At 39.1% G+C, this 60,948-nt stretch overlaps 3 protein-coding genes across 6 annotated transcripts in view; 1 reads left to right on the top strand and 2 right to left on the bottom strand.

The window, feature by feature from the left end:
* Positions 1-415: 415 nt before the first annotated feature.
* Positions 416-8,912, top strand: LOC124110349. The gene is made up of 5 exons (XM_046469645.2): positions 416-940; positions 1,386-2,669; positions 3,420-3,607; positions 4,053-4,450; positions 6,134-8,912. The coding sequence occupies exons 1-5, from the start codon at positions 877-879 to the stop codon at positions 6,330-6,332; spliced, it is 2,133 nt and encodes a 710-aa protein (XP_046325601.2). The 5' UTR covers positions 416-876; the 3' UTR covers positions 6,333-8,912.
* A 9,962-nt stretch (positions 8,913-18,874) lies between these two features.
* Positions 18,875-50,081, bottom strand: LOC124110329 (heavy metal-binding protein HIP-like). Of its 4 annotated transcripts, XM_048384570.1 has the most exons (4): positions 24,737-24,875; positions 21,706-21,810; positions 20,855-21,007; positions 18,875-19,184 (listed from the first exon to the last, which is right to left on the bottom strand). In XM_048384570.1, exons 1-4 carry the CDS (start codon positions 24,807-24,809, stop codon positions 18,934-18,936), a joined length of 582 nt encoding a protein of 193 aa, XP_048240527.1. In that variant the 5' UTR covers positions 24,810-24,875; the 3' UTR covers positions 18,875-18,933. The 4 variants fall into 4 exon arrangements, with proteins under 4 accessions (XP_048240527.1, XP_048240528.1, XP_046325554.2 ...); XM_048384571.1 differs by lacking the exons at positions 21,706-21,810; positions 24,737-24,875 and adding an exon at positions 49,907-50,081; XM_046469598.2 differs by lacking the exon at positions 21,706-21,810.
* A 9,427-nt stretch (positions 50,082-59,508) lies between these two features.
* The window catches only part of LOC124110341 (toll-like receptor 3), a 6,403-nt gene continuing 4,963 nt past the window's right edge, over positions 59,509-60,948 (bottom strand). Inside the window, exon 2 of the mRNA XM_046469638.2 lies at positions 59,509-60,948. This exon is cut by the window's right edge and continues 2,452 nt beyond it. The gene's annotated coding sequence lies outside the window, so the exon portion shown is untranslated.

Raw genomic sequence — 60,948 nt, 5'->3', positions numbered from 1 at the left:
AACATTCATTCACTCGACGATGGCGATTTGAGGGAGGCTGCCCCACTGCTCTAGCAGCGCCTGGCTAAGTTCAGACAACGTGGTCGGCGGCCTATGATGTTGACGCACACGTTTTCCTATCATGTCCCACACGTGTTCAATGGGGGGAAGGTCTGGGCTCATTGCTGGCCCTGGCAGTCTAATGGCGGTGAACACTGACGATTCGTGCACGGTGAGCACGGGCGTTGTCATCCTGAGAGACAAAACGTCGACCAACACGCCTTGCAAACCGGGTGTCAGTATGTTGTCGCGATAGTACTGCCCAGTGACGTAACTGATCCAACGCCAAATCTGTCATGAAGTCTCATTGCCTTGACGTTCATTTCGACGTCACCAGACACGACCACGCCTGTCAAGGAAGGGCAAAGTGAATCGGGACTCAACTGAATACATGACCAGCGGCGATTATCCCGTTTCCACATTTTGTACCCCATTGGTGTCTGTTGGTTATTTGTATTTGTAAGGGGCGGCACACCATGTGGCCGTCGAGCATTTGCATAGATGATCATGAAAGTTTGGAGCAATTTGATTCGCCACTTCAGCTCGATGTCGTAGAGCCTGGTTTCGGATCAATCGATCCTGTATTCTTGTCGTCGACCTGAGACACCCTAGATCATTTGTTAGTAGCTGTTCCATAATTTACTAATCACAGACTGTGAAACATGGAACAACATGTTGGCCACTGCACGCAATTTCCAGCATGACAATAGCCCGTAGACGCTCCGCGCGTTGCTTATCTCGTGTTCTTGCAAAGTCAATAAACAATGTCAGGTTCACCTTTCCATTATCTTTTATAACCGCATGTTCTCTCCCAACACCTGACAGTCAAAAAGGACAATGGCGTCACCTCTTGCAGCATACGTTCTGTTGTTGGTGTCTCTTGGAAACCTAGTGCAAGGCAGTATGTACAATAATTCTCTCTCGAAATAGCTGTGTATCACGTTTCACAACTTTGCTTCCATTTTCCATAATCATAAGAAGTCTCGGACCCCTACTGAGGCCGTACGTTCGTCATGCAAAGTTCATTTCTCCCAATTAAACAGTGTGCTATATGCAAATATGGATGTTCCTTCATTTTTTATTTCATTGCACGTACATATCTTTACATGCAATAGCGAACTGACAAAAGCCCCCACTTTGGTACAATATATATAGAACATTTTTAGTATCACATTTGTGTGTCTCCAGGCTACCATCAAAAAAGGGAACTCACTCACTCTATTGCATGACATTGTTAGTTCTCTGATAATAGTGTCATTAGGATGCAAAGGAAGATGCCAATTTGTAACTATGATATGCTGAAGATAAAATTCGCTTTTCTATATATGTTTGTCTCTTTCTTCCAGTCGTAGTAAGTACAAATGGAGAAGAGTTTGCATTTGCTTTCTTTGCAAATTTTTACAACACACCAGAGCCGGATCCACTGAACGATATCTACATCTCCTCAACATCAGAATCCAAATGTACAATTGATTATAATTATGACGACATGAGAAGAAGACGAATCGAGGTTACCATTCCAGCCTATTCGGTTACAAAGGAAACACTCCCAGGTAGCACACAGCTCAATGCACAGAGTGGAATAGAAAATAAAGGAATTCACATTAACTGCACCAATCCTGTGGCAGTTTACGGGTATAACAAAAATACCAATGACTATGCACACACCAGTGATTCCTTTACAGCCCTCCCTGTTGCAGCCCTTACGACAGAATACATAATTCCAGGTGTCAACAACAACCCTTTTTTTGGAGTGGTATCAACAAGGGACAACACCTCGGTAACGATCCACTTAATCTCATCATGTTCAGTTAAGTTCAACAACACTTTGTACAAAACAGGAGGTATACTTGAGGTTAGTCTGAAGAGGAACGATGTCTTGCAGATAATACATGATTCAGCAATGCATTCGATATATGATTGTGATTTTGGTGGCACTTATATCAAAACTTCTTTTCCCGTATCTGTGTTTTCGGGTTCTGTTTACTACAGTCCCTACGGCATGGTCGGATCACACCTGGTTCTCCAGGTTCCTCCTCTCAGCGCCTTCAGCACCACAGCAATAGTCCCCAGGGTCCCTGCACCAACTTCACAGACGGTCGTGCGTCTACTTGCCAGCCAGAATGACACCTCAGTCACCATTACGTCTATCCGTCAATCTATTGTCAGTGTATATAACGCATCACTTACACGGAGAGAGTTTAAGGATTTCAACATCACACTAATGGACACAGATTTGTTTATTAAAAGTAATAAACCCGTAATGGTTGTTCAGAACAGTTACTTTCAGCTCAAAGGCGGGATGACTTTGTTCTCACCAGGACCTGATTTGTACCTGACAGAGTATACCTTTCAAACTATGGACATATCAGGACAACACTCACTTTACTCGTTTTGCAACCTTGTTTGTGAAACACGCTTCATTGGTAGTATATATGTTAATGGCAACACATCATCGGATATAACTTGGAATAACATCACATCACTGCAATATTCAGTTGGAATTCTGGCTCTAAAGTCCTCAACACCCTATCACATAAAGAGTAAACATCCTTTTTACCTCAGAGTACATGGAAACCCTGGATATGCTGCATATGGTTTCACCGGTGGATACAAGCTTCTTTCACACGGTCAGTACGAATTATGTGTGACAAGATATTTCATTTTTGTATATGAAAACACAATATGTATTGTTTGGTGGCATTTTACTGTGAATGCTTTGGTTTATTCCGTAAAAGACATACATTATATTTGCACCAATAGACACCAGCCCTTCAATAGACGACGGTCCTCTTATTGAGTCTATTAGATGACTTATGGTTAGTCTTGTCATGCTGTGTTAATGTGTATGGGGACTAACAAAGAATGTTCATTTCAAACCTCCCTCGATTGAGAAGGAAATTAATCAGACATTTAACCACAACTTATGAAAATAACTGAAGAACACCAACATTGCCTGGCAAAATTTTATTTGGAAATTTTGTTGTTTGGTTTAATGTTAATGTTAGAACTTCAGAAAACCAATATGAAACATATCACAGTGAAAACATGCTAATTCCTGAAGGACCTGTTGCAATAATACCATCAGGATAACGAACCGTTGTTATTGGTTAATGCCATTTGTGTAGAGCTAGGTGTTCCTTGGAGGGTTAGTCTTAAAGGTACTCAGTGTCGGAACTGTCGAGGTTTTAGTGTTACTTCATCCAGAGTGACCCTCCTGGCACATACTTACCTACATGGACCATATCCATCAACAGTGTATAGATGCATGTATTACGGGCTGTCATAATGTTGAGGGACAAACAAATACCCTCATAATTACATGCTTGGGGCAGGCTACATGTTTTTATTTCGTCAAGGTAACCTATTGTCATAAACAGAGAGCAAAGTACTGCACCTCCAGTGTCTGACAGAGGGCTGGTTTGCATCAGTTGACCTGAATGAACTGTCAGCCACCCCCAGTGACATCTCACACATCTACATGGCCACAGACAGGTGTACGGGCACGCTCCGAGGAAACATCCTTGTATTCAATGTATCTTATGACAGCTGTCACACCGAAAGAAAGGTATGTCAATTCACTTCATATTTGTGATCATTGCAAAAGGTCAACACCCATTTCTAAGCATGTATTTAAAATGTCGAAGGAATGTTCCCATTGTTCGTATTTCCTGCTTCCTTGATGATCGCTAGGTGACATTTTTAGCTATTGTCAAACAATGGTAAGATTTGGAATACCAAGAATTGGCTTCACTCATGGTATCAATGTGGAGTCAAGCACAGATAGATAAGCGGCATGGCGTGAGAATGCTTTACCAGACTACCCCACCACCCATTCTCAGCATAAGAAGGTTCGTTCGGTTCACGTGAGTACTTTAAAGAAGATTATAATTATGTTTTCATAATATCTAGGTTGAAAGGCGAATTAAACGCTCAGCCCAGGAAATTTAGTGTATAGTGATAACTCAAAACCTAAAACATATGTCATTAAAACATTTCTTCCTGTTTTCTAGGTTAAGAATGATAGTATCAGCTTTAGAAACTACATCGTCTATGCAGCGCCATCAAACGACAACATAACTAAAGCAATCAAATGGCGTGGTGACCTAGAATGTTCGAAAGCTGATCATGCAACCGACTCCGTTCACATCTACCCCGAACACAATGCAACAAGCCACACAGGTGTATCGGGTGAGATTCAGGGTCCTGGAGTACACATCAGTCTCTTCAAGGATCCTGCCTACCAAGTCCCGTTCGTAGAGACTCAACAGAAGGCACAAGTTGGGCAGCCTATATTCGTCCAAGTATCTGATCCACTATCTGAGGACACGATAATGATTTTAAAGCACTGCTATGCCCACCTGACTACGGACTTCCAAAACTCCGTTTCCCACCTTCTTCTAGACAAAGGGTAAAGAAGCATTCAGAGTTTTTATACATACTAAACAACAAACGTTCCTGTGACATTGAATTAGATTTAATGCAAAGTTATGTTTTTTACCAAATCTGAAACAATTTCGGTTTGCAATAGATAAAAGACTCCTGTAAGTGTTCAAATGGTTTAATTTGCCATACTGGCTTAGAAAATGCGTGATTTCATAAAAAAGAAAAACATGAACATGCCAAAATGTCAATTTACAAATCAATAGCGTGTGCGTCCACCTTTGGTTGCGATGCAAGTAACACATCTTCGTCTCATGGAATGGACCAGGCGTCGCACAAAGTGTCCATCTGTCCATATCTGCTGGAGCATGTTTCGAAGTTCCTGGAGTGTCTGTGTAACACGTGGTTGACGTCGAAGGCGCCGATCCATCTCATCCCACATGTGCTCGATTGGTGAGAGCTCAGGGGAGCGAGCCAGCCAGGGGATGACATTCACGTAGTTCTGTTGAAGAGAATCCTGGACAAGTCGAGCAATATGAGGCCGGATGTTGCGATGTTGAAAGGTAATGCCTGGGCCATGACAACGCACAAACGGTAGAACAACAGGACCGATGATCTCGTCGCGGTAGCGCTGTCCATTGAGATTTCCCTCTACCACTATCAAACGGGTCCTCTGTCTTGCTGTAATCCCACCCCATACCATAACGCTGCCGCCCCCGAACCGATCTTCTTCCATGACACAATGATTGACGTAACGTTCACCTCGACGTCGGTACACTCGAATCCGTCCATCGCTGTGGCTGAGGTGAAAACGAGACTCGTCAGTGAATAGAACTTGTCCCCATCGCTGTCTGCACCATTGTAGACGTGCTTGACGGTGGGTTTCCTGTCAAAATGGGACGTCTGGCGGGTCTTCTGGCGACAATCCCTGCACATCTGAGGCGACGACGTACGGTTTGTGAAGATATTCGTCGAAGACCAGGGATGCTTCTTGCAGTCACTGTTGCTTGCTGGAATCGATTTCGTAGGTGTGTTGTTCGAATCCAGTTGTCTTGTCAATTATTGGTTACGCGTGGCCTGCCACTCCGAGGATGGTCTCTGACTGCATTCGTCTGTTGCCAACGTTGCCATAAACACCAAACGGTGTTTCTGTGGACGTTAAATTGTCTTGCAACACCACGTTGACTCAAGCATACCAATGGCTCGCAAACGCACATTTTCGGACAGACTTGGCATTTCGTGATGTTGAATATTTGCGTAATGTTGTTGTTTTTCTGAGTGGTTGTTGTCAGCACGATGCTTAACGATGCATATGGAATCCCGTTAACGCACATGTTTTTATACCCATTCTTGGGTAGTGAAATGCATAGGACTTGCATAAAAGTCAACTTTTGCATGGAATGCATGCTTTTCTGTAGCAGTTGCGTTTTTGTGACTTGATTCCAAACATGTACTATAATATTAAAAAACAAACTTTACTTGTTTGAAAAATACACTAAAATATTGGTGTCACAGGAACTTTGGTTGTTGAGTATATATCTTGTTCGATCTCTTCCTGCATTAAAGATAAGCACTGAAATGTCATCTTACACTTAAAATTGTGTCAGACATATATTGAACAATACATTTGTCTTTTATCGTTGATAACTGTAATTAAAATCAATTGTGTAAGGGCTCTGTCAATGGTGTCATGTATACATCTTTATTTCAGTTGTCCAGTTGACAGTTCAACTCAAGTATTGATGTCCAGGGACCACGTGACAAGATTCAGGTTTGACATGTTTGATCTGCCCACTGAGGACGACGGCCTATACGTCACATGTGACGTCACGTTCTGTGATCAGATGGACTTCTCACCACACTGTCAACAAGGATGTCACACTGACCCCCAAGTTGGAATTATTGGCTGAAAATTTAAATATTCAGATAGCAATATTGAAGCGTAAATGCCCACTTGTTATCATGAAAAGATCCAACAGAAGTAAATGATATAGCATAATGCTTTGATTACAATCTAACACCCTGGATAGTAGCCAAATAATTCCATGATCTGATACTGTTTTGTTGAGTACTTAACTGATATTTAAGAGGATTTGAAATAACTAAATATTTGACTAACTGTAATAAGTTCACAAAGATAAGGAGAGTAATCCCACCATTGACCTCATGCCCATGCAGCCTCTGGCATGCATAAAACGTTATATGTTTGTGTCTTTCATTTTACAAAATGGAAAATCAAGTATAATGTTTCTACTAGTTCTGATATCCCTCTAACACGTTGACATGCGTGACCCTTATATATCCAACAGTTAGATATCAGAAGTTGACGTCCCACACGATGCATACTGTTTCAGGAGCGTGGCGTAGGTTTACGATTGATATTATCAGCATGTCCCACGACCAGTGACGTCTCACAGATGTACATGGCCACTGGCTGAACATTTATATATTCATATAGGAACCTAATAAGTATTCATGGATACTCGTTGTCGGTACATGACCTGGAAGAGGCAAATGATAATGATTACACTTTCGTTGTGATCTAATAGCCTGGAAACAATCTAGAGTTATTATTTTTAAAGATATAATATCATTTTATAAATTATTCAATTGATAGTTAAAGTGTAATGGTAAAGCAACTGTCGATTAGACTCCGCTAAGTCATCCAAACATTTGGAGAGCTCTAATACAGATAATATTTTCATATGATGATCTGAAAACATTAGTTTGTGCACATTTTGGAAAGTTCTTGTGTGAGTAGGGGGTGTCAGTAGAGCAGCAAATAGTGACCCTTTTCTGGAAAACCTGGTGTTATCACTGACTTTCAGGGATCTTTTCACATGCATTTCACCACACTTTTGCTTTTTCGTTGCTGTTTGCGCAGATAATCGGGACCGATTATTCTCTGGCGTTGGCGTTTTACATATTCACTGCAGCATAATTAATCGCTTTGAGTTCAATGTAAGTTATGTGGTGGCTTTTATAAAATAATCAATGGTATGATATTGTTTTGAATACTTATTTGATATTTAACACGTTTTGAAGATTGCCGATATCATCAAAATAATTGGCTTGCTGTAATGATACAATCAATGACGTGAACAGTAAAGTTGTTATTTTTTTGCATAATGATCTGACAATTCATATGTATATTTTGATGGTATGTTTCAATAACGATACGTTATTCACTGCAGCTCTGGCATCCAGCTGATTGTTCTGGTGACGGTAGAGATTATTCTCTGGTTTTGAAGTTGTTCATTCACTACAGCTGCAGCATCCAGCTGATTGTTCTCGTGACGGTAGAGATTATTCCCTGGTTTTGAAGTTGTTCATTCACTACAGCTGCAGCATCCAACTGATTGTTCTCGTGACGGTAGAGATTATTCCCTGGTTTTGAAGTTGTTCATTCACTACAGCTGCAGCATCCAGCTGATTGTTCTGGTGACGGTAGAGATTATTCTCTGGTTTTGAAGTTGTTCATTCACTACAGCTGCAGCATCCAGCTGATTGTTCTCGTGACGGTAGAGATTATTCCCTGGTTTTGAAGTTGTTCATTCACTACAGCTGCAGCATCCAGCTGATTGTTCTGGTGACGGTAGAGATTATTCCCTGGTTTTGAAGTTGTTCATTCACTACAGCTGCAGCATCCAGCTGATTGTTCTGGTGACGGTAGTGATTATTCTCTGGTTTTGAAGTTGTTCATTCACTACAGCTGCAGCATCCAGCTGATTGTTCTGGTGACGGTAGAGATTATTCTCTGGTTTTGAAGTTGTTCATTCACTACAGCTGCAGCATCCAGCTGATTGTTCTGGTGACGGTAGAGATTATTCTCTGGTTTTGAAGTTGTTCATTCACTACAGCTGCAGCATCCAGCTGATTGTTCTGGTGACGGTAGAGATTATTCCCTGGTTTTGACTTTGTATATTTACTACAGCTTCAGCATCTAGCTGACTATTCTGGTGACGATAGAGATTATTCCCTGGTTTTGACTTTGTATATTTACTACAGCTTCAGCATCTAGCTGATTGTTCTGGTGACGGTAGAGATTATTCTCTGGTTTTGACGCTGTATATTCAATACAGCCGCAGCAGCATAGTTGATTGTTTGGTGGTGGTACATTGATTGCGTGGGTTAGATGTAAGTGGTGTGATGGATTTCATAAAAATAGCTAATTCTTTTTCTCGATTCTCATTGTCATGTCTATTCTTTACTTTGAACCAATCGTAATACGACACTAAAGCATGTGGCATTGTGCTTCCCACGACAATGAAATCCGCAGCTTTTCGTCCTCTAAAGAATCAGTTTATTGCAGACAGATGTTTGATTTGTACATGGGATGGAGCATGAATATTACATTACAATTGCATTTTGAAGTGTTTGGCTGGAAATGTTGGTATTCTATTAGATATATATTTGCATGAATATGGAGTGTTTCGGTCTATCAAGACCAGAACATTGAGATAATGAATAAAACATTTTCACGAATAGCATATTTCGTTTTCAGACTACTTTTGTCACATAATGGTTATACAAATGTACTGATAATTTGAAATTGATTATTATGACAAAATTAACTTTATGGCCTCGACACTGATCATTTTTTTAAATGTGTACACAACAAACCACCGTCAAGACAAACAATTCTCGTTTTAGGGCGAAACAAACAACTACTGTTCAGCTCCAATTGGGTACGAGCATAACCAGATATTGTACAATGAATGTGTTCATGTACAAACAAATACAATGATTGGTATGCGAAATTCGAATTTGTTGTAAGCCTTATTCACAATAAAATTAAGCCTATGTGTTTCCATCCATTGGTCAAATCGTCAACCACAAAGAAAGGAATGTCGTAACACGCTAAGTATACTAAACACTGAAACTCCCGGATTTAATTGACAAACTTCACACAAGTGTAAAAATCCAGTATGCTGACTTGCGCCGTGCCCCCTACGGCCAAGTCAACTACCAACTGACACCGTGGATGGCAGGCTTTAAATTGTCTAATGCCTGCTGGACATCAAAAAGCCAACAGGAGAAAGACAGACATTTTCGGAAGTCCCTGCGTGGCCCCAGATGTCAACAAAGCATTACTGTTTCGTCAGATGGTCGCCTCAACATTCCCAAGACACCACAGACAGCCCGAAAACCAGAACAACGAACGAGGATTAAAACAGCAAAGACGTTCACTTCAAGAAAGTAGTATTTTCAACAAGAAAATTCACGTACTGTAGGAAAGTAGGAAGTAAGTCATATAGACATGATGAACATTGATTATTATTTATAAAACATCTTATGTATTGTCGCTAAGTACGCCATTTACACATACATTTTAGGCTAGCCTAAATCATCATTAAATGTTGTCCAACATGCGACACACCTATGACAGATGACCTGAAACTTTTCCAGGAACAAGTTTCATAAAAATAACTCATGAATGTCAATGAGTCCTTGACCTTGTAAGTTTGGGATGTTCGATGAACTGAGTTCTGGTGTAGTTTCTACACATTTGCACATTCCAATCCAATTAATAGTCAGGACAAAACAGCAGTTAGCAACAGTTTTTTACTTAGTACATACTTTCTGCAAGTACGTATAATTGCGGACTTCGGCCCACCTCGCACTTTCGATAAGGCTAGTAGAGTTGGCTCCTTTCTCGACCCACCGATAATGCGATTTCTCCCTAACTTCTCTAAACCCAGATAAGAATCCAGTGTAACTTTAAAACTCTGGATCGCTGTCTCCAATAAACAAACAGTACCCAATGTCAGAGATAAGAATCTGGTTCGTTATACTCTATTGTGCCCTTGGTAGACATCAGAATGGCCGTGAAGCACGTGTGGTACTTACTCATGAATAAGCTCATCCTCGTGGTCATCTACAACATTCATCATTAGGAAACATTAAATTGTGTCAGAACGGTATCTTATCACATCGAAGTAAGTCATGGCAGAAGCATATTACAGGCCAGAACAGCTGTCGTTAAACACAGACGTACCGGGAAATTGGTGAACGTTTGAACATGGAAGCAGCACATAGATAAAAGTGATAGTGGTTCCTTCTATTAAACATTGCCGGACCAAAAACGATAGAGTAGACGGGACCATTTGTGTATACTGAGGGTCAGTCGCAAGAGGCTTCTGGTGTTATGAAACAGATATTAGAAGATTTGTGCATTGCGCACAACGTTTCAACAAAACGTCACAACAAACCTGGGAAGGTGTCAGGTATTTCATTTAGAGTTGGAAGCAAAAGGAGAACTGTGTTAACTTTGCTTTGAAAGAGTAGTAGTAATGTGGTCTCCACCCTCACGATATGATGGACGACGGAGTTCGGGATGGAACTTTATTCAAGCAGCCAACAGCACAATTGTACTTATAGAAGACCCTTGAAACAAAACAAAAATATAATTGCATGTTAAATCAGACTTTGATCACGTGATCATGTATATAATATCATTTCACGATAATATAGAGCAAATTCACGCCACAATCATCCCAATTGAATTATATCAGTAACATAAATGCACTAATTCCACAGCAATTAAATGTTACTACAATCAAGATAAATGTTTTTGAATTCAACATTCAATGATTTATGATACTGACATGAAAATGAAGGTTAGCATTACCCTATCGCTGCGATAAGCGACAATGCCAACGACACACATGAACTATTATATCCTCTGTTCCCATCAATGACAGGACCTAACAAAAGTAAAATATAAACAATACTAACGAATAACGGGTCAGATCCAGGGATCTGGAGTACACATCAGTCTCTTCAATGATCCTACCTACCAAGTCCCGTTCGTGGAGACACAATTTGGGCAGCCTATATTTCGTCCAAGTGTCTGATCCACTATCTGAGCCAACGTTCATGAATTTAAAGATCTGCTATGCGCACTTGACTACGGACCCCCAAAATTGGGTAAATAAGTATTCAGGTTATCAGGTTTGACATGTTGGATCTGCCCACTGAGGACGACGGCCTCTACGTCAATTGTGACGTCACGTTCTGTGTTCAGATGGACTTCTCGACCACTGTCAACAGGGATGTCACACTGACCCCCAAGTTGGAATTATTGGCTGAAAATTTAAATGTTCAGATAGCAATCTATCAGCATCATGTCCACTAGTTATCATTAAATGATCCAACAGAAGTAAATGAAACATCATGACGCTTTGACTATAATCTAATACCCTGTACAGTAACAAAATCAATATATTTATAATTCCTGAGATGATTTGTGCATTTTGTTGAGTACTTAGTTGCTATTTAACAAGATCTAAAGATTGACGATGTTATCCTATATTTTCGGCTAGCTGTAAAGAGCACCCAAATCTTCAACAACAGAGAGAGGAATTTCATCACACAGACAACGCAATGTTTTGACCTAATGCTCATGCAAACTTTGGCATGCATAATGTTTTTCATTTTAAGAAATGAAAAATCAAGTATAATGTTCCTATTTCTGATTGTCCCTCCAACACTTGCGTGACCAACATATATCCAACTGTTAGATATCATCGGTAGACTATCACGCGATACGCAGTGATTCTGAATTCCGGTGGCCAGTAAATAATCGAGTGTCAATATACAACGCCCAACGCCCTCGGGTATGGCGACGCGCAACTAACCCGACCGTGATACATTGCTCTCCCAAGTAGCTGGCGTGTGTTGATTTTACTTATACAGTGAGAACCATAACATGTAATGCTGATGACACTGATGAAAGATAACACTCTGGTGCTTGTTTGCCAATTATGCCATTTTGAAAGTGTGAACGTTGGGAATCCTAGTTCATACAAGATACAAAACCCTTTCCATATTCAGAAGAAACATATGCTGAAAGCAAAGTCGATTGTACGATTCCGGCGGTACCATTAGCTTATGTTTATAAATCACTATGAAATAGTGAGGCGTTCGCGTATCCTGCCAAACCGGTAGCACCCGTCACAAACACATGCAAGGTCATGTCACATATTCATCTGAAAAACACACGGGAACTTATGGTACAGATCAAAATAGGGAACTGCATAGGACATCATGTTTGTCCCATGTTACCTATGCTTGCCACAAGAAAGGGCTTCATTGGATCGGAAGGTCTGGTTCCGTGATTTGGTTGATTGCGTGTCAGCGTTCCGCGACTGCCTGGGTTATGGCTCATATTATCAATCACTAGTTTGCCTTGTCCAAACAGGATTCTTCACAGGTCGCCGTGAGATAGCTCGAATATCACTGACTGTGAGAAAATGTTTATACAATACTGACGTTACTTCTAACTTACTACACATATAAGTTGGTTTCATATAAATAAACGCTTCACGGATATGAGTTAATAATATGATATGCCTAGACATCACAGGCTCACAGACAGAAAAAAAACATGTCACGGTTCAAAGAGTTATACCTCAAGGCATTGTCATTAAATAAATAACATATAATGTAGACGATATAATGTTTCACGAACATACAGCGTACGGTTTACCAGTTATGCTTAAATAATTTAGCTTCCCTTATATTGTCAGCGTGTTGACGATCATCTGGAATAAGTTGTTTGTTTGTTTGTTTGTTGCTTAATGCCGCACTTAGCAATATTCCAGATATATCACGGTGGTCTGTACATAATCGAGTCTTGACCAGACAATCCAGTGATTGATATCATGAACATCTATCCAGGCAATTAGGATACGATGACATACATCAACCAAGTCAGCGAGCCTGATCATGCGATCCCGAATAGTCGGGCCCCGTATACGACAAGCATAGTAAACCTTTACGGCAAGCATTGATTGTTGGAGACCTATTCTACCCCGGATCTTCACGGCTTCATCTGGAATAGATTAACTATTAATTATGTAATAGGGGAGGGGAGGTAATGCGTTTTAAATAGACTTCCTGGACTTTGTTTGAACATTCATAATTGAGAGTTCTTGTCATAAAACATTATAGGTTTTAGTTAGGTTGTATGTTGTGTTGTGTCGTGGTTTATTGATTTACTTTTCCTTATTCATTTCTTCACTTGGGGATACTTATTAGTAATACTGCCTACATTATTAATTGTACTGCCTTCAGTCATGTGTGGCATTGTTCTTCCCAGGTGTTTTATTAGTTCAGTGCCCCGTGGGGACCCGGGGAAGAATGCGTCTCCAGTGCCAAATTGCTGGTCGTAAGAGGCGACCGAATTGGGCTTCCCGTGAAGATTCGGGTTAGAATAGATTTTCAGCAACCCATGTCTGTCGTAAGAGGCTACTGACGAGATCGGTCATTTTTCTAAGAGGTAACTTTGTTCTTTAAATTAGCTGTACTACATACACACTTGCAATGTCTGTCAGATATAGCAGTTTGGTATACTGATGTTAAAACACCATATTGTACATGAGTTCATTGTGCCTCAGAAGGTACCCTCATCGGGAACAATTCACTTGACGTCTACCTCTCAAATATAACGTCGTCCAATTTACGACGTCATCAAGTTATCCTATCGTGAAATAAACCACGCTACATTCTTTATTGTTCTTTGTGATTTATCGAGTAGCTATCTTATATAACCATTTAAATGGTGAATAACACCTACACGCAAAAAAACATTTAGTAATACCAGTTTTGTCAGTTGGCCATTTTGAAGTTGTGTACTTGCTTGAAAACAGGTGTTGCGACGCATTCTCTTCCAAAACCTCGTCAAGCCAGATATAAACAACAAACACACAATGTGGCTTCCCCTGTGGCACACGCCGAGGCATTTACTCTGCATGGAATTTCCTTTTACAAACACCAGTGGCGTCACTAGCCTTGATCCATATGATCTCAGAACCACGCCAGTCACCGACACTCTAACATCTTACTGTAAGATACATGCATGTACCAGGTACCTACCATCCATGCTTTGCGGTTCAGAACCATACTCGTCACTGTGACGACATTTGTCTTGCAGCAAGACTGCCAACACCTGACAACAGAAAATGTTCATAACCATAACGCACAGGACAAACATAAAATAAACAGACCGCACTGTAACGGCGACACCACAGGAGAGATTGAACTACCCGGGCTTTACAATTCCTATATATACCCCTCACGGTTGCGCCCTCTACCGTGCATAACCTCCCTTTATATCTGGCTTTACCTTCAAGAGAAATCAACTTCAGTCTAATTCACTCTGTTCAACCGAATGAAATTTCATTTGTCACTGTGACTTACTGGGTCGAAACACGCACCTCCCCTCTGGCATTCAATATAAGTTTTTGTTACCAACAAAGGGGGTTAATGTGGGGTATTTGGGGTTTACCACCGCTTTAATCGTTTACTCAGTGAGTGCGTGAATTGCTTTGAGTTTGAACAGTATTCCAATAATATTACGGCGTGGGAGGAAAGCCCAAAGTTATGCAGGTCTCAAACCTTTACCACTTTGGTGAAACCCACGAGCATAGGTATGAGGCTGACAGACCTAGAAACACAATCGGGGCGAACCGGGATTCGAACCTACGATCATAGGTTTCTGGCGTTTCGTGACGTTATTCTGTACAGTGAATGGAGGCGCCTTTAAAGACTGCGCCAGCCGTGCCACCAGTGTAAACATGAGGTCACACGTACCGAGTGAGTGAGTGGCGGAAGTCACTTCGCTCTTATAGTTTGCCCTGGCTCCTAGCACTCACACAAAGTGAAAGGTAATTCTTAAGTGGGCATTATGCTCTCACTGACTTATGTGGTAACTGAAATAGAGGTTATCACGCGAGTGTGTTTGGGGATGGTAAATATCCTGCATTAGGAATAAACATTGTATTTAGCGAGCCTTGGCGAGCTAAATACATAGTGTTTATTCCTAATACAGGATATTTACCATCCCCAAACACACAAGTGTGATAACCTCTTTATCATATAATGCCTCCTTTAATTCTCGCTTTCTCTCTCTCACAAACATTAACGAAACATTGCGAGTTTTCCTGGAATGCGCGCATTAATATTTATCACGTCACTGGGTAAGTGATGTGTAAGTCGGACAGTGGCAGTATCCAATATAGTTCCAACTGAAATATGTTTCTTATACATTGGCGAAGCAACATATACGCAAAACAACAATTGTGTTTTGCCTTTCGCGGCAATCCATCGGTCTGTCCGCTAGAGAAACTGCCCTTTGTCAAAGGGAAGCTACTCTAATCCTAGTCTATGAGACGTCACGGCCACGTTAAGACGTTGCTGACAGTCGGCCTGTCCTGTCATAACGTTAAGAAGGGCAATCAGATGTATACACAGCGACAAAACGAAACAAGGTAACAATTCAAACATCTTAAGCTTTCGGCCAAAAAGGTTTCATGCCGCAGAGGTCTACAAGCACAGATACGGCTACTGATCCCGCTTGGCTCGGCCTAGTGCCCTCGCAAAATTGATTGTTTCGAAATTTATATCTCCAAAGTAGCCCAAACCTATCAAATGCCTTAATCGTCACAGTTAGACACTGGTTTTCAGTATATTAGACTGTTCTTTTGCTAATGATAGCAATTATCCCTGTAGTTTATCCAGATTTCCGATGGTTAATTCTGACTCGATCGCCAAATGACAAGGGCGACGCCATGTTTGTTTATAAACACTGAAAGTAGTCCCTACTTGACCTTTGATATTTGCATCTCTATCCGCATATGACCCCAACGGATATCGTTGGCTTTATCCTGCCGAGAAACCAACCCATTATATGATAAAGTAGAAGATCTCGTGTTAAATGCCACCCAAGTTACATGGTTTTGATAGAAGTAGTAGCAGCATCACGTGGGGTATATGTGGTTTTATGTGTCCCGCCTTAGGTCCTACACCACGAGCCGTTTGAAGCACAAAAAAGTACAAGTAATCGTTTAACTGTTTCACTAATTTCATATGGTGTTTATATCTGTTCAGTCAGGGGTTTGTTCACGGTATTTGGATGTCTACATCCTGGAATATCACGTGTCATATATACCATCACAATCACTGCTGCATGCTGCTAGCCAACATCTATACGTATGTTGTGTTTGAGTAGAGGTGTGATACGTAGACGTGTGAAGTTTTCCTATCCACCGACAAATCGATAGTATTGTACCAACATATTTGTTGATGTTTTGCCTCAGATGTTACTAGAGACAAGGGAATGAAATAGGTTGTTGTTGTCAAGTCATGAAGTATTCTCGTTTTCAAGGACATTCTGCAAATATAAGTGTTATCGAAATGTCGGTAGTTCTGTTTGTTTGTCTGTTTGTTTGTTACCACTGCACTGCTGCATAAATTGAGTTTGGGTCTACGAAGTCACCGTGCCCCACCAACAGATCCAGTTGATCCAGAATGACAAGCATAGATTTATGGGGGAAATCCTGGGGACATCCGAGCCGACCAGTCCTTGTTTAATCCTTTAATGTCGAGCGCCAGGCAGGGACACAACAAATCTTTTACCGTCTTTTGGTATGACGCCGCCAGGATATCAGCCATCGACTATCAGAGCTCCAGGCAGATGGTCTGTCTACTACACCACGGAGGCGGTCTTGAAACTCTGAAACTCTGGCTGACAACTTAATGTCTGTGTACCACTGAAATTGTAGAACCTGCGTGGGTTGCTGGCAACTTATACTATAGAACCTGTACAGGTCTTTTTGACCTCGGTCGTCAGCTCATCAGCAACGTTTTGTGTTTTTAATAATCTGTTCAACAATTCGTAGTAAGTGATATCAAAGATTCCTGTAACATGATTATGAATCCAGGAAACATATCAACTGTTTAAAGCATTGACGTTGAATTTCAACTGGATGCCTATGAGCAACTAAACTATTTCAGGTGGTAGAATGCTTTAAGCGTTTTATGTAAAGCCACATCGCTGAAAATCTATGTTAAAAGGTCAACCCTTTTGATTTATCCTATTATGAATTTGATAAATGCTGTAATCTGTTTGATCAATCAAAGATTTTTAATCACAATAAACACCTCTGATTGAAACTGTTGAAACTGTGCGCATCAACTTGGAAGTTAATACTTCCAGAGAGATACTTCTTTCTTAATCATTGACGAAAGACATTTATTAATATTCATTTGTACAATTATAGAATACAAAATGCAGACTTATGGTGACATCCATATTGAAAGAGTCTTTTATATAAATGACAATAGATATAGAGAGAGTGTAATTCAAATTTTATAACATCTTTACATTAGGCGTTTTTCTATCTCTGACTGTGATATCATAATTTTTGCCTCTCAGTAGCAGTGTTGCGTCATAATAGTGATTTGTGATTTAGGAAGCCTGCATGGCTTGCTTCATTTTTCTTAGAGGTAACTTTGTTTCTAAAAGTAGCTGTCTGTCATATATAGGCGTTGGGTATATTGATGTTAAAACACCATGCTGTACACGAGTTCATTGTGCCACAGAAGGTACCCTCATCATAAACGTGGGAATTATAATGAGAATGAGCCTGATATTTTATTGTTTACCACCATGTTAAAATTTTCGAATGTAAGATGCTATTTTTCGTTAGTTTTTTGGGTTAGAGTTAACACTTCGCTTTACACTGATTGTGCAGCCTCTGCAACGAAAATACGTTTAAACAATGAAAAATCCTCTCACTTGGCTTTTTGGCAAGGTGGATTTATACACTTAAATTAAAGTAAAAGATGGTTCCTTAAGTATGTGATCAGAATGTCTAAATCTTTTCTTTATCTTTTATTTGATGGGGTATATTTATGGTCTAATGCCCTAATTTGGTTGAGTTACATGTAAGCCTTGAGTTTCGCGATCTAACATAAAAGAAAACACAATAATCTCACGCCAATTCAATCGAAACAAGTTCGACCCTGTTCGGCACACGGCCTTAGTAAATCCCTGACTCACTCACTCATTCACCACGTGGGAAGTAAGTCACTTTCGAAAATCAATCCGGTGATTTACTATTGGATGTATTCAGATGACTGATTTCGGTCATTTGAAATGTTTTGTTTTGTTTTTGTTTGTTGTTTAACGCCGCAATCAGCAATATTCCAGCTATATGACGGCAGTCTGTACACTGCTAATTTACATACTGACTGAAATAAATATTAGAATGCTTATGGCCATGACGTAACAGTTGTTTTGTTAAATTTGGTTGGTTGGTTTGTTGTTTAACGCCGCACTCAGCAATATTCCAGCTATATGACGCCGGTCTGTAAATAATCGAGTCTGGACCAGACAATCCAGTGATTGACATCATGAGCATTGATCCACGCAATTGGGGTCGATGACGTGCATCAACCAAATCAGCGAGCCTGACCACCCGATCCCGTTAGTCGCCTTTTACGACAAGCATAGTCGTCTTTTACGGCAAGCATGGGTCGCTGTCATTTGAAATGTAAAGTACACACAAATTAGCGGTAAATCAATAACCGTTGGTACTCTTGATAATGAAGTAGCCAGTTGCAACATTGTAGACATTGTGGTTGTGATTGAGACAGTATACAGTTCGAAAGAGAGAACAAAGTGAATCCATTTTATTTTACTTTTACTTGTAGACAGATGTTGAATCAGTCTTTTCTAAGCAGGAATCCAGAAAACTGCGACCACTCCCCTTGTCTTAATGGGGAGTTACCGTTTTGCCAGGTCTTTTTAACGAACACGTGGTCACCTTTGTTGACGTGAATGATAACACTCATTGAAACACTTCTCCAGGGTCCTAGAAGGTGGATTCTTGCTTTCGCAGAGCCCTGGGCCAACAGTGAGAAGTCAGCTCCACCTGAACCAACTGTTTGTAACAGTGCATGGAACTGATAGTAACCTGCAAATGAAAAGAGCATTGAACATATTCCTCATCTCTAAATTTCACTAAAAACTACCATACCTTGAAAACTCATATATGTTTCCTTTCTTTTGTGTTTCAGTTGCCCTTAAGGCAACAAGACAATGAGTTGCAAGAAAAGTAGGGAGGGTTTGATATTCTCAGGGTTCAAAGCTGAAACGGTGTTCTCAGAGACGCCATAACCGCTACAATACAATTAACACCATACGAGGACGATTCATGTCTAGTAAAGTGCTCCTAGAAAGCCAGGTGTTGGATGCATAAAAAGGCCACAAGCCACTTTCCTCTTCAAAATCACGATTGGACCAGCCAAGGTCTGACCAACTGTCGGTTATCACCTTTTTTGCTTGGTTGGCAAGAGTTTATTTCTTTATTCTACCATGAATTTGAAATTTACTCGATTCTGATTGGTCAATCAGAGCCTATTAAATCACAATAAACCCCCTCTGATTAAAACAGCTGGTTTGACGGCCGCATCGCCGCGGAAGTTAATATTCATAGAATAGTACTATTTTCAGTCATTGTCGGTAGTCATATTTAAATAATCATATCTACAATTACAGGTTACAAAATGCACAGATGCGGTTACTAAAATATTCAAAGGATGTGTGGCAATACATTTCGTGCAGAAAAACACGACAGAAATCAACAAAGGGAATGTATTTACGTTTTGGAGACAACAGAGAGCTTGGAATTTTGGCGCTTTTCTATATACGACTGTGACGTCATATCTTTTGCGTCACAATGAGCGATATGACGGCATAGTGGTGACGTGCGATGTAGAGCGAGAGACTTGCAACGCTTGCTTTGTTTTCTTTAGGGATGCCCACCTCATGTTAGCTTACCAAGTTACCGTGCTTATAAGCTTTCAATGCCTGTCATATGTTCAGTGAAGTAAAACGGTGTAAACAAACCATATTTTGTTCGGTGATTCCGTAATTCAGATCGATAACCCACTCAAAACACTGAACTCAACCCATGCCGCTTCACTCAGTATATTTGCTAACACCAAAGAGTACGCGTTTTATTTAGTCATGGTAGAATGGAGATAAACATACTTTTTTTTCAATGTAGAGCTAGGTTGCCTGTAGATTTAACCCCGCTAAATTGAATTTGGAACCGAACGCGCAGCGTGAGATTTCAAATGTTAAATTTAGCGCGGTTAAATCTACAGGTAACCTAGCTCTACATTGAAAACATAGTATGTTTATCTCTTAATTAACATGGAGATTTCATGAAAGAATTTGTGCTTTGGATGTATCCGATCATATTATATTTAAATGTTTATTACGAGATCACTTCAATAAAACAACTATGGCCAGCTTCCACTTTCGTAGACGTCGCATATTGTCTCCTACAAATGAAGGTGCTACATAAGAAAATCATGGAATATTGAGTAGAGACTACTCAAAGTTGCAGTAATTAACTGATTTGCGTGTGGTATTGAAAAACTGAAAAGCTGTTTGTCTTATCATCAGAAGTATTCATGTGTATGCAATTATGGCGGATTTGATGATGTCCTGAAGTTATTGAACAAGGAATATCTTGACTAAATAACTCAAATATCACATCAGAGTAATATGTGTATTAGATACATGATATCTAATGGGGTACCTAACTGTTCAGGATATTAAAGATCCCACTCTTACCTGAGACAGGGGCATGGAATACCCCAGATGTAGAGTTATACCCATCACCAACGTTTCCCTCAACGCTGCTAAATAGGATGGTGCTGCCAACACCAAAGGGGTGAGGTTCCCCAGAGTTCGAACTTAAAGTTGCCTTAAAGTATACCAAAGGAGCTGAAATGATATCAGAATATGTATTTTCGAGTGAGTTGTCAGTGAGTATGTACGGTTTTACAAAGCCTTTGTCAATATTCCGGCGATATCACATCAGGGTCGTCTTAAGGCTTCACAAATCTAATGCTTTTTAGGTGATTTCGAAAACATTAAAGCATACCAGAAACCAATTGGCGATCCATGAAATATGGCTTCCTTTAAAGCTTCATGTGTAAAATATGACAACGTCGTTCTGTTGCAACGTTTTGGTCAAAATATTGCTATGACGTCACGATTCCACCCATTGCAACTCAATAACATCTACAAATGAGCAGTTCCAGCATCAAAGGATTTCTAAATGAAAGTGGATGTTCTTTTGTCGTATGGTACAAGAAGCTACTCAATGTTTTTCCCTAGGTGTTTCCCAGGTTTGGTGTTTCCTTCAGTAATCACCCTGAAGGACATGACATCAAAGATAGAAGCATAAACTGAAGAGATCTAGAAAACTGATCCTGATCTCAAACATCTCATGGTCCAGATGACAGGCGATGGCACACATGTGAGAAAAGTTACAAACTTTGTTCTGACATATTGATGATTTCCTTAAGTTATTGAACAAGGAATAACTTCAGATATCATATCAGACTATTATTGGTATTAGATACATCATATTTAATTGGGTAACTTACAGTTCTGGATATTAAAAATCCCATTCTTACCTGATACAGGGACATGGAATACCGAAGATGTAGTGTTACACCCATGACCAATGTCAGATGGACGTGTACGAACTGTTAGTAAAAGTGCCCGGAACTTAGAGTGACCTGAAATTGAAATTTCTTTGAAAGTATCCGACAATAGTATATCTATATATACATTACAAGATCATTGATAATAAAACAAATCTGGCTTGTCTTCACTTTCATAGAGTTTGTAGAAAGTCTCCTGAATGTGCTATACAAGAGAGAAATGCGTAGTTTTCATCAAAAAACTGAATCATAGGATAATGAGTCGTGCCAACTCGAAGTTCCATTAATTAACGGATTTAAGTATGGTATTGAAAAATTATCAAGCAGTTTCTGTTATCATCAAAAGGATTCATGTATAAATAATTATGTCGGATTTGATGATTTCCTAATTTATTGAACAAGAAATGACCAGACATAATAACTTCAAATGTGATTTAAGGATTGACTGTGTTGTTTCTCAGTAGCCAATCAACGGAGAGTAGGATCAAAACAAAGTTCACAGAACCTGTCAATCAAGGCAAGAGGCAAGAACAGCTGCAACAAACCCAAAAAAATATGTCCGGAAAAAGCGGCTGTTTCAAATGACATGGTCAGTTACCACAAGATTCAAACATAAGTTCCCCGAGAACGGGAAGACAGACATTGAAAATGCCATTAGAAATGAAACCCGAAGACATGAAAGTTGTGGAACCGAGGCGAGCGGGGGATAAAGCAGTCGAGCGAGCCTGCACGTTTGCTGTTTCATTCCTTCTCGGAATTCAGTCTCAACGGGTAGGTTGGACAAGGAGGATGCATGAATTTCGCTAAACCTCCTTAGTATGACGATACACGTTAGCAGAAAGGGAATTCCCTCGAAAGGGATTCCCCAACATTCCGTAGTAATAAAAGTAGTCTCGGTGAGCTAGGCTTAATGTTTTACTTTCACTGGGAAATAAATGCAATAACACGTGGCTATTTCAGCTAATCAGAATGCAGGAATTTCAGTCAACACAACGAAAAATTAATTATATTAAAGGAATACTGGAAAATGATGAGTGATTGTTCTGAGAGAATCACGACACGGTTAATGTTGCGTGTATTTCTGTAGGGGAACATACTATTGCAACTGTTGTTGTGCCTTGTTCATTGCAACAGGACATTAAGTATGTCTGGTGTTCAGGGATGATAGGCATACCACCACCAAGGGAACATTACTCTGAAGGTGAAGCTCTCAAATGATCCAGGAATATGCTGATAAAATGATGTATGGTGTCCACCAGTATCCACTGCTTAACATCCCAGTGAAGAATTATGTAATTGAGAAATGCCATCAATGAAACATTATAGCTGGTCAAGTAACTCTCCTTTCCCACTGTGATGAGCTGATACGCTGTATCTATAGTCGTGGAGTACTGTACTAAGTGTGAGAGGACGAAGACTGGAAATTGTTGAAATGGACAGCCCTGTCACGTCGTGATAAGGCGCTCGGAAAACTGCCTTAAGGGGATCCTTGTTTCGGAGACTCAGTCAAAAGTGTAAAACTTTATGGATCACGTTCAACAAATATCATCATCACATCACCTCTCATGATGTTTGTACATCTGATGGCCATGCACTGTTCAATACGGAAAATCCCTCGTTTCTACTTTATCTAACGGCTAATGAAGCACATTGTACCATACTTACACTGTAGTCCCTTCCAAGTGCCCTTTATGACTGAGATAGGAATCCTAAGGCAATTTAGCTATCACATAGAGAAAAACACGCATGTCAGATGCCAGTCGACTCCCTAACCTAGCAAAAGAAAATGGACGATGACAGTCACCTTGCTGGAGAAAAATGACCATAATCTAAACGTTGTCTGAAATACAGGACAGAGGAGTGATAGAGGCCAGACAGACAAAGAGGAAGTGTGTGTGCTCTGTTTTGCTCTTTGTTATTCATGTAGGTAACCAATGCTCCTACATTTTATTTACAAGTCACATGCTAGGGTGACCTAAATTTTACACAATTTCTTGAATAGACCCTAAGGGTTTACCTCCCTTGGTACAATTGTAATTATTTTATCCACGTTTCACATAATAAAACAAATGTAATGCCCCTGAAATGGTCACGATTCTTGTTTTTTTAACGATGGAAACGACTGTTTTGTGACCATCTGGTTTATTTGACACGCATACCTAGTACATGTTACTTAAACGTAGAAGCCGTCAGGTTTATGGGGAAATTTGAATCTTTACAAATTCGACATTTGTACACAAATTTCACAATGGTTCCGAGATCTTCAAATCTCCAGAAACCGACACATTCGTAAATGGTCGCTCTTCGAATATACAATTTTGGTTCAAAACAGCTACATTCATGTTTGAACAAAAGGGATAGTTTCAAATTGAATGTCTATAGCTGGAATATTATTACTATTATTATTATTTCAAAAGAAAATGGAATTCACTGTCAAGATTATAAGCTTATTTCGAATAATACGCAGACTTTATCTTTTTTGCGAATAAAGTAAAAATAATGGCCTTTTCGTTGTTGTGTATATGAATCTTTCTAATTTTCTACAATACAAAAAGGTAAACAGACGCGTGCATGCAAACGAAACGAGATAGCATTCTGTATCTATATCTAATGTACATACCTATAACAGGAGAACGACGTAAAGACAGCTGTAAAGTTAAGCGCTTCTATCTACCCCAGAAAGATGCTCTCTTCTGGAAATATTTTTGTGTGCGTGTGGACAGCTTAAATTTCTTTAATTATTTGTCATTTCAGGCTTGGGACACCCACACCGGGTTTCGATCATTGAATCATAATCAGGGATTCGAACCCATAATGATCGGATCAATTATGTCACGTAACCCGACACATCGATTTGTGGAACCTTAGGCCACTGGGCAACCAATATCCCAGACACAGGTTAAAACACATACACAAAAGTTATGCCAAGAAGTGTCTTTCTAGACATCATATAGATAACTCAAGTGGTAAATTTGTTACATTCACCCCTTTCCTAGCTTACCTTTTCCGGCAACCGCTTTCCCCCCAGTCAAACAGACTGCCACACAGAGAAATAACATCAGTTGGAGTTGCATTGCTGGTTTCGGACAGGACAGAACTGTTTATCAAATGGGGAGTTTCACCTAATACGTAGGAATCAAGGAGTTTCAAGCTCATATGAGCTTGGATAAAGTATGCAAACACCAATCATGTTAAATCACTGCTCACACGTGACAGATGTTCCTGGTGTGCTTCCTGCTCTGCACATGCGTCATACGGTTTTCAACTAAGTGTACATGTAACATGCATCTGCTACCTGTCCCATGTAAATCATTGATTTCACGACTGCAAACTGAAACTTCGGTTTGGTTACAAACAATGTTCCACGACTGACGACGGGTTATCCAATGAAACATCATATACATGCCCTTCTCCGGGTGTAGACAATTTGCAAGTGTATAACTTCAAACTTCGAATGTTACTTTCTCAAAATTCAAAATTGCGCTTTCTTGTTCTGTCATCTTCACATCTTATCCTCTCTTAGTCAGTTGGCCACCAGAGGAAAAGAGGCTTAGTTTAGATTTTCGTTCCCACATTTTCCTGTATACCTTAAACCTTTTCTATTGCATAAAGGAGGTATGTGTACACAATTTCCATTGGGTAGTAAGCTTGCAAGTGTGTGCAGGAATTTTCAGGGGGTCAAAATTGCATAAATTGAAGGAAAAATGCATAATTTGACAAAATTGGGTGTAACATTTTTATTAAGTCATTAAACTATCCAAATTATGTCTTTGATTACAGGTAATATGTTCGGTTATCTGAATTTGGCAAACAATTTGTTTCATTTAACTGTTATTCTAATTCTCAGTGGAAACATTGGTAAAAATCATGTTTTTTTACTTCATTTTCAAATCTTGTGAGTAGGTAAAACACTAATTCCATTGGATTGTGACAATAAAACCACTATAACTAGGTATTAAAATCTGCCTTAACCATTGTACTATCCTATACAAAAAACAAAATGAAAATATATTACATAGGGGTTGAGATATTGTATACAATGTTACCCAACCCCCCAAAGACCAATTTTGACGAAAATTGCTTATTGAGATATGGTGGTAGATGCTGCTGCTGTAGTGGATGAGTGGGAAAATTGCAACAATGCTTAAAAACACCAAAATAGTAAACTCATAAAGAAAAATGATGTTTCAAGTTTTTCTGTGAGCATTTATGGTGGCCATCTTGAATTTCAAGATGGCCGCCATTTTGAGCTGTTTTCAAAATCAAGATCTTATATAGTTCTTCAACATGGTCATGTAATATATCATATGAAAGCTTTTCACATTGTCTTTTCAATGATGTACATTATTCACTGACTTCTGTGGTACATTGATCCCCAACAATGAAAAAAGGAAATATTAAAAAGCTAATTTCTCTCTCGACTTCAACCCATACCCAAATTTAGATTTAAATTAAAATGGATATATTTTCACTCAAAATTGTAGATATACTGAACTTTAGTTCTTCAACATGGTCATGTAATATATCATATGAAAGTTTTTTTACAATGTCTTTTCAATGATGAACTTTATTCACTGACTTCTGTGGTAATCTTATCCCCCAATAATACAACAAATGATATATCTAAAGCTAATTTCTCTAGTCACACCAACTAACCTCCAAAGTCGTATTTTAATAAAATGGACATCGTTTCACTCAAAATTGTAGATATACTGAGCATTTCACTAGGTTATCGTTTGAGTGAAAAAAACATGAGAATTCTTGTAGTATTTTGAAGTATTAAAAATTATATCACAGAGTCAAGGGCTGTGAAATATTGTCATCTTTAGTCACCATCAGAGTCCATCTCTTCTGGAAAGGTAGGTAAGTTGTTTCTGTTTAGGCATGACATAGCACAACTGCATCCAAGGGAACATCCCATAATGTTCTTGGCGCAGCTACACCTGGATGAGGAGTATCTGCCTGTTGTGCATTTACAGGTGAGCAATTCTAGACACAGTGCTGGAATTCGTTTCTGGGTCATTGGGATGGGTTCTATGACATCCTCAGTAGACGACCACCTATACCCTTCTGGTGGTGGAATGTCAGCCTTTCCTTTGTGTGCAGAACACCACGTGATGCACTGGTGCTGACATCTGAGTAGAGGTTGTGTGGTGGGAGTTCCTCTAGGTCTCCGACTCCGACTATTAATGCTAGTTGCAGTTGATGCTGGATTGTACACTTGGATGACAAGTGAGTCTGTCTTTTTCATGTTGAAGGCACCAGTTTCTTCCGTTGGTTCCAACAAATCTGGTTGTGCGATAAATATGTCCCGGTCGACTTCTTGCCATAACCACTGAACTGGCTTGTTGTGTCACAACCACGACCGCATGGAATGCTGGTAGAGTTGCTACAACATCTGGAGTGAGAGATTGATGTGCATCATCAACTTGTATGAAAAGAGGGTCCTTTGCAGTACCTGCACCCATCTATATCTGAGCAGAAAACCGATGTTTATGATGTATCAACGGTACTAACACATCAGTGTCTCGGTTGTGAATGACAATGTGGTCGTATACATTGCAGGAGGCATCCATGACAAGCATCATCATTCGTGTATCTGCCTCTTCATGCGTTTATAGTAGATTTGGTATTGCTGCAAATTGATCTAAGGAAGATATTACATCATCATGGTATGAATCGAGATGACAAGCTTTTGTCAGAGTTCATTGACAATCGATTGGGGGATAATGCTAAGAGTATTCATGACAAAATATCAGATAAAAACGTCCAACAGTACATGTTCCACACTGTACACCCTGCAGGTATCAAAGAAGTCAACTCTAAACAATACCTTTAAGCAAGGAAGAAAACTTCTCAGAAGATTGCTGAGTGCCTCCCACAGTGGAAGAGAAGTAAACGTACAACATCTTCTAACACATGAGCTGTCCCAGACCCCACCTTCCCTGGCAATAACAGATGGCCTACTTTGTACAACAAAGCTGCATTATCACATTTGCTTGCAGATTCTCATGCTCCCATCCACTGATGACACAACATGTATTGTTATTTCTGGCATGGTTCTTGTACAGGCTATAGGCAAACCAAGCAAAGCTAGGACCTTTGGAGATTTGGCTGATGTTTTCAACTGGAATGTGCTTAAGAACTTCAGTGAAACTTGTACTAAAGTCGATGATGACTTTGACCAAAATGTTTCAAAGTCAAATTTCAAATTAGAATCAAAGAAACTTCGAAGAATAATAGATAAATGAGACATCCTTCTGCTGGCTCCATTGTCCAGTTTTATTGAAATGAACAAGCAAAATTTGATACAATTCTTGACCACAGAATTGCACACACAGGTACAGCATCTCCATCATAAACATCAAATCATCATCATTGCAGGTGGATTAAGCAGCCCAGGGACAGCAGTATCTTCCATAGATCAATCTGAAGCAATGCCAAATCTACAGTCAACACATGAAGAGGCAGATACACGAATGGTGATCAATGTCATGGATGCCACCTGCAATGGATACGACCACAGTGTCATTCACAGCCGAGACACTGATGTGTTAGTACAGTTGAAACATCATAAATATCGGTTTTCTGCTCAGATATGAATGGGTGCATATCAGTTGATGATGTACATCAATCTCGCATTCTCTCAGATGTTGTAGCAGCTCTACCAGCATTCCATGCGGTCACAGGTTGTGGACCGGGAACATATTTATCGCACAACCAGATTTGTTGCAACCAACAAAGAAACTGGTATCTTCAACATGAAAGAGACACTTGTCATCAAAATGTACAATCCAGCATCGACTGCAACTAGCATTAATACACTTACAGCTGACATGTTTCACAGAGTTTGAGACCTAGAGGAACTCCCACCACACAACCTCTACTCAGATGTCAGCACCAGTGCATCACGTGGTGCTCTGCCCACAAAGGAGGGGCTGACATTCCACCACCAAAAGGGTATAGGTGGACGTCTACAGGCGATGTCATAGAACCCATCCCAATGACCCAGAAACGAATTCCAGCACTGTGTCTAGAATTGCTCACATGTAAATGCACAACAGGTAGATGCTCCTCATTCAGGTGTAGCTGCGCTGAGAACATCATGGGATGTTCCCTTTGGATGCAGTTGTGCTATGTCATGCCTAAAAAGAAACAACTTACCTACCTCTCCAGATAACTCGGTGACTAGAGATGACATTATTTCACATTTTATTTTAAATACTTTATAATAATACAAGTATTCTCATGTTTGTTTCTTCACTCAAATTATATACTAGTGAAATGCTCAGACAAAAGTGCAGTATATCTACAATTTTGAGTGAAAATATGTCCATTTTAATTTAAATCTAAATTTGGGTATGGGTTGAAGTCGAGAGAGAAATTATTAGCTTTCAATATTTCCTTTTTTCATTGTTGGGGATCAATTTACCACAGAAGTCAGTGAATAATGTACATCATTGAAAAGACAATGTGAAAAGCTTTCATATGATATATTACATGACCATGTTGAAGAACTATATAAGAACTTGATTTTGAAAACAGCTCAAAATGGCGGCCATCTTGAAATTCAAGATGGCCACCATAAATGCTCACAGAAAAACTTGAAACATCATTTTTCTTTATGAGTTTACTATTTTGGTGTTTTTAAGCATTGTTGCAATTATCCCACTCATCCACTACAGCAGCAGCATCTACCACCATATCTCAATAAGCAATTTTCGTCAAAATTGGTCTTTGGGGGGTTGGGTAACATTGTATACAATATCTCAACCCCTATGTAATATATTTTCATTTTGTTTTTTGTACAGGATAGTACAATGGTTAAGGCAGATTTTAATACCTAGTTATAGTGGTTTTATTGTCACAATCCAATGGAATTAGTGTTTTACCTACTCGCAAGATTTGAAAATGAAGTAAAAAACATGATTTTTACCAATGTTTTCACTGAGAATTAGAATAACAGTTAAATGAAACAAAATGTTTGCCAAATTCAGATAACAGAACATATTAACTGTAATCAAAGACATAATTTGGATAGTTTAATGACTTAATAAAAATGTTACACCCAATTTTGTCAAATTATGCATTTTTCCTTCAATTTATGCAATTTTGACCCCCTGAAAATTCCTGCACACACTTGCAAGCTTACTACCCAATGGAAATTGTGTACACATACCTCCTTTATGCAATAGAAAAGGTTTAAGGTATACAGGAAAATGTGGGAACGAAAATCTTGTTTTTCACCCCTGGCCAACTGACTATCTAGGACGTTAGCGTAAGAAATGTGCATGTAGCAAGCCAGCATATCACCAGGGTCTGTTGAAGGGTGCATGAAAACCCTTCCATAATCATAAGAAATCAGGGGATGCCGGGTAGCCTATTGGCTAAAGCGGTCGCTTGTCACGCCGAAGACCCGGGTTCGAGTCCCGACATGGGTACAACGTATAAAGCCCATTTGTGGTGTCCCCCGCCGTGATAGTGCTGGAATCTTGCATAAAGCGTGGTAAAACCATACTCACTAACTCATAAAACTCAAAAGAAATATCTGCTATTAGCAGAGTCTATTTTACAATTCAGACAGTTTCATAAGCAGGTGTTTATGAACCCGTAATAATACCAGCGTTGGCGACAATGTGAGGGTATCCTTCCCCACTGTTGGCAACCGTCATAAACACATGCGACCTCAAGTTGCTCATCTGAAGAAAAAAACAGGGGGCGCTGCAAACTATATATTTGATTTATATACAAAAATTAATTTTGAATGCATTACTGTGGATTTGTGTAAAAAACATTGACCAGATAATTATGATATATATTGATATCATTCGAGATTTTAGCCATGTTGACGGCCATCATGGATCCTCTGCAGAGGTGGATCCATATCCAGAAACCGCCCACTTGTAGGGCAACTGTAAAGCAGGATGATAGATAACATATGATATTTATACAGTGGTTGATACTGTACACCAGTGGACAAAATTTTATACAATCGCTAGTGATTGCCTAACAGATGCATGATGTTTAATCCGATAGCTGGCAACAGATGACGGGATATAATAACCTTCTCATTTACAATCCTTTGAATGTGTGAGGCGTTTACGAAATGGACTGCACATGTTTTAATTCTTGCTAGGTCAACAGCGAAAATGGTTTCAGCTGTGCGTAAACGTAATTATAAATTAGATATATATAATCTGTCCAAAATCTATCGGACATTTATAAGACCTATTCTGGAATACTCGTCGGAAGTATGGGGGAACTGTTCTGCTTATAACGAAAATAAACTTGAATTAATACACCTTAACGCTGTCAGAATTCTTACAGGTTTTACCAAATTTGCCTAGAGGGAAAGTCTATATTTCGAAACCGGCTGGCTACCACTAAAAGAGAGACGAAAGATTAAAAAACTGACGACAGTGCACAAAATAATAATAAATGAATGTCCCTCATGTCTAAATGATTTATTAGCCAAAAACAGATCAGCTGCTTCAAATTATAACCTACGTAAAACAGAACATGACTGTACCTTTTGCCAGAACAAGTACGTTTCAGAAATCATTATCATAGACTATTTTAAACGATGGAATTCACAATATATATAAATATAAAATATTAAAATATTATCTCTGTAGCTGAATTAAAAACAAAAATGTATCCAAATGTTATTAAATCTCCATATTATTTCAGTTATGGAAAGCGTGAAACTAATATCATACACACAAGACTTAGACATAGATGTAGCAATCTATATGATGATTTATTTAGGGTTAATTTGTCAGACACTATTTCTTGCTCTTGCGGTTCCCAATGCGAAAATGCTTTTCACTATTTTCTTGAATGTAAAACATATACTTTAAGGAGACAATCTTTGTTTATCAACATTAGGAATAAAGGGACTCAGCCCAATTTAGAAACAATTCTAAGTGGTAACAAAAATCTGTCCGAAGAACAAAACTAAACTAAACTGCTAACTACTGTGGAATGACATAAATATATTACATACCTTTCACAAATGTACCATTGTATGCCAATGAATATAAATGTATCTCATGTATATATGTATGCGCGTGTTACTATTATTCTTATATCATATCATCTACATTTACTATGGGTCTTCAGCAGCCCATACTTGCCGTAAAAGGCGACAATGCTTGTCGTAAAAGGCGACTAACGGGATCGGGTGGTCATGCTCGCTGACTTGGTTGATACATGTCATCGATCCCAATTGCGTGGATCGATGCTCATGATGTCAATCACTGGATTGTCTGGTCCAGGCTAGATAATTTTACAGACCGCCGTCATATAGCTGGAATATTGCTGAGTGCGGCGTTAAACAACAAACAAACAAGTACTATGTGTTGTGGACGAGTACAGGTCTTTCATGTTTCCATTTCGTGACAAGCAAAGGTGAGATATTTGACAACACTTCTGTAATAGACCATGTGAAGTGCCTCACCCATACATAGATCACCCGCTTGCTAGAAGCGCTGTCTGATGTACCAGATGTCCCATACGTTTAATTGCCAAATACATGTTTTTATTACAAAGAGAAGTAGCCATCAGATTGATATTGTTTGATAATTTAATTGTTAAATAGGTTATACGACAACAATAGCACCAGTTCGGAAAGGTTGTCAATCTTCTATCATTGCATAAGACGCTCGATGAATCTGGGAGGACAACGAGGGTATATTGTGTTGGAAACAGTCTATTCTAACATGGTATCGGACTGTCACTCAGGACAGTGGGTCTGTGAAAGTGTGTATTTCTTGCATTAATCAGAGATTTTATGACTGCTTGAGTCAGGTTTGTACGGTTGATTTGTCTTCCAAATGATTTCATTATATATATTTATCATCACAAAATGTTCGTTGACATCATTAACTGTCAGTCGGTAATTCTGCTGTTCATACCACCAAGATCGGAATTGTTTCTAAAAGAAGTCTTTTTAATTCTATGTGAAAACCATCAAATTTAAGGCACCGTCTGTTTATGTTTCTACGCTATATGGCAAGACTGCTTTCAAATTTGTCAATCCTATTGACTTTAGTCTTCCAAGAGGTGAACACGTCGCCTGTCGTTACTTCTATAATTCTGACGAATATACACCCAAGCTCACAATCGCATTGGGAATAAGCCCTCACTCAGAAAGAAATCAATAGTTGCTTTCGTTACGCACTGATTCATCCCATGTCACAACAGCAGTGATGGAGGCTGGGGCAGATGACAGAAACATATCGCCATAACGTTCTGAAACTGGTCCTAGTTATTCAACTCAACATTATGTTCATGAACTACCAATGCGCAACTATTTTTGTCAGTCGACCATTTTGACGTTGCATACTTAATTGAAACGTTTGGGAAAACGTGAGTGAGTTAAAAGTGTACATCGCATCGGCAATATTGCAGAAAGACTCACTGTCAGTGTGAACTACTGAGGCATAACAATTACATCTCTCTTTTGATATTCTAAACTAGTTGTTAACAAACTACAAAGGATGTTAATTGTAGGTCCAGGTTATATGTGCCATGTATAAACTGTCAAGTTAGGGACTGTGAAAAGACTGCGAGGAAGTGATGACGATATTTTGGTTATTTACAATAATCTGTGTAGAAATAACACCTATGAACACACCTACATAACGACCGTTGTATGAACATTGCAATCGTCAATGAACATGGTTTATAAACATTTTGGGGAAATGCGTATGAAGCACAAACATGCAGAATTCTACTGTTTTCAGTTGGTGTTTGTTTATGTTTCACAGCATTTGGATGTCTACATCCTTGAATATCACGTGTCATATGCCCCATCACAATCTCTGCAACATGCTGCCAGCCAACACTTTTACGTATGCTGTGTTTGCCACTCAAGATTAAAACGCGTATGACCCAAAAAAAGGAATCACCAGAGAGTGAGTGAGTGAGTGTAGTAACACCAAAGACAGCAACATCTAAGCCATCGGTCGTCGGTGCACATTGCCTGACCCCCCCCACCCCCCTCCAACAGAGAGAGAGAGAAGGTACACTCATTGTACATGTTGCATTTGTTATGAGAATGAACCTTTTTTTGTTCGTTTGAAAGACAAAATGTAACGGAAAACACTTCACTAATAACAACGATAGCAAGTCTATAAGTACACGTACATTGAAGTATATGATAACAATCACTAGATCTGTTCTCGATCTATAATTTAATCTGATTGATTTAGAATACACCTCCTGTCAGTGCGTAACGTGCTAACTTGGACTAGTTCATCGTGTCACCCTAATCCAATCAAGGAAGTTCAGCCCTTTGAGGCATATGGCTGTACTAACTCATCCACTCACTCATTCACGTTGTGGGTAATAAATCATTTTAAAAAATCCATGCACTATTGTCTTCAGGTGGCTGATGCGGTACATTTGAAATGTATAGTGTACGACAAATCAATAAAGGTGTGTACTCTTGATAATTTGAAGCCATTTGTAACATGCTGGTGGATACTGTTTATACTAATGATTGACACAGTATATAGCTTAAAAGAGACACAGGAAATCCATTTAATGGTGCTTTATTTTAGACACATGTTGAATCAGTCTTTTCAGTGTTCCCGTTCGCCGGTAATTACCAGTCTTTTACTGGTAAAATTAAGCTTGGACCGGTAATTCATGTGACTGCCAGTCCCGGTGGACCGGCAAAGAAAGTGCCTTATAAATCCTTGCCTTTGAACAAAACATCGGCGATATTCATATAACTATATGTTTCGAATGAAGTCAGCTTGTCTGTTATCATAAGGGTTTCCGGTTTCCTTTTAGTGCAAGCAAATCACATTTAGCTTTGCTTTGAGGTGAACTATATATTTGTAGCAATTTTGGCTTGGAATATTTTCAAAAAAAGGAGAATAATGTGACTGAACTTTATATAAATGACCTGTCAATTGAACGAAGTTACTTCAGAGATGACGTCATTGCACATAACATGATGGTAAAAGAATTAAAACCAGGTAGTTTTCCTACTTTTTTTATTTGCTAAAAGTTGGGACTGACAAAAATAAGGGGGGACTGGTAAGTATATATCTTTAGAGTTGCAGTCCCGGTGGACTGGTCGTTTCAAATGTTAACGGGAGCACTGAGTCTTTTCTAAGCAGGTATCCAGAAAACTGCGACCACAGCCCCTGTCTTAATAAGGCGTTACCGTTGTCGTAGGTCTTGACGACAACGTGGTCACCTCTGTTGACATGAAAGGTGGCGCTCATGGTGGTGCTGTCATAGGCGCTAGGAACGGTTACAATTGCTTTCCGAGAACCCTGTGCAACCAGCTCGAAATCGGAATTACCTGCACGAGTTGTTTGTAAAATTGTCCTCAACTGATAGTAACCTGAAAATGTAAATTGTATTTTTCCCTGTATCTAAATTTCAAAAGACACTGTTGTTAACGCATAACTGATTTTTCCTTTAGCAGTTTATGTGACACAATGTACTGAGATGTGTCGGAAAGTTGGCGTGATGTGATGTTGTAGGGTCCAAAGCTTAAACGATGTTCCCAGAAACGTCGTTACCACAACACAGTCACCCGATTACCTGACATGCAAAGGATGAACTTAGCTCGTAGAAAGTCACACGTTAGATACATGTCACAGTCACCGAACAAGGCCTGACAAAATACCGGTTATCACCTTTGACACTTGGTTGTCCAGGGTGATTATATGATTTAATGACATCAACATGAATATTTGATGAAAGAAATGATGTTTCGAAAGTAGCTGACCACGTTGCATTAATCTAATCACAATAAAAACATTCCAGTAAGACAATATGGCTACCTTCTGCTTTCATAAACGTGGAAGTGTTACTGTCTCCCCCTCATAATTCCAGACAAATACTGATATATATGAATGATTTGATACACTTACAACTATTGGCTTACCATTATAAAAGACAGGTGAAAAGTCTAAATTAAATTATTGAACAAGGAATGACGTGACTAAATATACTGAAATATCACATAGGCCTTGGTAAAACTGGAATTAGATACAGGGCATCTGATAAGAGAATGATGAGTAACCATTGTGGATATGAATCCCATTCTCACCTGGTACAGGTACAGTGAATACCCCAGATGTAGGGTTATGCCCACGACCAATCTTTGCCTCAACGCTGCTAAATGGGATGATGTAACGTTGCCAACACCAAAGTGTTAAGATTTCACGGATACGGGATTCGAACTCTTTGGCAAAGATGCTTAAAGTATACCAAAGGAGCTGAAACAATATCAGAATATGCGTTTGCGAGTGAGTTGTCAGTAAATGAGAACGGTTTAACAACGCCATTGTCAATATTACATCAATTTCACCGTGGTGACACCCAAAATGGGCTTTTGGCATTGTACCAATGTAAATCAAAACCGAATCGTCAGCATGAGGAGAGAATGTGTTAAGCACTAGGTTGTCCAATCGGTCCTTTTTAAACCTTTTAGCCCTAATTAGGTCCAAATGTAATAAACGTGTTGCTGAACTTTCATTTGTGCCCTAAAGTTTTACAGAAGTCTGCGTAACGAAAACAATGCATTATTACACGATATAAAGTGATTCTATAAAACCCATATCTATGATGTAATGGAAAGGTTTTGTTTGTTTGTGTGTTGTCTAACGTCGCACCTAGCGATATTCCAGCTGTACGTCGGCGGTCTGTAAATAGTCGAGCTAGGACCAGACAATCCAATTATTTATATCATGAGATTTGATCCACGCAATTGGGATAAGATGACATTTACCAACAAAGTCAGCCAAACTGACCATCCGATCCCGTTAGTCGCCTTTTGAGACAAGGGTGTGTTGCTAAAGACCTATTCTAACCCGAATCATCAAGGTAAACTTAACTCAGCATTATTCTGTAATCTTGGCTCAGAGTGACACTAGAAACTATCCACAAAATTTATGACAAGAGATTATTTTCGAAAAGTCATTGTTTCCTTCATGCCAGGTACTATTCAAGCTGCTCCAGCCCTCTGCATTTCACAACGTTTGAGGTACAGTCGAGCATGGTCTCTCTAATGAGATTTCAAAGAACGTCACATGACTCTTGTTCAAAACTTGTTGATCAATGTTACGACATTCAAGGCCCTAAGAAAGCATTCCAGCAGTTTTATGAGAGATATGAAGAGGGCTATTCCAAATTTGACGTATCAGTGACAACAATTATGTCCGATGCAAGTCCCTATTGTACTTGTTTTTTAACATTGTACCATATGTTCCCCTGTTTTCGTTCAGATGAACAATTGGCTGGCTTTGCATGTGTTTGTGACATGGTTCACCGGTAGGGCAGACTACGCTCACCTGTTCCCGAACATCTGACATCATCACTATTTAATAATGTTTCATAAGCACATGATTATGATATAGTCAGCATCCATCTTCCCGAGGCAAGAGAGTTAACTGACTTTAAAAATCCAGTTTCCACCCTTGCCGAACTAGGCTGGTATTATGGAGTTACAGTTTGGCTGGACTAACCAGTCTATGCATCGTCCAATCAAAATCGCGCAACGAAATCAAAATCCGGCTTGTAATCTGTCATGCAGATTTCGGTCGATTGTAGGATTTACAAAGCATGTGCATCGCCAACTGGTTTGATTTGACGCACTTACCGATGTAAGACCCGTTTCATCCCAATATAGATCTTGATTATAGATCCGATTGTCCTGTCTGGGCGCCGCCGTTTTGTTTTAAACAAATGCAAGTGATACGAGAGGTAGAATCTGATTGGTCCATAGGAGAGGCATAGAAGGGACATACTTCGTAATATCCACTACTGGCGCTACGATCGGGCCCAGAAATTCCAGCCTAGTTCGGCAAGGGTGGAAACTGGACTTTTGTGTCAGAATCGGAATCAGATTTCTTAAGATTAAAGAGAGGTATATTTTTTATTTTTTTTATACCCGGTAGTAACAGCAGGTGGCTCAGTCATAACGGTACAATACATTCATCATATTAATATTATATTTACATACGCACACACTTGCGTTCAAATGGTCTGGTATACACAGATATAGTCAAATATGAAACATAAAAGAAAAAACATTAAAGAAACGATAAAATATTTCCTATCTTCTTGAGAAAACAACCCATATTGCCATTGAAGCATTGGAGGTGGAAAAAGACGACTGGAGTTTGGAAAGAGCGTACCATTTCTACGCATGCGTAGATTAATTCACTAATGACACATGTACACCAATGTGATGTTATCAATACGTCGCGTTGTCGCGCATTTTAACACCTTTTCATACAATCTAGATGCGGCGACAACGATATGTTTGACCTTTAAATTGTCGCCGTTGTGTTAGATTCAAAACTATTATTCAAAGCGCGACAATGCGACAAATGGTCACGTTCTTGGATTGTCGCGTAACGGTTCATTTTAACACCCTTTGCTAGTTTTTGTAAGGACGACAACACGAGAATAGTTTAATGACATTCAATAAACTGAAAAGCATGTGCACATTCTTCACATACTTGATCACCTAAAGCTTGTTTGAATGGAATGTTTTCATGTTTCTGTCATTGTGTGTGCGTGCGTTCGTTCGTGCGTGCGTACGGGCGTGCGTGCGTGCATGTGTGTGTGTGTGTGTGGTCGTGCGTGTGTGTGGTCTTGTTCGTCCGTGTGTGATTTGAAAGTCTTTTTGACAAGTACCACAAGGAACACAGGTTACCAATGTTTCTATATGTTAATGACGTCATATGCATCGGTGACCTCAACTTGACTCAATTTCTTCATTGGTCACTTTGGGTATACTTTACCTGAAATGATTGTAATAAGTTTATCCCTAAGATATAAAGAGAAGAGACATCAGTTGATCACAACACAAAAGAATAATGCCAAGAAGAGGATTTATAGACAACACCTCTGTAACAGAAATATGATATAAACTAGTAAACATTGTCTGCATCCCATCCATATTTCTCTCGGTCACGTACTGTAGGTTAAATAGTTTGATATCCCTTTAAAACTTCGAATTATCATTTCGCGAGAATTAATTAATTAGATATCGAGAGTCTAATTCGAAGTTTAAAATATCTTATCTCATACTGCGATATTAGTTGCATTTCAAATAGTTCATTCATTGTTTGTAATTTGTCATTTAGAACTTAACCCTGCAAGGTTGGCCTCATTTCTGTTGGTGGCAACCTCTTCATGTTTGTCTAAAATTAGCTGTACTACACACTTGCAACGTCTGTCATATATAGGAGTTGGGTATACTGATGTTCAAACTGCATGGGTACACATGGTACCATACTTTGTTTTAAGTATACGTTCGACTAAACCTATAACTTAGCGCCGCCAGCTCTAACTCACAATCCAGGCATTATAATGAAAATAAGCTTGATATTTCACTTTTTGACCACTTAAAATACACGAACATAAAGATGGCATGTTTCGTTCGTTCGTACGACAGAACTGAAAATACTTGACACTGATTGTTCAGCATCTGCGACGAAAGTACGTCTATACCATGCAACACACTAATTTGGTTTTGTTACGTGTAAACCTTCATTGTTTGTTTTGTTGCTTATTGCACTCAGCAATATTCCAGCTATATGTCGGCGGTCCGTAAATATTCGAGTCTGGACCAGACAATCCAGTGATTGACATCATGACATCAATTAGGATACGATGACATGCATTAACAAAGTCAGCGAGCCTGACCCCCCGATCCCATTACTCGCCTCTTACAACACGCATGGTTGTTGAAGACCTATTCCACCTCGAATCTGCACCCCGGGTCAAGTATTTCATGTCCTTAGGTGACTGATATTGGTAATTTTTTTCCTAATTAGTACACTGAAAACAGTGGTTAGTCAATGAAGGTAAGTACTCTTGTTGTATCAATAACAACATGTCTGTGGATACTGTGTATATACTTTGTATACAGTATGCAGGTCGAAGGACACAACAAAATGAAACCATTTTATGGTAGTTTTATTTCACAGATGTCGTATCAGTCCCTTCTGAGGAGGAATCCAGAAAACTGCGACCACACCCCCTGTCTTAATGGGGAGTTACCGTTTTCCCAGGTCTTCTTAACGAGTACGTGGTCACCTTTGTTGACGTGAATGACAACGCTCATTGAAGTACTGGTCCAGGGCTTTGGAATACCGATCCTTGCTTTTGCAGAACCCTGGGCCAACAGCACGTAGTCAGAGTGACCTGTACCAACTGTTTGTAAAAGCACCCGGAACTGATAGTGACCTGAAATTAAAATTCTTTGAAAGTATATATATATCTATATATACATTACAAGATCATTGATAATAAAACTAATCTGGCTTGTCTTCACTTTCATAGATGTCGTATATAGTCTCCTACAGATGAATGTGCTATACACGAAAGAAAAGCGTAGTTTTCATGCAGAGGCTGAATATGGGATAATGAGTAGTGCCAACTCGAAGTTTCAATTATTAACGGATTTGAGTATGGTCTTGAAAAAATATCAAGCAGTTTCTGTTATCATCAAAAGGGTTCATGTATAAATAATTATGTCGGATTTGATTATTTCATAATTAATTGAACAAGGAATGACCAGACATTCGCTATTCGCTATTTCCGTACATTGAGGTAAAAACTGTATGAATCCACGTAGCGGATTGTTACAAAAGTTTGCACATCGGTTTTTCGATTCATACCTGAAAAAATATACAGTCAATCCTTATAATTAAATTCGAAAACAAAAACATGTTGGATCTGCAATAGTTTAACCAAAAACATTCGTATATATCAAAGCAGACAAAAATGACGAGATTGATAAACATCCCAGGTGTAGGAATACATACTGTGGCTTGACATGAATCAGTTGGTTGTTTAATGTATGCACATACTTTGACACGCCTACAAAGTCAGTAGCCAATCAACGGAAAGTAGGATCAAAACAAAGTTCACAGGACCTGTCAATCTAGGCAAGAGGCGAGAAGGAGTGCAAAAGTCAGACTGCAACGAACCGAAACAAATATGTCCGGAAGAAGGCGGTTGTTTCAAATGACATGGTCTGTTACCACCAGATTCAAACATTAGTTCCCTGAGAACGGAAAGACACACATTGAAAATGACGATTAGAAATGAAACCCCAACACATGAAAGTTGTGGAACCGAGGAAAACAGGGGAGCGAGCCTGCACGTTTCCTGTTTCATTCATTCTCGGCATTCAGTCTCAAAGGGTAGGTTGGACAATGAAAATGCAATATGAATATACAAATCTCCTGTGCATGACGAAACACGTGAGCAGAAAGAAAATTCCCTCGACTGTAATATTGGGATTCCCTAACATTCCGTAATAAATGTAGTCTCGGTGGGCGTGGCTTAATGTTTTACATTCACTGGGAAATGAATGTAATAACACGTGATCATTACAGCTAATCAGAATGCAGGAATTTCAGTGAACACAGCGAAAATTTAAATATATTGAAGTAATACTGAAATGGGAAAATGATGAGCGGCAGTTCTTGCTATTTAAAAAAACCCATTCTTACCTGATACAGGGACATGGAATACCCCAGATGTAGGGTTATACCCACGGCCATTGTTTGCCTCAACGCTGCTAAATAGGATGATGCTGCCAACACCAAAGGGGTAAGGTTTCCAGGTCATGGGATCCGAATTCTTTGGCAGCGATGCCTTAAAATATACCAAAGGAGCTGAAACGATATCAAAATATGCATTTACGAGTAAGTTGTCAGTGAGTAAGTATGGTTTTACAAAACCTTTCTTAATATCGCAGGAGTGTCACTAGGAATCGTCTCAAGGCTTTATAAATTTAATGGTTAAAGCATACTGGAAACGAATTATGGCTTAAAGTTCATGTGTAAATTATGAAAACTAATGTCTTTGCAAGACGTCCTTTTGTTCAACCTTATATTCAACCTATTGCTTTGACGCCAACATTCCACCTTTTGCACCTCTATAACATCTACAAATGTGCACTTGCAAGTGGCTGTTTTGTTTTGCTGGTGAATATGACATTGTCGAATTAGCTTGGCGAAGATAAAAACATTTCGTGTGTTTAAAGAAGGTACTCAAATCTGCGTTCACTAGATATTGCACAAGACAGGTTTGGAGTGAGTTCTTCAGTGATCCCCTTAATGAAAAAGGACATGACATCCAAGATGGAAGCATGAACTTCAGGGATCTTGAAAACTGATCCCGATCTCAAAAGTGTCAGTCAAGCTGACAGGCGATGGCACACAAGTGAGAAGATCAACTCACTTTGTTCTGATATCATTTCAACTGACGGGCAGTGAAGAGATAGTTATCTCGTTAACTGAGGGCACATTAGAGATCGACAACTGTAAAGAGGACTAGGATTGAAGAGATTCACGATATGGTTAACGTTGGGTGTATTTCTGTAGGGGAACATACTATTGCAACTGTTGTTGTGTCTTGTGTCAATGCAACAGGACATTATATATGTATCCTTTATCTAACGTTTAATGAAGCACATTGCACCATACTTACACTGTAGTCCCTTCCATATGCCCTTTATGATTGAGATAGGAACCCTAAGGCAAATTAGCTATCACATAGGGAAAGACACAAATGTGAGATGCCAGTCGACACCCTAACAAAGCAAATGGAAATGGACGATAACAGTCACCTTGCTGGAGAAAAGTGACCATAATGTAAACGTTGTCTGAAATACAGGACAGAGGAATGACGGAGGCAAGACAGACCATGAGGAACAGAATCATGACTGAGATTCAGCATCAAGGGGATGCATGTTGGAACTCCGAGACCTTTTGAAATCAAAGGTTGTACCGTCAATATCAAATAGCAGATGGATGTTGCTGGATAAAGTGAATAAGAACTTCAATTATTTAATCATACATGAGGTATAATAAATTGCGTTCATGTTTTTCATGATCGGTTACTTCAGTTTTGTCACGAAAGAATGGACTATTTTCTGTCAATATGTGTGTGTGTGTGTGTGTGTGTGTGTGTGTGTGTGTGTGTGTGTGTGTGTGTGTGTGTGTGTGTGTGTGTACTCTGTTTTGCTCTTTGTTATTTATGTAGGTAACCAATGCACCTACATTTTATTTACAACAGTCACATGCCAGGGTGAATAGACCCAAAAGATTTACTTTCCTTGAAATAAATGTGACTATTTTATCCACGTTTCACTAATGAGAACAAAATTATCGCCCCTGAAATGGTCACGATTCCTGTTTATTAAACGATGGAAACGGCTGTTTTGTCACCATCAGATTTATTTGACATGCATACTCATTACATGTTACTAAAACGTAGATGCCGTCAGCTTTATGAGGATAGTTGAATCTTTACAAATTCTTCTCGGGCCGACATTTTCACAAAAATTTCACAATTGTACCAAGATCTTCAAATCTCCAGAAACTGACACATACTTAAATGGCCGCTCTTGCACCACCTCGTTTGTTCGTTTCTTCGAATATGCAATATTGGTTCAAAACAGCTACATTCATGTTTGAAAAAGAAATTCATTGGCATTCGACAACAACAAAAGGGATAGTTTCAAATTGAATGTCTATAGCTGGAATATCATATCAGATTTTAAAAGAAAATGGAATTCACAGACACATATGCTTAAGGTCGTGTCCAAGATTGTTGCACTTTTATTGTGAACACATGTTAAAGGCACTCGCTGAAGCTGGTATGACTACGTGGCCATCTAGTGTTAGAAGTAGTATATTCCAATATGTTTCTGAGTGTTAGTCAGGACAGTGGTTGTGTGAAAATGCGTATTTCTCTCATTAAACAGAGAGTGTGTACGGTTGATTTGTCCCTAAATCATTTTTATAATGCTCAATTTATCATTACTAAATTATCGTTGAGAACATTTACTGTCGGACACAATTCCGTTGTTTACGCCAAAATCGAATTTGTTGCTAAAGAACTCGTTCATATTCTATTTGAAAAATATACAGTTTAAAGCGTTTCTTGTCATATTTCAACAAAAACTGTTAATCCTAATGCCACTCACAAATAAATGTGCACATACTGACACACACACTGTAACTACATGAAAGGACAGACGCAAACGTGCACCAACACACATATAATCTAAAATGTGAGGCACAGACATACACATGCACACGCACACGCACATGACATGCAGACAGGGCCACATATAATATCTCACGCGTTTATGTAATTACTCACTAGGATCGAATGAATACACGTTCTACTTTTCTCGTACATAATGGGTGATGACCCGCGCCAAACAGAACAAGTTCGAAAAGCGAAACCCCTTTTCCCTGCCGTACATATGGGTTCGGAAACAACCGGAAGGGACAAGCGCAATTGCATGTCAGCATTTGTTAATGTTTGTCAAGTTATAAGGAAGAGTACTTAAGCTTACAAACTGGGAACACAAACTGAGGATCCCCATCTGACCTGAGATGGACCCTGTACCTTTACAGATGGGTCCACTGATGAGCTTACATCATTCTCCCTGGAAGAATACTATACCTTTAAACCTTGAATCAGAGCCTCCAAACCAACGCATGGACTAAGGACGTGAAGGTGCTACAAGATCACAAAATGGGTAATGGGTACGATATAAAACGTCAACGCCAGACGACAGTCTCAATTATCTACCCCAACAGATTCCACTGGGCGTAAGAAGCAAACTAGCGCTGAAATTCGTATAAATGGACCACTGAACATCAGTGATGCCACCAGTGTTTGCGAAAAGGGTAGGCATGTTCTGCCCTACTGGTAGCACCCGCCACTCACACAATTTGCATTAAAAAATTGTTCATTGCCTTACTCTGCATATAAGTACACGTTGTACAAAAAACACAAACATTTAAAATAAAAATTACAAATAATCTGCTGTTGTCAAGATGATGTCGTTGCATATTATATACATTATGCTATTTTGTGCAACCATGTGCTCTTACTCATGACATGGCTGATGACACCTCAGCAATTGTACACTACACAAAGCAGCTTGCAATCTCCTATCTTACATTACGGGGAACATCCCAGTCTGCCTCAAATCATTCATAGGATCCAAAGCTGAGATATGTGTCACGGCATTCAACAAAGACGGCAATATACCATCGACTCATCTCTTCCTCTTGTCAGATTTGTCACGCCAAATCATAAACTGTACTTCTGCAAGTGGGCGGAACACTCCACGTTTGCAACTCGAACCTATTTACCTGCTTGCAGTAAAATCCCAAGCACCTGCTTGCTTCATGCCAACTAGCATTTGAGCCAACATCCAAGACTCAAGCTGATTTCGTTGTGTCCGAGACCAGCACACTCTTCCATGGGTCGCGGGCTGCTCCATATGCAACACGAACATGTCTTGCATCAGGCCAACTCGCGTTTGAGTCATCAATACAATGTACATACATGTACATCCCCATGAAGGACCCTCACGTGTTTTTCCATTGTCCGAACCTCGCCTTACTACCTCCAAATCTGCCTTTGCCTTGTTGCACCAGCATTGCCCAAAACAATTATACACTGCCTTGTTTGTGTTTGCTTATGTCCTGCTCTATGACGACGGTCTGTAAATAATCAAATAGGGTCCAGACAAACCAGCTGTGGACTTTAAGAGCAATGTCCTGCACAGTCTGGTACCGATTACACACGCAATCCACCAAGTCACCGATCCTGACCCCCCGATCTAATTCCATCGCCTTTGGACTAGTAATAGAGTATTTGGACCTAGTACTATTTAAACCATGTCTCCAAGGGAACAAAACTCCCGTAGGGCCGGGATGCTCTGGGGACTATTCTAAAGGAAAGTCACCATGATCCACCATGCCGGGTTTGAAAATGTCTTGACAGCCTTACAAGTGAATCGTTACACTACGTTTGTAACAAACACCTGTGTTTCCGACAGACGTAAGATGCCAGTTGCGATCGGTTGTAGGCAAGAGAGGCAAATTCACTGACAAAGGTGACAGCAGGGCGACCAACAGTTACACAACACCTATTCAAACATTTCCAACAACTCGTGTACCATTAAAACTGTTAACCACGTATACATGCATGTACTCACAATATGAATATATAACGTAGTTGTCCGAATCAGCTATTCCCTGACGAAAATAAAAGCGACAAAATTATTTCCTTTATCACAAGAAAGCCCTGCTAAAAGCAGAATCCATTGCATGATTGGTTATGAATCATGCTCAAGTAGTGATGATACCTGGTGTTCGTCAAAAGGTGAGTGTACTATTTTATCCAAAAGGGGACATTGCTTTCTCGCCTCCAATTACAACAGTAATGAATTGATAATAAAGCGACAAAACACTCTCCATATTCAAAAGAAATCTCTGCATATAAAAGAGTCGATTGTACAATCCCAACTGTATCATGAGCATGTGTATATGAATCACTATCAAGTAGTAATGATACCAGGTGTTCGCGAAAGGTGAGTATCCTTGGTCCACTGGTTGAACAAACACATGCAACAGCAAGTCAATTGTTCACATGCAAAGACATGGGAACATATGGTACAAGTCAAAATAGAGAATTGCATCGGACATCATTCTTGTCACTGATGTGTCAGTTTGGAAATGTCCTCCACATGTCTACCATAAAACCTATTGACAGCTTTACTGAGGCCTTATTTGCTGTAACCTTTATCAAACAATTTCGTATGACGCTCTTTGAAATCTTGGTAGAAAGAGCATGTTTTATTGTATCTGAAAAGTTTCGAAATGTACCAAAGGCTGGAGCTGCAGGAATATTGCTCGACATGACTATTGACTATTCGAAAGTTGAAGTCATCCCTCTTGTCATACAGTCTTGTGGAGAGTGTATTGTTACTCTGAATCTTTGCGCATAGATCTAAATATGAAACAGATGAGGCGGTCTCACTGGTCTCCTCTATTTCTAGTTCAGGTGGGTAAATCAGTGGAAGAGAATTGGCTATTTGATTGTAATTGAACGATATCAGATCATCGATATAACCGAAGCATAAGTTAAACCTCTTGGCCAAATTACATTGTTTTGACTTTGCCAATCCGAACAGAAATTCCGATTCATATGTATAAAGAAACAGATCTGCACGAATAGGATGCCTTCTTCTTGCCTAAATGTCTTACCCCAAATTTTTAGGTAGATGTTATCAATGAGGAAGTCTAGAATTTCACATATTGATTGCTCAGTAAACTTCAGATGGCATTTGCTTTGGCACGCTTAGTAACAAAAGTCTCATATGGGATAGTGGTGTACAAAGTACAAATCAAATGTTTTGACAGAATGGAACTTGGTTCTTTTCTGAGACTGCAAAGAGTCCACTTGTCTCAAATACGTTCTGTGAAAATAAAGAAAGTCCTTCCTTGATTGTATTCAGGATTAAGGTTAGTCTTTGAGACAAGGGTGTGGTTGTAAATGTTCCTGGACCCATTAATATATCTCTCTTTGTTCGGATTTATAAGGAGCTTTGGAATCCAGTCAAAATCAACGGATTTCTGCAAAAAACAAATTGATTAATGTATGGCCCCAATTAGGTATTTTATGGGAACATCACGCCGTTAGCGCGTGGGGGGAGGGGTCATGGCAATATTCTCTTAATATATAAAATCTAAATTTCTACTAAATAAGTTGAAGAACATCTGATTCTTTCATATGACTGTGGTTAATCAGTCATGGTTGATTGTATTGCAAAACATAGTCTTATAATTGTGGGTGTTCTTTAACTTGTTTTGAGTAGTATATGAAGTTACAGTTTGAATGCAATACTAAAGCTGTCCATAAATGTTATTTTTGACATTTGATTTATGATCAACTTGTATAGTGTCTCTTGTCTTCTTCAAATATATGTACTTGCATCTTGTAATGCTGTGAAGGAGTCAGTATGGTTTTATGCCGTTTTAGCAAAATTCCAGCAATATCATGGCATGGGATACCAGAAATGGACTTCACACATTGTACCCAAGTGAGGAAACGAAGTTAGTTCTCCAGCGTGACGAACGAACGCTTTAACGACAAGAATACCTAACATGCGTGCGTGCGTGCGTGTGCGTGCGCGTGTGTGTGTGTGTGTATGTATGTATGAATCTATGGTTGTATGCATGCATGATTGATGGATGGATGTGTGTCCGTCTGTCTGACTCACTGTGTTAATATGTTGTTGATATTAACATAACCGACATCTGAACGCATATTTGATAACAACCAGACATTTTAATAGAAAGAGAATTGTTATGTAACTGAAAAGTCTTGCTTAAACAAAACTATATCTAGTCTCACCTGGCGGGAAAGCCAACTTTACCTCAGTTAAACTGTATTTTCAAGTACTTTAGCATTTAATTTAATTTCCGAAGACAGCTGATTATAAGGAATTATAAGAACGCATTCCATTATTTTTGTCCAATGAATAAGTGTACGGGTTTTTGACGCTCACAAAAGTCGTATATATGACATCGATCTGTATTTATTAAGGTGAGGGTGAGTTTTACGCCGTTTTTAGCAATATTCCAGCAACATCATGGCAGGGGACACCAGAAATGGGCTATCCATGAAAACATAACAGTGTACATGTATAACGTTTGTTATAATTTGTGAGCATCATTATCAATATAATTATCTTTTCTAAATCGGACTAGTACGTATTTGGCGTCCAATTCTTTGGACAATGCAAAAAATACAAACAGTGGCTGATAATATTGACAATTATTTGTCAATGTATTATCTACATGTAATTCATTATTTGTTCCAGTTCAATGTGTCCTTCAAAGTTTCAGTTTTCAGTGAGTGATTGAATTAAAATTTAACGTCGCATCGGCATTATTTCAGCCATACAGCGACAAGACCAAGTTTAATATGTTAACAATTGAGTCATTTAAGCAAAGGAAAATTTAAAATCAATTCATGCATACCATATTTTAAAACAGTTTATGAAACATATTTGAGCATAACAATATAATACAGTTTTAAAACGCGGCTATAGGCCACCAGCAACCAAAGCTAGGCCACCTCGCTGGGGATCATGGGGACTTACAGTACCTCTGCTTCCTGCATGATACCCCAGCAGGTATTACATCATCACTTTAGCCACTGCTGGTTGTGAACAATACTAGCCAAAATTAAAAAAATGTCAGCAATGAGTTAGCTTAAAAACACTTGTTGATGATAGTAACATCGATAATGATAGCATTACGAGTCACACAGGGGGACAATATTTTTACGCTACGTTAACCTCCTGGACAGAACCTTCAATAATGTCAGTTGATAATAGCATCACACCAAACTTAAGAACAAGCATTTAATTATTCACATACATATTTAAAATTTATTATACAGACCGATTTCTTTCAAATAGCTGTTAATGAGATGCCCGCTGACACGGGACAAGAGATCTTTCAGATTTACGCTTTGATAATGTGAATCCCTTGCGATTGCAAAGTCTTCAGTTTTCAGATTGAAGGAAGAATGGGGTAGTATAATAACATGATAATATGATTAGCGAAAAACATTCACAAGTATCCCAGACCATGTTTAAAAACATCCTACACAACGCTTGTGTTGACGAGGGTGGTGGGGGTGGTAGGCATAACACAAATAACTCCAATAAAAGAAGCAAATTAAGTTTTGCAATAAATCGAGAATAATACGTGTACTTTATGTGGAGTTTTTCCAGAATAACGTAAAAATCATAGACTTTTCGTTGTTGTGTATTTGAATATTTCTAATTTTATAAAATACAAGAAGGTGAACACACGCGTGCATGCAAATGAAACGAGATAACATTCTGTATACACGTGTATATCTAATGTACATACCTTGAACAGGACAACGTAATGACAGCTGCATCTGTGTAAAGTTAAATGCTTCTATCTACCTAAGAAAGACAGTCATGCTCTCTTCTGGAAATATGTTTTGTGTGCGTGCGCGCGTGTGCGTGTGTGCGTGTGGACAGCTTAAATTTCTTTGATTATTTGTCATTTCAGGCTTGGGACAGCCACACCGGGTTTCGATCATTGGATCATAATCAGGGATTCAAACCCATAATGAGCGGATCAATTACGTCACGTAACTCGACACAGCGATTTGTGGAACCTTAGGCCTCTGGGCATCCTATGTCCCAGACACAGGTAAAAACACATACACAAAAATTAGGCCAAGAAATGTATTTAAAGACATCATCTAGTCAACTCAAGCAGTAAATTTGTTTACATGCATCCTTTTCTTAGCTTACCTTTTCCGGCAACCGTTTTCCCACCAGTCAAACAGACTGCCACACAGAGATATAACACCAGGTGGAGTTGCATTGCTGTTTTCGGACAGGACAGAACTGTTTATCAAATGGGGAGTTTCACCTAATACATAGGAATCAAGGAGTTTCAAGCTCATATGAGCTTGGATAAAGTATGCAAACACCAATCATGTTAAATCACTGCCCACACGTGACAGATGTTCCTGGTGTGCTTCCTGCACTGCACATGCGTCATACGGTTTTCAACTAAGTGTACGGGTAACATGCATCTGCTACTTGTCCCATGCATATCATTGATTTCACGACTGCAAACTTACAAACAATGTTCCACGAATTAGGCAGGGTTATCCAATGAAACATCACATACATGCCCTTCTCCGGGTGTAGACGATTTAAAAGTGTACAACTTTAAACTTCAAAATCAAGTTAGCGTAAGCAAGCCAGCATATCACCAGGATGTGTTGAGGGGTGCGTAAAAACCCTTCTACAATCATAAGAAATCAGGGACGATCGGGTAGCCTAGCGGTTAAAGCGTTCGCTCGTCACGATGAAGACCCGGGTTCAATTCCCGACATGAGAACAATGTGTGAAGCCCATTTCTGGTGTCCCCCGCCGTGATATTGCAGGAATATTGCTAAGAGCGGCGTAAAACCATACTCACTCACTAATAAAAAATCTCTCCATTTTACAGTTCCGACAGTTTCACAAGCAGGTGTTCATGAACCCGTAATAATACCAGCGTTGGCGACAATGTGAGGGTATCCTTCCCCACTGTTGGCACCTGTCATAAACACATGCAACGTCAAGCTGCTCATTTGAAAAAAAGGGTGCTGCAAATTATATACAGTGTATTTGATTTATATACAAAACATTTGCAATTAATTTTGAATGCATTACCGTGGATATTTGTAAAAACATTGACCAGATAAGTATGATATATTGAGTATATATTGATATCATTAGAGATTTTAGCCATGTTGACGGCTACCAGGGGGTTCTCCAGAGGTGGATCCATATCCAGAAATGTTCGGAATGGTTCAATGTATAAGTGTGTCAAGTTTGGTGCTTTTAACCCAAAGTACCCATGAGGAGGCCTTAACCACCCACTAGGAGGCCAACTGGAGAGAAGGATGTGAGTAGGGATAATCAATATGAATCACAAACGTGTGAGTTCATATAACACCAGGGGATAGATAACGTAGGATATGTATACAGTGGATGATGCTGTACACCAGTGGACAACATTTGATACAGACGCTAATGATTGCGACGCAGATGCATGTTGTTAAATCCGATAGCTGGCAACAGATGACGGGAGATAATATCCTTCCCATTTAAAATCGTTTGAAAATGTGAGACGTTTAGCTTTTTAACGTTGTGTATCACTGGCAATAAAGGGGTTCGATCATGAGCTGCAACCATACATTCTTATAAGGTGGTATCCAAATGTTACCATAATTATCATATCGTCCATGTATTGATCACTCGCTTGCTGGTAGCGCTGTCCGATGTACCAGATGTCCAATTCGTATAAAACCCCAATTCATATTTTTGTTACAAAGAAAAGTAGCCATCATATTGATATTGTTTGATAATTTAATTCTAAAACAGGTCATACGAAAACAATAGTTTTCCTTAAGTTTCAACTATTAGCACCAGTTTGGATAGGTTGCACTTTCATTTAAAGTAGTTGGCAAGTCGAATTAAGGGATAAACATACTGTGTTGTCAATGTAGAGCTAGGTTACCTGTAGATTTGGTGCCTGGCCGTCTGCATGCTTTGCACACGGCTATGTGCTGCGGTGTAATGATGTCGCGGTTTCAAAAATGTATACATTGTATCAAACGTGTTACAACGTTCTTGATTCTTCACACAGTGTAACCAAATTGTATAACATTCAACTAAAGTACGTAAATTCAGCAAATCCAAAAGATCTCTGCACTGCCTGACATCGGTAAAGTGCCGGTATTGTGAGTTTGTTACTTTTCTACATTAATCGTAAAATCGAAGCACCCGAATGAGGCAAGTCAAGTAAGCGCCCTCGTTTGAAATCTATATGGCCAATAATGTATATCACTGGAAAGTATATATCCTAACGGTTATAGGCCATAAGCAGTCGAAGTACACATTCGTTCAGAATTGTCCATGAGTTATATATACTGGAAAAAGTCCCGATCACATTTTCAGTACTTCTTACGTCAAAACAAAATTTACGGAAGTGGTCGTGATTAATTTATATGCAGACTGTTTCAAAGATTATGTTACAATAGGAATGACAGTTTGGATTGATGAAAACCCTGTAACGTCAATATAGGTGTCAGTGTCAGTGTTCTTTCAATAGTGATAGACACGTGGTCTTCAGCAACCCATGCTTGTCGTAAGAGGCAACTAACGGAATCGGGTGGTCATGTTCGCAGACTTGGTTGTTGCATGTTATTGTATACCAATTGCGTTCAATTGCGGATTGATGTTCATGGTGTCAATCACTGGATCGTCTTGTCCAGACTCGACTATTTACAGACCATTAGAAACTACTGTAGAATTACATCTAGATAATTATGTTATTTCCCTGTCAATCTGCTATCATTGCTTAAGACGATCGATATTGCTTGTGGGACAACGTGGGTATATGTATAGGAGAAACCATTTCTACGAGGGATTACCAGCGATTGTAAACCCTGACATGAGGTGACACCGGATGTCAGGGTTTACAATCGCTGGTAATCCCGAGGAGAAATGGTTTGTTCAACTTATAAACCGACTCATCGCATAGACAACGTTTTTAATTAAATAACTGTAATAAAAACTCTCAAATGTATAACCTGTATCGGAGATGAAATATCGCCTGCAGTCGTGAACTCGGTTCAATGAAACCGGTGACCTCAGCACGTGGGTTTCGCATCGGTGCGAAATCTGCACTTGCGTCTCGCAATGGCACGAAATCTGCACGTGCTTCTTGTAGGCTGTTCGTAGCATTTGTTCTATCAAGGGTTTACAATGATTGTAATACCTCCTGCGAGGTGTTACAATCGTTGTAATACCTCCTGCGGCGTGTTACAATCGTTGTAATACCTCCTACGAGGTGTAACAACAATTTCAAAAACTCCATATCCAGTTACACAAACAGCCAGTAGGTTTATAAAGTGTTGGAAATAGTTTATTTCAACATGGTATCGGAGTGTCACTCGGGAAGTGGTTGTGTGGAAGTGTGTATTTGTCGCATTAATCAGAAATTTGAGTCAGGTTTGTAATTTTGATTTGTCTTCCAAACGTTTTTATTATATATATTAACATTACTAAATGATCGTTGACAACATTTACTGTCGGTCGGTAATTCTTCTGTTCACACTACCAGTTTTGGAATGGTTCCTAAAAGAACTCTTTTCAATTCTATGTGAAAAGCATCAAGTTTAAGGCACCGCCCGTTTATATGTTTATACGCTACATGGCTAGACTGCTTAAAAAGTTGTCAATCCTATTGACTTAAGTCTTCCAAGAGGTGAACACGTTGCATGTCGTAACTTCTATCATTCTGACGAATATACATACAAGCTCACAATCGCATTGGGAATAAGCCCTCACTCAGAAAGAAATCAACAGTTGCTTTCGTTACGCACTGATTCATCCCATGTCACAACAGCAGTGATGGAGGCTGGGGCAGATGACAGAAACATATCGCCATAACGTTCTGAAACTGGTGCTAGTTATTCAACTCAACATTATGTTCATGAACAAGCAATGAGCAACTATTTTTGTCAATCGACCATTTGGACGTTGCATACTTAATTGAAACCAGTGTGTAAAAAGTGAGTGAGTTAAAATTTTACATCGCATCTGCAATACTGCAGACATATTGCGATCAGTGTGTAAAGACTCACTGTCAGTGTGAACTACTGAGGCATAACAATTACATCTCTCTTTTGATATTCTAAACTAGATGTTAACAAACTACAAAGAATGTTAATTGGAGGTCCATTTCATTGATGATTAGTAGCATCAGTGAGTTAGTGATCGAGGCGTGTTTTACGTCGCTTTGAACAGTATTCCAGTTATCAATCTTTGTTTATTTGTACTTGAGGCCTCGGGCCCATATACAAAGTATACAAAAATACAACATATACATCAAGGGTGATGGCAGTTTATCACATGTTTGTAAATACCGTAAAGTCTAACATAGATTTCAGTAATTAATGATAACATTCTCTCCTTACAAATGAAGCTTTTAAAAATTATAACAAGTTTTCTATTATAGCCGGATCATAACCATTCATTCAATTAACAAAACATTTGGATATGCATTTGCTGAAATATCCTTGGTATATTTCATTATTATGTGGAATTCATCCTCTAACTCATTTAAATCACAATTCTAAAAGATTCTTTTACATTTTTCAACATTTTTCCATCTTCCAACATTTATGTAGAAGTTTGCACCACCAGTTCTTAAAAGAGCTAAGTGTCTTATGTGCGTAAAATATTTTTTGCAATACACATATGGTTCAGCAATTAATGAAAATGTGTATTTACTGTAACTATCGAATCTTGTACTTTCTCTTTATTTTGCTTGCCACTCCTGAAAAGAAATATATTTTAATCTATGTTTAATCATACTTAATCAATATTACTAACTCCTTGATAGAACCAAACTTCTCCAAGACCCATCAAACATAAAGATTCTCTAATATTTGTTACCCAATTTCTCCTATCACATTCATCTAAGTGTTTGAACATATTATACGACTTTTTTGGTATTCTATCATCTGACATGTGTATTCATCTAAGCGAATATTTTATGCATTGCATAAATGAATCAACATATAAGGGATATCTACCACATTCTCCCACAGCCAGAGCATTTGGAGTTTGTGACGGTAAACCAAGAAATCTTTTACATGCATAATTCTGAATTTTTTCAAGTGGATCATATGTTTTGGTGCCCCAAATATCGGCACCGTATAATAAAATAAGCTTATCATATTCATATTTGAGTAAAACATAACACCCAAATATTTATAGTGTTTTACTATTTCGACATTTTGGTTATTAAGAGTCCATCGTTCGTGTTTGTTTTCAAAATTCCATATATTCTACATACCACTATTTTTGTTTTGTCTAAATAAACTGTCAATTTCCATTTGTTACAATAATTATTGAGAGTATTTAGTTGGTTTTGTAAACCTGAAATCGTATATAAAAACAATACAATATCATCGGCAAATAAAAGTATCGATAATTCTATATATTCAAGAAAAAGTTGTACACCTCTAATGTTTTCATTGTCTAAAGTATGAACGAGTTCGTTTATATACAGAGAAAATAATACCCTTGTTTTAAACCTATGTGAGATTCAAATATATCTGAACATTTTCAATTGGACTTTACGGTATGTCTAACCTTTTCATCCACAGATTTAATAGCATTAAACATATTTCCTTTTAGACCTACGGTGTCGTGCCGGGTTAGCGAAAATCCAATTTTCCCTAGTATCAGTAAAGCGAAAACCCAAGTTGGGGTATTTGTTCCACGAAAGCGAGAAATGAGTAATGGCTATAAAAACACCGGATTGCAACTTATTTATCTATGTCCAAAATGGCTAATGCACAAGTTCGAGTGACCATGGTTGATACCGTGCGAGGTGGTCAGCACTTGTTTTATGAGGGATTCAAGTTTCGTTGTAAGAAAACGGTCCGTGAGAAGAAGTATTGGAACTGCGTTGTTGCTGCCTGCAGAGCGTCGGTGATCACTGAAAACGGCATTCTTCAAGCGGCTTTGCAGGTTAGAAATAATGCACATGATCATGATGATAATAATCTTAAAGACATAGACTCAAAAGACTTTGGACAAGGTCGACGACGTCTGGCTCCAAGCCATCGCTGACAGTCCCGCGGGTCCCAAGGTCGCAGCCTTCATGGACTACGTCACGACAACGTGGGTGGAAGGATGCCAATTCGGACCTGAGATCTGGAACCATTTTGGTAACCCAGGGCATCGCACTAACAATAACGTCGAGGGGTGGAATCACAAACTCAACAAACTTGCCAGGAAGAACCATCCGAACATTTATGAAGTTGTTACGCTATTTCAAAGAGAACAATCCAACGTAGAAGTCGCCATTCAACGAATTGGAGCCCGCTGGTCAGCATCACCCAGAAAGAGAAGGTACCGGCTGATTGACAACCGTCTTCAGGCTCTGAAAGACAATCTCGTCAACAACGTCATCGGCGACATTGAGTACACAGATCACGTTGGTGACCTGATCCACTTGGAGTGAATGACAAATTTATTATTAGAATGTATTTATGTATTTACCATATTTTAACATATAAGTTATTGTTGTTTTTGTAGAAATTATAATGTTCATCTATGAAATATTAAAGTATTAGAGTTATTAAATTTGTTAAATGTAAAGTACTTTTGTGCAACTATACTATGCTTCAGCATCTAATAAAGTACTACTGTAAATACGGTATACGCATTTCTGTGTTTTTCTTGTAATTCGAGAGTCCCGGTACAGCAATATCCCGTGTTTACTGTAGCGTGACCAGTCTTACTGTAGCTTCACGAAAGCGAAGAGATATTAGAGTTGATTATGGCTAGGTTTCGCTCTTCCGGCCCATAACCTACATGTGTATGTGTTCCAAGAGATATAATAAATATTTTGCATCTACGGAATCAAAAGCTTTTTTAAAATCTACGAAAACTACGAACAGATTCTTTATTCCATTTATTTATATATTTTCTTGGACATGAACTGAATAACGAACCCGGCGCTGGTTAGTTTTCCTTATTCAAAAGTACTGAATAGCTTAACAGTCGTTGGGACATAGACCATAGAATTGTTGGACATAAACTGAATAACGAACCCGGTATCTGATCACATTACTGTAGTTGTTTAATATACAGCCTTTGAATAACGAACCCGGTGCTGGCTTGTTTTTCGTTATTCAAAAGTACTGAATAACTGCTTTTGGATGATGATGTAAGACGAACCTGCTGTCATATATTAAATGAGTTTCAGTGAATTTGTCCACATTACTGTAGTTTAATATACAGCCTTTGAGTAACGAACCCGGTGCTGGCTTGTTTTTCGTTATTCGAAAAACGAATAACGAAAAACGAACCCGGTGCTAACTTCAGGCCCCTGTTCAATGTGACGTTAACCCAGCATAACAAAGCGATGTTGAAGATGCTGTCGCAAAATCTGACGATCCTGACGTCGGGTGCTGACCCTTGGTCTTCCACTACGTGGTCGGTCATCTGTAGTGTTGGTGGTCTGGTACCTTGCTGGAGCCTGTATATGGTCCTTAGGTGGACTTGAAATGCATTGGCTACTTGCCGGGCTGTTTGTCCAGCTTGCAATCGTCCAAGGGCTTGGTGTCGCTGATTTCTTGTCAATCTTGGCATGTGGTAGCCATGCAACAACGAATGAATGTTATCCGAACTGGGTGGATTTTTTATAGGGCATGAAATGGGGAAACGAATGTGCATTTCAATTTGCACGGACGTGCATTTGTATTACCATGGCCGTTGCCGTGATGCGTTTGGGCGATCGATTTTATTGTCATCTGCTTTGGGGGTTTTTATCATCAAATTTCATTTTTCCGGACAAGGTAAATTTGAATTTTAGAAACTTTGACAAAAATTACCCAGATATTTAAATGCCAACTTTTCATGTAATGTTACTTGGGGTGACGTTTCTTTAGCGGTTCAGTATAGTACAATAAGAGTGTAAAATGCTAAATGTTTGTATTCTCTGAGACTTTTTGTTGAGCAATAGCTGATGGGAGACGTTCTTGCTCCTTCGATTAAACATTAATTCATACTGATGTCATTTATATCTTTTCACAGTTAATAAATCCTTTCAAACCTCCTTCGCCTCCCCAGTCCACTAAGTTTAATCGTCGGCAAGGACCCGCGCGAAGTGTGAAGAACTAGACTTTGTAACCATTTCCTTGTGTGGCATTGGTTCTGTGTATGAAAGTATCCATCAGCGACTACAAGGGCATGCATGAAGCATTTTGTAGCAGTAAGACAAAGGGATATTTAAACGACTTTTATACTGCCAATTTGCCTAATCCTTGTTATCCGTTAAAGAATTGACAGAATTTTTAGCAACTCCGACGCAATATGACTTTTAAACTATGCGGTGCTCGAACATCTTCTGTTGACCCTCAGGAATTTGTTTAGACATTGATCGGTCCTGTGACTGGTCAAAGTCACCCTCAAAGTTAAGAACGAAGAACTTGTTGAACTCGGGTAGGTCAATTAACTTGGTAAAAGAGTTTTTTATCAGACCCCAATTTATGCCATTTGAACGGAAACGAATGCAGGTTTCACCTTGAATTAGAAGGGGCATACTCACTTCATATGGTATAAACTTGTAGATTTTGTTTCTGTTACGTTCTCGTTCTTTAGAGTTTCTTTTATGGACCAGGATTACTGACAAAACAATATGTGAAATGAAAGCCACAAAACATTTTCCATATTCAATAGAATTCGTTTGTATAGAGTCGTTTGTCCAATTCCTACTATATCATGAGTATGTGTTTATGAATCCCATCACCGTCAAATAGGGATGATACCAGGTGTTCGCGACAAGGTGGGTGTATCCTGCCGCATGCAAAGACAAGTCAATTGTTGACAAAAACAATGAATGGCAACAACTTAAATGTGTTTCAGATTGTATTTCCAAAACTACATTTTGGTGAATGAAACTAATGTATGTTAATTGCATTTACAGCAGAACATGAAACTGTACAAATATATCATCACATAATTAATCAAATACTTCTTTAAGAGAAATACAAACCCGTATGTAGTGGACACAATCACATATAATATCCATTACAGAACTATGTCCAGAGTCTTATAAGTTGCTAAAAGATCAAATGCGCCGACTGTACCTATCCTGCGATAAAGTACTCTTTTAGTGTTACGTCATATTGGGATGACATCCTTCAAAGCAGTCATCCATACGCTGGATGGTGTACATCCATCCCTGACATTTCTCATTAGATATGCTGTTAGATGTGAGGTAAGGTGAAATTGGATTTAACGTCGCCTCTAAGATTATTGCACTTATGTAGCGACGTGCATGCACGTGTGTGTGTGTGTGTGTGGCTGCTTGTACTAGTCCGGACTGATGCCGGCTAGTGCTAGCTCACTGAGATACCATGCCGCAGTTTAACATGAATACCCCAATCAGACACAGTATACTGACTCCGAGCCGACCAGTCCTTGTTTTAGCCCCTTAATGCCGAGCGCCAGACAGGGTAACAACAAGTACCATCTTTTAACGTCTTTTGGTATGACGCGGCCGGGGATCGAACCCCGACCTTCCGCTCTCCGGGCGGACGCTCTATCACAAGACCACGGAGGCGGCTATGCCATTAGAAGTGACACAAGGTCTGAAGAACACAAACACAAGTTTCTACTTTTTGTTTGTTTGTTGTTGTTTTTTTGTTTTTGATTTTTGTTTGCCGCACTCAGCAATAATCTACCTATATTACGGCGGTCTGTAAATAATGAAGTCTGGACTGATTGATATCATAAGCATCGATACACGCAATTGGGTTACAATGAAATGCAACAAGTCAGCGAGCAAGACCACACGATCCCGTTAGTCGCCTCTTACGACAAGCATATTCGTCTTTTACGACAGGCATGGTTTGCTGAAGATCTATTCTTACCCGGATCTTCACGATGAAAACCAAAAATCCTATTCGAACTAAACGAGGGACTGGTAATGATGATGGTAATGAGGAGAATTTCATAAGGCAACACAACAAACTATCCCTCTGGACAAAATATTCAATGCAATTGGTATTACAAAATCTGGACAGTACACTCAAAGTCTAATGTTTATTCTTTATAAGTTTAGATAAATTGCACTGTTATTCCATACCGTTATTAAAGGGCATCCCTGCCCAGGATATTATATTATATTTAATAGTCGCTTCCAAAGAAGAAGTGGATGGGGACAGCAATAGGTTATATGTTCATGCGACAGAACTTTTTCCGTAATCATAGAAAAATATCTGCTGACAGCGTGGTCCATTGAATGATTCCGACCATGTCATGAGGATGTGTTAATGAATCACGTTCAAATAGTGATACCAGGGAGTCGCGCAAAAGTCAAGCATAGAAAGTTTTTAAAATGTTCGATGTCATTGTGTTTGTCCAGAATACGTTCACCGTTTCGCGAACACCAAATTCTGACAAAATCTTAAAGAGTTCTAACTTCCATTATACTTCTTGATTATCCACAAAGTATATGACATAGTATATATTAGTCATTGTTGGAACTTCCTTTCTTCACCCACCCTGTTTTTTTTATGTTAACATGACACAAATTAATGCACATCATCAACGGATGCATCTAGGTTGACTAAACAACTTGTCAGCACTAACTGTCTTCTTTAAATATAGTTCAACACTGTTCAATGTACATATTGCACATCGATATGCATACATAAATATCCTCAAGAAAAACAATAGCATTACATCTTTTTACACTGGTGTGTTCTAATTGCAAGTGTGAGACAGAGTGAGTGAGTGACCTGTTCCACCACAAAACATACACTTTCATTACACATGATCATGCGATCATGATGTACACAGTAGCAAATGATATCAAGAACATTTTTTCCTGACTTTAGGAAAATAAAATTTCAATAGTTACTCTCACGAAATGTAAAACACTACATGAACTTGTCTTCTTAACACAAATATAAATTATTCAGTGTGTGTTCCAGATTCTGATATGATGGACATATATTTCCAATAGCCGAAGAAAATATCGAGAGAATTAAACAACGTTGTACAGAATGAATAACTGAAATCCGCCATACACTTAATATTGTCTCCCCAAGAGTCCAAATGTGCATTCGTTCTTAAGGCAACAGTAATAACAGAGTGACATATTTTGGAGCCTAATGAACATGAGTGTACATCTTATCACCTGAATGCATCTGGTACGCATACGCATGTTTTTGTAATCATCATGTCTTACTTAAGACTGTCAT

The sequence above is a fragment of the Haliotis rufescens genome, unplaced genomic scaffold, assembly GCF_023055435.1.
Source record: "Haliotis rufescens isolate VD_foot unplaced genomic scaffold, xgHalRufe1.0.p SCAF_5, whole genome shotgun sequence".
NCBI lineage: Eukaryota > Metazoa > Mollusca > Gastropoda > Lepetellida > Haliotidae > Haliotis > Haliotis rufescens.
Note: the sequence above shows the minus strand (reverse complement) of the source record. Positions and strands in the feature narration are given on the sequence as shown.

Bases quoted from the DNA above. Each gene is read 5' to 3' on its own strand.
- LOC124110349 (XM_046469645.2), top strand. From the start codon at position 877: ATGGCGTCACCTCTTGCAGCATACGTTCTGTTGTTGGTGTCTCTTGGA. The intron at 3,608-4,052 runs GTATGTCAATTC...CCTGTTTTCTAG, and splicing joins GCTGTCACACCGAAAGAAAG to GTTAAGAATGATAGTATCAG. The intron at 4,451-6,133 runs GTAAAGAAGCAT...TCTTTATTTCAG, and splicing joins CACCTTCTTCTAGACAAAGG to TTGTCCAGTTGACAGTTCAA.
- LOC124110329 (XM_048384570.1), bottom strand. From the start codon at position 24,809: ATGCAACTCCAACTGATGTTATTTCTCTGTGTGGCAGTCTGTTTGACT. The intron at 21,811-24,736 runs GTAAGCTAGGAA...TTTCAATTTCAG, and splicing joins GAAAGCGGTTGCCGGAAAAG to GTCACTCTAAGTTCCGGGCA. The intron at 21,008-21,705 runs GTAAGAATGGGA...ATATCATTTCAG, and splicing joins ATTCCATGTCCCTGTATCAG to CTCCTTTGGTATACTTTAAG.